The sequence below is a fragment of the Haliotis rufescens genome, unplaced genomic scaffold, assembly GCF_023055435.1.
Source record: "Haliotis rufescens isolate VD_foot unplaced genomic scaffold, xgHalRufe1.0.p SCAF_11, whole genome shotgun sequence".
Lineage (NCBI taxonomy): Eukaryota > Metazoa > Mollusca > Gastropoda > Lepetellida > Haliotidae > Haliotis > Haliotis rufescens.
The window spans coordinates 2,434,934-2,507,022 of record NW_025963791.1 but is presented as its reverse complement, the minus strand read 5'-3'; the positions used below and the strand labels follow the sequence as shown (position 1 = coordinate 2,507,022).

Sequence of the window (72,089 nt, the reverse complement as noted above, 5' to 3'; positions counted from 1 at the left end):
AGTGGGTGAGTTTAACGCCGCTTTGAACAGTAGTTGGTCTACATCACGGTGTGTCTGCTGGTTGTGGAAGGAAAGCCCTAAGTGATGCCTCTAAGAGTATGTCACTTTGGTGAAGCTCACTGACACAGGTATGGTGCTGACAAACCTCAAAACATAAGCAGTGTGAATCTGGGACTCGAACCTTTTATCACAGGATTCTCACTCGTCTAAAAGGTGCAACTCGAATTGCGACAGGAGAGGCCACCGTGCCACGCGTGTCAACCTCGAACCACCCAAACCCCACCCCCACCACCCGTGGGTTACGTTGTGTAGCCTGTATGATTGTGTGTCACGGTATCCGGTGCTCATGGTATCGACCGCTGTTTCATCATGTCAGACTTCATGTATATTACTTGCAGACCGTACGATATAAATGTGATTTGGCTTATAGCGGCACCGGTGTGAAGAAACATTCCCCATGGTCGCTTTTTCGTCTCGTGTTATCGCTGTAACGATAACACTTGACGAGACGAGAAATCGAAATGTAAATCGCTTTCTCGTCTCTTGCTATTGCTTTATCGCTTTCTCGCGATCGTAATTGATGGCGAGAAAGCGATGTCCCCTCTCGGCCACCATAACTTACTAGCTCACGTGTAAATCAAAGCCAGTCAGATGTTGTTCAATTTTAAGTGTTTGACTTCGTAGTTTGTGACTAACCAAACATAAAAAATTCTGATAAACATTTTTTTACAAACTCTTTCAGATTAAAAGGAGATGGAACTGACTAAAGCCGACACTTAATACATCCAGCACTACAATAATTACCGCCCAGGATTTGCAATAGAATATGAACCTTTGGATGCGAATACGAGTCGCAGTTATTGGTGTAGAAGATTATGGGCTAAAAAAATAAGCATACCCAGCTGTTATTAATTCATAATTCTTTAAGTATCCTACGTGCCGCAGCAGTGAGTTTTACCTTGAAAATATCTGTGTTAATTTCCAGATTCCGTTTTCAATTACCACTCTCATGTTCACAAAAACATTTTTTGGATATGAATTTATCTTGACGTGCCTTACTGCATAATTAAGACACGTAATTGGCGTGTTTGCCATGGGGATGGTTTAAATTAAAGAGCGCGTGTTTGGGCCTGACCGAATTTTCACTGAAAGATTGCATCTTCATCACAGACACGTGTAAGCCACACACTGAATCTGTTGTCGCGCTAGACTTGCTAAAATCTCAAGGGAAATATGTATCAGAGTAAATAATAATTGCAAGATTCTATAAACATTAAGAACAGGTTGTCACTGTATAAGACTGACGTCCGCTTGTGCAGACTTACTTTTTATAAGGACCGAATCAATAAACATCCATGGACATATCATTCAGTACAGCCTTAGAGCAAGGCTACATAAGTACGCGCGATGCTAGTCTCAGGCTAGGCAGCCTTATTCAAGAAATGAAGCAGTAGTAGGGTAGGGGACGTTAAACTGTCGTACCTCACACCTATGCTGTAAAATACAAAACATGATCATGTCTCTATCCTTTCATCTTATCATAACAATTTAAATGATTCCGTTTCATTTGAAGAACCTGAATACTGTATTATTCATGCATGACATTGCATCAGATATGTTTCGGTTGAGTGAAATATTTATAGATCATATTTAGTTTTTCTTGATATACGTAGCAAGTCCCGAAAACCAATCATTATTTTTTCTTTTATTTTGTTTTGAAATAAATTGAAGGCCAAAAGAAACTTTACCACTTTAAAAAACGACATTGCTCAAAATATCAAGACAAGTTCTTATAAAATCAATGCAAAACACGTCGTTCAAACACAAAGATAGAATATCCACAAAGCGATACACATCCACGGCACGTTTTTTGAAGAAAATGCGAAAAAGGGAAAAACACGTGCCGCTCGGACACCCGAAACTACACGTGCATTAAAGTGTATATAAATTATACGGACGGCATATCAGACACTCACACTAATTAGAAACCATCACAGAAATGTCTGCACTGACACCCGAACAAGGCCCTGGGTACGACACAGGTGGTGCCACCATGCCCACATTGCCAGAACTTTTAGTTGCTTCAGACAAACTGTCTGATAATCTCGTCGTCAGAGATTGAACTAACATCAACGTTACAGGCAGACCGATGCCCAGGGCAACTACGCCCAATGAATACGGATACTTGCGTACTTTGAATCTCCGGAATCAATTCCTGACAGTGACATCATTGGCGACGAATCCCTTGAGGCGTATGGGTAGTCGACAGTGGCCAGGCGACTCAGGGCTCAAGGCTTGCAGGCTTTACAGATACAGTTATTGACAGAGTAATATCGTCGTCAGAGATTGAAATAGGCCAGGGCTGTACGTCGTTGGCAGCGAAGCGAAAGGCAGATGGGTCTTCTTCACTAATGAATTCCTGTTATATCTGTTCAGAGTTGATTTCCGCTTTCCGCCAAATGAGAGAACGAATAGCTGCATGTTGCATTCATGAGGTCGTGCTGTATGGTTGAGGGGATGTTTTAGTGTGGTGAGGAATTTGGGGACAGGAGTGAACACAACTGGTCATTGTTAACGAACATTTGACAGCTCAGCGTTACCTGGATGACATTCTTCGTCCGATTGCCGTGGTGTCCTTTATCTGCATGACAACGCCAGACCCAATATAGCCCGAATCGTACAGAACTTCCTTGCAGCCAACAAATACAACGTGTTGCCGTGGCCTGTACGCTCCCCAGACATGTCCCCCAATGAACACCGCAGGGATGTCATGGATCGTCGTGCTCGACAGCGACCACATATATATTCCAGCCAACCGACCAGCCAAAGAACTGATCCAGGCACTCCAAGAAGACTATCCACGTAACGTCATCACACGACTGACCTTTCTGCGCTGGAGTGTTTTTGCGTGTCCTGTAGCAAGGGGTGGGGCACGGGTGGCGCAGTTGTCTAAGGCGCCGCGATTCGTTGTGCAGAGTTGCGTCCCTTGGGCTCGCCAGAAACCTATGATTGTGGGTTCGAATCCCGGTTCGCCCCAATTATGTTTCTAGGTTTGTCAGCACCATACCCGTGCTCGTGGGTTTCACCGAAGTGGTAAACGTATGAGACTTGCATCACTTCGGGCTTTCCTCTCACATTAAGCTGACACGCCGCGATATAACTGGAATACTGTTAAAAGCGGCGTTAAACCCAACTCACTCACTCACTCATTCACTCACTGTAGCAGGGGTTGGTCGTACACGCTATTAATGTGTCGTGTCATTGAACGAGCGATATTTAGATGTGTGTACCCTTTGTCCATTACGTTGAAAGCTTGTCTTTGCTACCCCACCTCAATTGTCATGCCAACTATCTTTTGTGTTTTTTCAACTAGAGTGATTTCAAACAACGATAAAGTTTCTTTTTGCAGTCAGTTTTGTTTTTGCTGACACATATTTCGATGCTATCCTTTGATAGATGTTAATATCCAATAGATGAAATGCAATAGATAAGAAATAATGATTTATGATTCTACTTGTCTTCTCAGATAAATAAGAGTATTATGTTTGTGAAACCCGCTATCGTTTTAGGTTGGTTGGTTGGTTTGTTGTTTAACGCTGCACTCAGCTATCGTTTTAGGAAAGGTGTAGGTGCATACTAAAGTATCTTAATCACTTTACGTAATTAGTGTTTAAAATATTTGCTTTTAACATTGTCATCAAAAATAAACGTACACAAATTTCGAAAACCAAATGTAGATAATTTGCTAACTTTGGTAAAAATCGGTTATCGTAATCACAATTGAGATTAACTGTTTATTATGACTTTTGTAATGCATGCTGTCCGGCGCTCTCTTCGAATTCTTACAGTTATAGGAAAGAAAAGTTGAATCAGTTGTTCAGTGTGGGAGCAATGTACTTATCGTGTAGAATTGGTTGGACATCTCCGCATTAACTATTCCTCGCGGAGCTAGAGAACTATCAACATCAATTACCCACTCCCAGATATAGGAAGCCGAGAGGTGATAAAGGGTTATTGCGAAAACTCCATTACACACAGAAAATTATAATGAATGCTTTTCTCCAGACCAAAAACCTGGCAATGATGCCTGTTATTTATGTGCATGGATATGAGGCGTATATGCGATGTTTGGCACACGTTCTGTCGTTAGCCTGCGAGCTCTGTAAGTCTGGTATGCAACAACATGACTGTGGGTTTTAAAGTTGAGGAGCCTCGAGACTTTATCGTTGCAACAAGCTCTTCTCGTCAAGTGTATTGTCAAGAGGCCCTTTCCGTTGTAATCTTGGTCTAATTTTATACTCTTTTTAAGATATTTCGGTCAAGGAATTGGGATGGAAATAGCTGTTTTATGGACACAGGGACCTTTTGGGATAGGCTCTGAAGGGGGTTACGTTCTATTTATCTTTTTGTTATGTTAGTTTTCTTTTTATCAGGGTAAACGAAGCAAACGAATACCAGAACAAATACGATTTTGTGAATGGTGGCTGATTTTGGTTAATTTATCATTATTCCTGGCTATAAGATAGTCGAAAGTATTGTAAAGTTTAACAGAAACATCGACAGTCCAGACCCCGTTAAACAGGATTTTCGTACGTTAACTATTAGTTTTGTAGTCTTGATACGTCGACAGTGAAAGGACGCCAGTGTTTTCGTGTGACCCATTCTTATTACTATTTCTCAAATGTAATGATTACCATTAAGTCATGTGCATGTCATTAGCGACTTATGGAAGTGAGTTACTTTGATATAATGCCACTTTTACAGCATAACAGTTACATCACGGCGTTTCAGTTTAACGTGGGAGGAAATTCCTCAGTGATGCAGGTATCATACATATACCAGTTTGGGGAAACCCACGAGCACGGGTATGGTGCTGGCAGACCTAGAAACATCACCAGGGCGAACCGAGATTCGAACCCACGATCATTGGTTTCTGGAGTACCAAAGAGACGCAGCTCTGCACAGCTAATCAGACGACTGGGCCAACCTAGGCCCCCTTATGCAAGTCTACAGTATAGTATATCAATGAACACATACACCACCTTTCCATAATTGAATAATAGAATTTCCGTCACACGCGCCTCTTTATACGTAAGTCTGATACGATCAGTAAATATACGTAACGCCAAGTTAATACATGTAATTTGATTACAAGCTGGGTTTTTTTCCTTGACGTGTTATTTTTAATAATCAGCATCACACTTCGCCAAGCGAATACAAATAAACGGATGTCAGGCTTCAGTGCCCGAATCACGGACCGCTCTCGCCTTGCACCTGTAGCTATATATAATACAGCAACGGGCTTGGTATGAAATGAAGACTGTAGACTATGAACGCTGTAAATAGCGTGTTGATAACGTGTATCGGGGACAGGTTTTATACAAGTTAAATGGCATAACCATCTACTTTATAATATTGTATTTTAAGCTTCACGGTTCCAAGATAAGACCGACGGGTTTATTTGTTATTTATTTGAGTTGTTGTCTCACTTAGCAGAATGTTACTTTAGATACATGTATGAAACATTTAGGTACTGTACTCGTATACACGCAGGTCTAAGATTATTGAGTATAGTGAATTCTCGCTTACGGGCACTCCCATTAACTCGATATCTCGTTCAACTCGATGTGAATTCGTTGTACTAGGTTAAATCTCAACCGGCACTGTGGTGTTATATGAGCATGTTGCTCGTGTAGAAGTACGGGTAACTCGAAGTAAGTCAAAACTTGTACTTCGACTTTCAATTTTATTGGAAACTGGATGCGTCAATTCATGTGCAACACAAAATTCAATCCTTATGTCTGATGCGCACATAAGCATAAACAAAAACACACATGCACGCGCACACACACACACACACATTCACACAGATACACATACTCTCACAAACACACACACACATACATACATACATACATACACACACACACACACACACACACACACACACACACACACACACACACACACACACACACATTCACACAGATACACATACTCTCACAAACACACACACATACATACATACATACATACATACATACATACATACATACATACATACATACATACATACATACATACATACATTATTAATCCGATCGACTTCTCCAAGAACAGTACGGATTAGCGAGGTCTATATGTACAAATTTCCCTAGACACATTTCTGACAGTTCAAATGGTAAGCAAACAATCGTTTTAACAGACAATTGTAGAAGTGCTAACCAAACGATGGCGTATGGTGCGTTTGTGAAGGCCATTTATATATAGACATGGCATATAAAAGCGGTTAGTCTCGTTGCTCAGTCTGGTGGTAAACATGTCCCAACACATTCAATTGAAACGCTCTGTTAAAAACGTCCATGTGTGTGTCGTCATTCACTGTTGCTCGTATCGTGATTTGGCAGGACGTTTATACACTGCATGCGGTTATCAAAGGATCAACCCCCAAGCTGTGTATACATTTAGCGTAATTGCATGATTATCAAGACCCTTAAGTAGTATGATTCTCCGTTTTATCATTGTAGTTTTGTTTCATACCAGACCAGACCAGACCAGACTTCAAATTTGGCGATACCTGCCATGACCAAAATACAATGTTTGGATTGATAAAAGCATTTGATTATTTTGTGCACTGAAACAGAAATTTACCCGTGATATATATTCTTAATAAAATACCCAATACTCTATACTTCATGCACATAAAGTGTGCAATTCACTACAGGTGTTATGAGGTTATTGAAATCCGTTACAGAATAACAATGGTCCAAAACATGTGTCGGAATACGTAGGTAAAAAACAAAATACTCTACACTCAATGCACAACATGTGTGCAATTTATTGCTGGACTGATGATGTTGTTATAATACGCTACAGATCAACAATGGTCAAAAACCTGTTGGAATACGAAGATAAAATACCCAATACTCTAAACTCAATGCATACAAACTGTGTGTAATTCACTGAAGGTGTTATGATGTTGTTGTAATCTGTATGACAATAGTCTAAAACGTAGGAATGGAATACGCAGTAGACTATGTAGAATAACTCTGTTACAAATGTTTTGAATTTAGTACTGCTTGAAACACAAGCAATTCCTTTTAGGTCAAAGGCCTTCTTGTACGTGACCCTGTCCTTCAGTTTCCAGCGCATGTAACACCTCGATGTTGCCTCTCTGAATGAGGTCATTACCACATCGTTCCTATTGAGAGCTCAAATACTGAAGGGGATCTTTGTTTCAACGAAACAGTGTTAATGTTTTGACAACCGCAGGCATATTTAAAACTTGAAACATTTCCAGCGTTTATTGCAAAGAATGCATTGTAAACAATACATCAACACGGGAACACATTTCAACATTACACAATGTAGACGTCAAATTAGTCATGTTCACGTGAGAACAACATTCTCTGAACGTATGCCTTCTCGATATCTGTTAGTATGAATGAGATATCTAGTAATTAAGGCTCGTGGTGTAAATATGTCACAACTCATTCAAATTTACTTATTATTAGCATACTTATTAATTTATGGATGATAATTACAAAAAGGACAAAATAATAATCTTGGTAAATACTATTCACCCCATTTATATAATGCTATAAACTGTAATGATACATGTATTGTTCTTACATATGTTTTCTCATTTAATGTTTTATGATGATGTTTACGTCACTCCACACATAATAATATCCATACCTCTTGAACATATACACATTGTACATTGGAATGTTTAGTTAAATTATATACTCATGATCTTGAAATAATTTATCACAGTTCTCTATATCTGATATTAGTATGATACGATGCTATAACACAGCAATTGTTTATTACATACAATTGTTTAACTAATTTCAGCATTATTACGTGGTATTCATGTGTGTGCATTGTACTTTACAAAGTCATTTGCACCTTACTTTACAATAAATTTACTGGTACTGATTATATTTTAGCCACATTATTTAAGCTTCAAGTATAATCTTTGTAATCAAAGATAAAAGATGAACTCTAAAATATTGTTTCTGCAAAATTAGATATATGCATATATGTACTTGATATTCTAAATTACATTAAATGGAAACAATTAATATAATCTACAATTAGTCTTGGGAACATGCGATTTACATGCATTGAGCTTGATATACCGTTGACATGTATACAAAGGTAGAATGGAAAACACGTGAAAATGCAAAAATATAAGGTATCAATTATATAGCAGATATTTTTAAAGATCTGTAATGTAGACCTTAAAATCGTTTGGCTTTTCATTAATCGTCATGAACAATGTAAAGCTAATATAAATATAGCTACAAATATAGAGTATGTTTGTAGCACTGTTGGAAACGAGCATCTGAAATACATATAATGATATAAAAGTGTATAAAAACTTCTCACGAATCTTCCATATCGTAATTGAGCCACTGTTGGCTGACACAGTCAATGGTGTGTCGATCGCCAACGTCAACACAACACATATTGCCCATCGTTGAGGAAAACAACGTCTGTATCGTAACCTCCGGTAGTGCAGGTACACACAATCCCTGCTCCAGTTGTGTCGCGAGAATGGATTTCTGTGAACCAGTGAAAGGTTTGTCTCTAAAACAAATAAAAAACAAAAGACATCCTAAACTCCACACATCAGAACGTTTCGGATCGTAAGGAGCTCCTAAAAGCACTTCCGGGGCCAGGTAGGGCCCCTGTCCTAAATACTCGTTACACTGACGTGGCCTGCCGTCGTCGTCGTTGCAATCAAAAGCTAGTCCGAAATCACCAAGTTTCACAAAGGTGCTGCTCATGAGTAAGACGTTGCTTGGATTTAGATCCCTATGAGCAATGTGACAGGAATGACAATAACCCGTTGCGGAAAGGAGCTGTCCAAAAATATTGAAAATGTGGTTATTAGACAGCAAGTCTTGTTCCTTAACATATTGTTGCAGATTGCCCAGTGGGGCATATTCCATAATAATGCAGGCAACATGCACTGTCAACACGAGGCTCTTCATTTGTATAATATGCCTATGTCGCAGTTTTAATAAACACTGGATTTCATTAAAAATGTATTCGTCATCTTCGATTGGACGACTGGACTGAATTTTCTTCAAAGCAAACGTCCCATCCGTACACGCCTCTGTTATCTTGAAGACAGTGCTGAAACCTCCACAATCAATTTCCGTTACAATGGTATATCCATCTTCTTTAACTGCATCTATCCACATCTCATTGTCCTTGTTTCCCATGGTGGATTCACTTATTCTGCAGTGGAAGATACCATAACCTGATATTATAAGCCAGCCGTCTGTAGCTCCCTCCGTTGCAGGAAAACTGTGCTTCCAGCACTAATGTCACTGACAATCGTTGTATGCAAGAGGTTGCTTGAAGTTTGTACAACCATCACATTTGCTTCTCACGAACATAAAAACCAACGATTTATCCAGATGTGGCAAACACAAACCAGACAAATTTAAAAACAACAATAAAAAAAAACCTCTATGAGAATGGAATTCTCTACACCAGAGCGGTTGAGATACTCCAGCGTATGGACGTCTGATTGAGTTCGCGAACCCAGAGTGACATGTAAAACCTGGCACGCCTACCGAGCTGTAGTAGTGAATGCCTCTTGACAAGCGGCAGAACGGCATTAGGTTCCTCCTGCCTCCTGCACAGCTAGATAAACCCTACATGTGATAGTATGGAAGCCGCAGATCGAGTGCAGAGCCATGCTCGCTCACATACATAATCTGCTCCTACTGATAAGCCTAACGAACACAAAACTTCCCATTTGTCTTGGCAGCCACGTGACAGGACATCCAACTAATCAGCCTATCATTCCACCCAGCTTGCATTCAACTCAGGACCATTAGTAAATTGGAACCTCTGTTTCTCCCTACGATCCTCCATTTATTTATGAGTGTATCCCCAACCCCATGCTCACATCAGTTCTGGTAGAAAGCAGACAGGAAATGTTTTAACTAACAAGCCTTTTTCTTTGGAAGTCCATACCAGACGGTGCCTCCCGGGCCAAGTGTAAAGCCTTCATGCCATTGTTTCCCTTGGACCCGACAGAAGTTGTCTTAGAATAAACCTCCATAAAAGTGATGACGTATTTGCGGGCTTCATCTCCTTTGGGGGTATTCCCTGCAGTATTAACAGCTGCCACCAGACAACCACTCTAAGTGAAAGGTTTCACCTGTGGGTCGAGACTAGGTGACTTCAATTACTACTGTAGTAACAGGTGATACCAGGCTGGTGTTGCTGAGTACCCTGTGATCACGATGTTCCCCTGAAGCCACAGGTTCGCAGTTTAAAGGGAGAGTAGGATCCACAGACAGGTTTCTTCTATGTCAAGACGTTGTGTTAAGTGCCTTGTCTAAACGTATTGACGAACCATTGTTACGGAGTATTGTATTTTAAATATTCTTTGACGTTCCTAACAGTCAATAGAACGTCCTGGAAGCTGGGTTTAACGTGGTCCGGACTAACGAGGTTTCGCTTTCGCTGTATATATTTATATTACTATTGATTAATCGACAATAGAAAACATGGCTCAGTACACAGAAAAATGGTGTCTCAAAAACCGGATTGAAATTTTCCGGGACTACCAGTTGGCTTTGCGAGACTCCCCCCCCCCCCCTTTCAAGTTGAATATATGGTAACAATACGTGTTTACTCCGATCCGAATGGTAATCAGGTGCAAAATGGGAATAAAATCGCCTTGTTTATGTCCCACTAAAACATTTGTTCAGCTCCGCAACATTCCGTTTTTTGAAATAATGTTGGTATTCTTCTTCTCCACATTCCGCGATCCTTGACAAACAAGAGAAATGTGTAATTTGGTAATAGGAGAAAAGCATGTTGTAAACAAAATGTTTTCAGAATCTTGGAATCGTCCCACAAAAACTGTATGAAATACGTATGCGCCTATGTAAACAACGCTTACTTACTGGTTTACATCCCAACAGGTTGGAAACTCGAATGTAAATAATATTGGCTCTCCAAGAGAGTAAATTCTCGGCGTTATACTGCCTACAAAAACGGTAAGTGGCTTAATCAAAAATGGTTCACAACGTCCCGTTATTTTCACTTATAAGACGATTAATACTGCCATGTGTTTTACTTTAAACTTATCTCCCAGGCCAAGCACAAGCATATTTATTGGAATCTCTAGAGCGTCGAGTGGCATCGTTCTATGACGACGGGAGGTTGTTGCGGCCCTAGTGTACTTACTCTGTTACTCTCAATTAAATGGAAGATTTATAAGTAATTTAAAACTTTTTTTAAAGAATTAACTGGTAGATAAAAACCCAAATACTTGTACTGCACCCAAGATTAGCAGTGATTAAGGTCACTGAATATTTTCGTAATTGAGCTAACCTTATGCTATGGCTTCAGTCTGTATACAATTAGTCTTATTAGAGTGCTTGCATTGTATGCTTTAGTTAACTGTAGAATCCAGTAGTTCATTCAGGATAAATTGGCCTGGGATTTCATCGAAAAAGCAAATTGATCCCGAAAATTCTTGAAAATAATTGAAAAAAAAGAAAAGAAACTGCCTGCCACAAAAAATATATTGTTGCAATGTGTTTTTCTTAAAATCATCTCAGGCTCATAGTTTTAAATTAAAAACATATCTAGTGTTGTAGCTGTAGCTGGAAAAAATATCTAATCTGTATTTAAAATTATTACCCCACCCTCTCTGCCTCCCGAATATCACATGGTCAGCCCCTAAAGCTGAAATGGATTGAGGGCATACAGGATGATGTGATTGGCTCTGACGTAGTGGTGTGGTATGGTATGATCATGTATATATGATATGGTAAGGTGGTATGACGGTATATATGGTATAATATGGCAAGGTAAAATGAGATATGATATGATTTGACATGATATGATATGATATGATATGATATGATATGTACAATAAACGATGATCATGCAACTAACTGAGATTATGATATCTTTGAGCAGGGACACTCACCCAAAGCATCGCACCGCTGTAAAACATGTTTTTGAATTAGACAAACGAAGACAGAAGGTTAATCTCATGTAACATTTTGTTTAGATGTCTGTTAAAAAATGAAATTAAGTTAAACAAGACAAGGATCCAACTACAATAAATCGAAAATTGAGGTATATTTTGTTTTTTGTTTTTGTTTTACAAAATGTAGGGTTGAATTAAATTAATGTTTCTCTTAGATATATTTTTTTAAATGTATTTCACTGTCAAGAGGGCAATTGAAAGCGATATATGCAAGCAATATTGTTGAACTTTGAACGCTAATATTTTAAAATGCCGTGTACAACGCCAACGTCAGCCCTCACATTCAACGTCGTTACAACACACACGTTTCAGACATAATATGATGTATTGTTAACAATTATTCCAACCAATGATAGGATATGTTACCCAATGGACCTATATTCACAACGGTTATGTTCTGATATTCGTGCCTCAGTTATTATGTTGGAAGCTGCATTACGCGTAAAATAGCCCCACTTACATGTGAGCATGTTTTACTAATCCCACTACTTTATTCTTTGTTTTTGAAGGATTCGTGTCTGTTTTCGTATATTCATACACCTATTTGATTTAAATGTCATATCATATTTAGAAAGATTCAGATTAGGATACTATAATAATAGTGAATTGATTTTGTAATATTCTATATACCGCATAGATTAAATGTTTCTAAATTAATTACGCGTCAAATGGCCCTACTTAAGCTTTAGCGTCAAATAGCCCTACTGTAACAAAAGAACCACTTCCCTTTTTTACATGCATGTATGCAATCTGTGACAAAAGCAGGCTTCCCGAAGAATGTTAAGCGTCTTTTTCTCTGGTATTATATGCGTTTGCTACCATTGTTCACATGAGCATGAACTATACTCCATGACCTGAATGAGAGTTCCTGATTTAATTATCATACTCTGCGCAAGTTCTCCTCCTGTCAGTGGCCACGGCAACATCCCAAGACCTTTGTTGATACTTGCCATGCCTTGGTAAGATAACCACGAGACTATAGGTCTGGAAATATCAATCGGAAACATGTAACAGACTGGTTAGTTAACCTCCGTACTCGCCCTAATGAGTACGCATTTGTTAAAGCAATACACGAGGTATGAAAGCGGTTAGTCGTAACGAACATTTAACTTGGCTTGTTATTTTTGAAACCCTATATGTTGAATATGTGCTCAGCTTTCTCTATGTTTACTTTTTACCATACCTTTGCACCTAACGGTTCTTAAACCTTAGAACACTTCCACTCTCAGAACCGCGTATCTGAATGATGTACCTTAAAACATAATTATGATAAATCCAGACAACGTAAAACACGTCCATTGAAAAACCTTCGATTAGCGAATTTCATAATATTACAATTTCAACCATCCATGATAATTATACGCAAATAACTTTTATTCCTTGGCATATACTTATATAAAAAAACTAAACAACGCATACAGTTCCAAAACATACCACACCAAATATTTTCTCAGACTTAGCGCACACTCTTAAACAAGTTTGGGCAAATATCCCGTTCCACCGCATCAATACTGTCGTTCAATGAACAAGTGAGAAGATGTGCTTGTTTACGAAAGTATAAAGTTGCTTTGATGGCTTATTTACTTTCTCGTATAGCCCCGGTGTAGCCGAGAGATGCTTCCCCACAGCCTGAAGTGTGGCATGACCTTGTATTCCCATGCTTCTGCTCATCAAGTAACATGCCTTAGAGTAAACAAACAGTCACTTGCCATACCTGTTGATTTCGTGTCTGTTGATGGTTTATTCTAACACTAACCCAGGTGAAGAACCTTCGTTGGTTCATTCAAAGCCTTTCGAGAAGTTTCGCTTATGATATCACCTGCAGCCAGCCTAAATAAACCTATCTGTATAATTGTTCTGTGACGTAAATTTTGCGTGTAAAGTCTGATTCCAGAGTCCAACCTTCTTTGTTATACCCATGTTTGTACGTTTCACCAAAGTCGTAGACGTCTGAGACCTGCTTCAATCCGGTCTTTCCTCCCATATCAAACGTGTCTCAGTTCGTATATTCACACGCCTATTTCATTCGAATCGCATGTTATTCTCCAAAAGATTAGGCTAATATAATAATTGTGAATTCATTCTGTAATATTCTATATTGCATAGATTGAACGTTTTTAAATTTGGATTTGACTGTAGACATGTAGACGCGAGACATAATGAATTCTTCCTCTTACTTCCAGCAAATTGATACATTTCTTTCTTTCTGGACCGTGGTAACGTGGTCTATGACGTGCCCAGGGTTCGTTTCTGTATTTTATATTTAAACATGTTATCATGGTTTTGATGAGCAAAACATCGCCATGGTCAGGCGTAATTAGGTAAACTTAATACAAGTAGTATTTGGTGATCTCTTTAAGAGATCTTCATGTTGCAGGATTCCTTTTTTTATTTTAATAATCTTCAGAAATATCGACTCATAGCATACTAATTGCTAATACATACTATGTCATGCATTTGCCCTACATTTATAACTTTGATTTTTATCTACTTCATGTGACAACACGAATGACTGGTAGAATAGCTATGGTTAGACTATGAAGTATCAACAATGTACCTACGTACTGAGACTTCTGCCAACATATGCATGTCCCAAATAACTGAATGAGTTCATCCAAACAGTAACTGTTTGCACAAGCTTGCGATAATAATCACCACTTACTATCACAGTCGGGATTCCTTGTGTCGGATCCTGAGGTCTACCATCAGGACTGGAATGACGAGGGACCCGTGTACTGTTCGCGGTTCAACCTATAGTGTAGGGGGGATTGGCAATTGGATTTTGTTTACCTTTCGTGGTCATGGTGGTGAAGAAACGTGTCATTTTAACGTTCGATATTGACTTCCTTTCAGTAGGCCCTGTCAATGTTCAGTTGATCTGATGCAATTGGTATCTGTATGATACTTAGGAATACGAGGATTGCCTTATTCGCCCTGAAATATTTGTATGTTTGGGTTTTTTAATACCGTATGCGTTTTTAAGTTTTTGATATAAGTATATGCCAAGTTAAGAACAAGACTTGTCTATAACACAACATTAGTTTTTACTATTTGTTTGTCTTAATCTACATATCGTCACAGACATAGTCATGTACAAATACTTACAAGATGTTTCCTGAAAACCTCTGCAATCAGATTTCACACCGAAGACTCGGGTCCGAATGCCCATATTGGTGCAATATGTGCAACTCATTTCTGCTGTCCCTCGCCGTGATAGTGCAGAAATATTACGTGTTGATATAAGTCCAATGCATACAAGTGATGAAATGAACAAAGCCTAGTTCTCATTCACCAGAACATATAAAACAGTTATAACCAGTTCGGAAGGTTTTGCTCATTTCTTAAACAATGCCGATCCTGTGGATCAAAATGGCATTTATCATACCTTGTAATTAAATATTTTATCTATTTAGAACATTTTATCTTCTTCGTTGGATTAATCCTCAGTTACCTAGCTAGTTACCTTATAATGTGTTGGGTCAGGTGGTCAGGCTCTCTGACCTGTCTTACTGCGTGTCACAGTAACCCGACGTTCATCCTTTCTGTCACTGGTTTGTTCTTGTATTTACATGCAAAGTTCATATAAGGAAAATACAACCAACAGAAATCATATCACTTTACAGTTCCTTTGTATGATGTAAATTTTCCTTTGTATGACTGGCTTTATCCGTCGTAATAATTTATGAGGTAGACCAAAAAATTATTGATAACAACTATTTATCATACTGTATTTCACAGTATGATAAAAAAACATGTTATCCATAATTTTTGGTCTACTTTGTCATCCATCAACTTCTAAGAAATGTATATTAAACAATGTAATAATTTATTCTTTTCGTAGGAGACGCTAATTACTGTATTTGGGTACAAGGAGATTTCCATGTACAAGTACATTCATACGTATGTCCGTGATTAAGCTGGCAACGTCGAGAACCCCAACCACTACAAATAATATGATAATCGTATATATAAACCGTTCATCTTGTTTAATGTAATTTGTTATACCCAAACAACACTTTATAACCTATACACTATTGCAATTACATTGTATCTACATGTATGTCACATTTTGCATTCATTTTAGCATTTCGCACTGCCCTCACACTTCCCAGACTGATCGCTTCCATGTAATCAATGCCTCGGTGATCTGACTGCACGTCATGCTACAGCACGTGAACTCATTCCCTTCCAACCATATACTTCGGGATGAAGATACAGCATCTCATATCAAGTGCATGTTTTAATATAAACCCATTTTTTTAAATTTCGATTAGCGTTGTTATTTGAAGGGACGCTGTCAACAGTGTCTCTAACAATTCTCAAGCTTTTCTCCATGAACGAGACAATTTCTATATCTGGTCCCCGCGATGTGGCTCAAAGATAGTCTATGGAAGTCATAAATATTTGGTATTAATTTCTAATAGTAAATAACTCAAAATTCTGTATTTCTATGGATTCCAGACACCATCATACATATGAGTCCGAGATATACATCAAGAACATTTAACCCCATAAACTTAATAGGCCATACTTCTATTACTGTACTAATATCTGTGTCTGTTGTGTGTGAAGGCTAGATATATATGCTTCTCGATGCAAGAACGAAAATAAAACCTTGGCAGCTGTTCGCACGGGTTACTAGCGGGTTACCTGTCGGTGATATATGGGATGGAGCAGAAAGTGAAGAAGTCGCATGGGAATACAAGACAGTATACAGTTCGTGTAATGGATTGTTTCCCTGAGCTGTAGAAGCACATTTTATTTTTATTTCAAATGTTGCAGAATAAAAAGTAGAGATACAGTAGTTTAACTGACTTTCTGAAGCTGAGAACCAACATGTGTACTGAGTGTACGTTAAAATATGTTTTTGAACATTTGCCCAAAAGCCATCGTGTCTTTTTACATACCTTGCATCATGGATCATTAGAGTTGCATTGGCAAGTTACTATCTTGCCAACTGCATTCACCTAATGAACATCAAAACAAGTTTGCACTTCATCGAAGATATTTCTGTTTCACTTTGTGCTTTGTAAGCAATTCTCATGCCTACCCATTTAACAAACATATGTTGTGTACTTGTTTTCATTTCACAGCATGTGGTGTCATACGTTCTTCATCACTGTGACGCCCATCTCACAAGCCCCCTTGTCATTATTGCCATTGAACATTAAAAGTATTTGAATCAATACGGTCACATCCCATCAACAAGCACGGGGGTTCATCATTATTTCGAAACTCGTCTCTGATTTTGGCGCTTATCCATCTGTCATTAGCTACAAACATATTCGGCATAATTATGATTTTAATGCCTCTATGGTAATAACGGGCGGTCGGGTAGCCTAGTAGTTAAACGCCCGCTCGTCACGCCGAAAACCCGGGTTCAATTCCCGACATGGGTACAATGTGTGAAGCCCATTTCTGGCGTCCCTCGCCGTGATATTGCTAAAAGCGGCATAAAATCAAACTCACTCACTCAATGGTTATAACAATTAGTTGACGGGTATTACATGTTCTGGGAGTTGTAGCGAACTTTATAATTGTTATTTTATCCTTCAGCCTTCTCTCGCACTAGCTTGTTCAGGTACATGTATAATGCACCTAACAACATATAATGCTTCGCAATCGCAGCATGGGGTTACTTTTTATGACTAGTTGTTCTATCAACAGCATGTGTATAATAAACTGAGCCTCTGCCATCATTGGCATGTCTTTTCAAAGGTGATATATCCATTTCGAAAATAATTGTGTATGTGATGTAGGTTATTTCAAACACAAGCTGTTTAACTTATTTCAATAAAGGCCTAATATGCTTTTCAAAAGTAACCATTTTTCAAGCCACTAAGACGTCCACTGACAAATTCTTTGGACTTTTTCTCAAAGATAAAACCAAAGCTTCCGGAAAGCCCATGCATGCTGGGAGATAAATGAGAAATCTCGTGCTGCACGTGGAAGATGCGTTCAGCGATCCTCATGACAGATGGAACAACCATGAAGATGAGATATTTCCAGGCGTCTCTGAAACCGCTTCACATAAGGCATATGAATGCCGCTACCACTCTGTTGTGCGTTAGGTATGTTGCAAGTAACCATGTCATCTTGGCTGAGTAGGAATGCTACACTTGTGTGATATTGCTGCATTATGCCTGTAATGGCTGTGCGGTTTGTAACGATTGGGTTCTTATTGATTGAATACATATTTTTGTAATTATTGTTTAATTTTACTTTACCAGTTCTGATTATACTAATACACATGCTGGACGGTTTGTCGCGTTCCTTAAGAAAGATACACAGAATAAATCATGGAATTTCTTTCAAGATATACATACCAAATACTCTTCTGGCACCTATGCACACTCCGTTTCAATGCATATGCTTACCCCAACACGGATGCTATATACTCTCCAATGACTATGTCAAGGTAAATAATAAACAAAACACATGTGCAGGCTGTTTCCGTGAATGCTGTTTGTATGAATGCATATGTTTGCCGCTTGGCGTCAACGAAGATACCTGGTATGCAGAGACAACAACTCCCGCATGTTGGGTTGTAGGAAGGTTTAGACGTTGTTTCAGATTCTCCTTCAAACTTAAGAAAGCGAATGAGTGTGTGTTGTTTAATGTTGCCAATGTTTTTGTATATGTACGTCAATGATCTGGAAGCAGTTTTAGAAGCATCAGCCATTATTCTCCATACAGTCCGAATACGGTAACACATGTAATGCATTGTTGCCAACCAATCCCCATTGCATTGGGCCTTAGTGCAGTGTTTAAAAGCACACCTGCCTGCTCGGGACTTAAAGTTACTAAGATGACAATCCACTAGTTTTATACTAGTTTTTTAGAACTAACATTAAGCAGGACTATTCTTATCTTTAACCTTCTGTTACTTTTGTTCGTTAGTTCAGAAAAATCTGGACTGGCAACATTTTATCTGATCTGGCAACTTTGCAATGTTGCCAGTCCGGTTGTTTGACTGAAAGTTTGGGGAATTTTATACATTGGTGACTTACTGGGCTTCTCTTCTGCTCCGAAACGTGGACTCAAGGCTGCGAAATAATTTGCACATAGCGTATAAAATATATAAGATATAACGATTAGAAAAACAAAAGAATGGGGTTTATTCTATAATACAAATATTCTACCGACATTACCAGCTGTTTATGCATGCCCTAAACCTGCCGTATCACTCGTCCAGTCGTTACATGCACATACATGTATAAAGACCGATATTTTGTAGTATGTGACCGCCTACGTGGTCTAGTGGATAGAGAGTCTGCGAAGAGGGGAAGGACGGTGGTTCGATCCTCTGGCTCCATTACACCAAAAGACGTTAAGAGATGGTACTTGTTTCTACCCTGACTGGCGCCCGGCATTAAGGGCCTTAAACACGGACTGGTCGGCTCGGAGGCTGTAAACTGAGTCTCAGTGAGGTATTCATGTTAAACTGCGGCATGGTATCTCAGTGGGGTACGCTATGAAACCGGCATAAGTTCGAACAGGTACAAGCAGACACACACATGCACACACACACACACACACACACACACACACACACACACACACACACACACACACACACACACACACACACACACACACACACACACACACACACACACACGCACGCACGCATGCATGCACGTCGCTATTAAAGTGCAGTTAACCTGACCCCGACGTTAAAACCCTTTTCACTAATTAGCTTAGATATTTATATAGGAGGATTTATAACAGATTCTTCTATGTCGCTTTCACTAAAACGTAACGTTGATGTTCCGAGGAGGCCTTTCTAGATCACAAGGCAGTAGTATATGGTACAGGTGTTGCGAATACTTCACTAATTTAGCACTGCCAAGCTATACATAGTCCCATCTCAGGGATAACACGTGTTGTCCATCCTCATTGCTGAAGCTGCACTGACAGGAGATACCACGCAGTTATCCAGGCTGAATATTTTCTAATGCAATATTCACTCCGTTGTAACCGGAAGTGAGGCCGTGTTAAGTTCTAATTGCCAGAAGACAGGAAGACGGATCATGCGAGAAAAGTCACTGATAATATATACAGAAGTATCTCGTTGTACTAACGCTTTATCTTACAAGCTAATATGAGAGGATGATGGACACAGGGTGTGTAAAACACACTATTTTAGAGTCGGTCGGTCGGTCCAGTACAAGGTTTTTACCCTACAGAGATTGATATTTGAGTCAGTCGTGGGTGTGTTAGGTGTATCGCCTCTTTGAAAAGCATTTCAACTTATTTTTAAGTTAAATTGCCAGGCAACATGTGCAGGAAGACGGATCCCTGAAATTATGTATTATTGATATGACTCTTCACTCACGAATAACATTTATTATAGCAGATTTTATGTAAATAAGTCAGGTGGTTCAGCGGAAGCTCTTCATCACAAAACTTGTTTTTTTAACATCTTGGTCAGTGTGTGTGTTAACTGTGTTTATGGTTGCTTTGAATGGTGTTTCGGCTCTGGGTGAGTGAGTGAGTGAGTGAGTAAGTATGGTTTTGCGCCTCTTTTTTGCAATATTCCAGCAATATCACAGCAGGGGACACCAGAAGAACGCTTTACCTACCAGACTAACCCCACCGCCCCGTTTCGGCTATGTCATCACGTGTCGCCTTAATGTGGGTGAGACCGAAAGGTGAAGCAGGTCGCGAACTTTGAATTACCACTTTGGTAAATCCTCTGAGCACGGGTATGATGCGGACTGACCAAGGACCATACTCCGAACCAATAACCAGCGGATCCTATCACGTCAAAGGCACGAAACTCTGCATCGGCATCCCTAAATAATGTTTATGTGAGTGTGGATAGTATGATATGCATATGTATATATGTATATGTTCTAATTTTGGATTATTAAATCATTTTTGTTCTCATTTGAAACTATGAAACCATTCACAGCATTACGTGTTTAATATTTACGTTTGTAACTGATCCAAAAATTTAAATAATTTTGCTTAATAGATTTGGACAAATGAAAAACAACCAGAAACATTTCCATAATAAGATATCCACACAACCAGTTTTCAAGGGAAAGAGAGAGCACAGCTGAGATGTAATTACTTATGCTTGGGAACAGTCTATTTCGTCTTTATCTTGATACATGGCGGAAGGAAGAGTGCGTCTTGCTACATCTGTAATGCCATCTCATCCGTTCTCATGTAAGTTATAACTGATGTATATATAGGAATATTATTTTTGAAACGGTGTTAAGTTCCATGTTAGAACAGTCACACATAACACATTATTGGATTTGAGGAAAATGCAGAGCATATGTCGAATTAAGTGGTTTCGACTTCCCTATGTTTGGAATAATAGAAGAAGAAAGTACTAGAATTACAAGTACAAGAAAGTGTAAGTCCAAATACTAGTATAACGCTTCTTTCCTATTTAAAGTGGATAACCTTTAGTGGAGGAAAAGGAATGGTGTGTTGAAACTACCACACGTATCTTTTACTAGGATACAGGCCTGTCGTACCTTGCCTAGAAACAAGTGTGGGGTTATAAGGTAAGGCAAGGGGCACCTGTTATGTCGATTATGGAAAGGGGTATAGATATCAGCTATACATACTGGAAATGGAAGCACTAGTTCTCATACCACCACTGACCATGCCATGTTCTTGTAAAGACCGCGATGCCACAAAAGTACGGAGATGTCTACGTGCCATATGAGGTTTACTCCCAAGAACTGTACCATTAATCGCCTTCGTTAGAGTTTATATATTGTCTTGTTCGTGTGAGTTTCATCTGTCCATTTTGCACATTGAACGGTTACAGGTAAGCTGCCGGTCAAAAGAAATATGCACCCATGTTTGATGGTGGCTGACAATGAAACAAACACGGAATAGTTATTCGATGGTGATGTATTTTATACGGGTATTATAGGCACCATTTCATACATCCTAAAAATGAGTATCTCAAAACAGCTTAGTTACGTGTCAGTTATTCAAATATGTCACAAAATATCGTGAGCAGCTACCTACCAACTGGGATCACAGCATTTTAATCATTATGGATGCTGTAAAAAGCACTTGCTCACAAATTGAGCAAAAGAGACGAGGAATATGTTTTCCAGAGTGTGTTAAGTCAATGCGTGATGTTGTCATTGATAGAATGCATAAACCAAAAATAGGACAAAGAATTGGAATAACCCCATACTGTCCCAGCCAGCTGCTATTCAAAGTCAGGCTGCCCTACATGAACAGTTGTTTCCACCAGCAAGGCCTTAAATAACATAACCATTCTATGTTAGCATCACTACATTACTTGTTTGATCAAAGCAGTAGGTATAAATGACATATCAAATAATTCCACATAAAACGCCAGTATGGTAACTGAGGAAGAAAATCTCAATTTTCTTACACATCTGTCTTCAAATTCAATTTGTCAAAAATGAAAGCAAATGCCTCGGAAGTTTACTGAGAAGACAATATGTGAAATGCTACACTTCCTCATTGATAACATCAATGACAAATTTATGGGTAAGGCATTTAGGCAAGAAATATGCATTCTTATGGTAACCAATTGCATTCCCCTTCTTACTAATCTGTTTCTTTAAAATATGTGTATGAATCCGAATTTCTGCTCGGATTGGCAAAGTCAAAATAAGGCAATTTCGGAGGAAGTTTAACTTAGACTTCAGTTATATTGATGATATGATATCGTTCAACATAAGTCAAATAGCCAAATCCGTTCCTCCGATTTCCTGAACTGGAAATAGAAGAGACTAATATTTAGATCTATGCATGAAGATTTTGAGTGACAAAAAAAACACGACTGCATGACAAGAGAGATGACTCAAAGTTTCTAATAGCCAACTTTCCCTTTATGTCGAGCAAAATCCCAGCATCTCCAGCCTTTTGCTTTCTACATTTTAAACTTTTGAGGTACCATCGATCATGCTCCTTCTTCGAAGATTTTAAATAGCGCAAAAACTCTTGCTCAAAAGTTGTTTGATTGAGGTTTACAGCATTCAAAGCCTACGAAAAGCTTTCAAAACGTTTTATTGTCGGCATTTGGATTTGAATTTGACGCGTCAGTGACCACAATGATGTCCGATGCAATTCCGTATTTTGATTATTTTCTCAGGTGAACAATTGACTTGACTATGCATGTGTTTGTGACAGTGTAACCGGTGGGGCAGGATACGCTCACCTTTTCGCAAACATCTGATATCATCACTTTTTCACAGTAATTCATAAACACACGGCCATGATAGAGTCAGAATCGTACAAACGTCTTTGCTTTTGACAGAGATTTCTTATGAATATGTAAAGGGTTTTGTCGCTTTTGTTTAGGAGGTAGAAGACTCTCCACGCACCATCGCAAGAAAATAATCCGAAACAATAATCAAGAAACTTGCCCAAATCTTAAAGGCCACCATCCTGCAACTATACACATGCTGGCTTATGCAGAAAGCAAATATAAGTTCCTCTCAGGAGGTGAACTAAAATTACCTTGGCGGTTGTTCACATAGCTTACATAGGTTTATACCCGGCTGGTGATATACATGGAGTGGGAATCCAAGTAATTTGTTTCGTCAAATGTCAAACATGTCCAAACAAATTTAGTCTTCAAAGCAAATGTGGCAGAATAAAAAAGTAGACATGCATTGATCTCATTTCTGAAACTGGGAACACACACATGTGCTGAGTGTAAGGATACTGATCAAACAACCTTGCAATACAGTTAAGAATATTTGCACAAGACAAGCGACCTTCTTATGTGAGTAATGCATGTATCTGTATCACGTATCACTTGCACCACCCTCACTTGTTGAATGTTACATCCTCAATTTGCAATCAATATAGGAATCATTGTGACTTTGCCGAATACGTGTGTTCTTTGTGTTCTTGGCTCTTCGGGGCACATGCAATTCACACCTGGTATAAGCAATCTTGGAATTAAGCATTGTTGTTGCGGAAACATTTGGTATAGTTTGGTTTATATCCCATTTGAAATATATATGGCAGAGGTGCGAAGCTTTGTGGGATTAACAATTAGTACAATAAATTAACAATGTAGTTATGGTATATGGAGATATGCCGAGCCATATTAATGTTGTTTTGTCCTTCAGCCTTCTCTCACCCAAGTTTGTTCAAGTACTTGAATAATGTACTCCACAGCCTGCACAACTCTGCAAAAGCAGCATGGAGTTCTATGTTTCTCTCACTTGTCGTTCTGTCAAAACCATTTGTTTAGTAAACTGATGTACTTATGCCATCAGTGACACGTCCCTTTTTCCAGGTTGATATACATACACTTCGAATATGTTGGTTGTATGTATTTACGTTATGTCAAAACAAAAGCGTTCTACTGTTTTGTAACTAAATGCTTTTAAATTACTTGATAGTGTCTAAGGGATTCCGACCAGATAAACCTTTCAAAAGTCATATGGAAATGTGCTTCTCGAAGATAAGTATTCTTACGGCCAGTAAAGCGTTCACAAATATCTTCTGACTGAAAAACGTAAATCATAATTATCCACAGCTTCCAGACAGCCCTGTACATGCTGGGAGATAAATGAGAAATCTCGTGATGCGCGTGGAAAGTGCGTTCAGCTATCCCCCATGGCAGATGGAACAATCATGAAGATGAGATATTTCCAGACGTGTCGCTACCACAATGTTGTGTGTTAGGTATGTTGCAAGTAACTCATGTCATCTTAGCGGAGTTGGAATGCTACGCTTGTGTGATATTACCCTATATAATGCCCTAATGGCTGTGATGATTGGACATGTTTTGAGTGTATAAATACATGGAGTTCGGAAAATAAATGTACATGTTTAGTTTGTCACTTTTTAAACGATGTCCAGCACATAAGGCTGACACGCCGTGACAAGTTAAAATACTATTTATAGTTATGCGCCCTTCTCTTGTAATCACCCGAGAAGATTCTGTGTAGGAACGTGTCCCAGGTATCGTAAGAGCATGCAAGGTCTCGTATCAAGTGGTTACAATGTGTGACCTGGGTGATTGCATGCCAACGTTCTCTGGTGCACGGGTTTTTAAAGTGAACAGGCACGCGGAATAATTCATTGACCGATTATTACGGTAACCATATATAAATGTAACATGTTCGTGTACAATTACCATTCTCTTCCAATTGTATCTGTCGAACCCATGTGTGAAAAATATATTGGTTGCCTGTGACAAAGATAATAAATGGTGTTTTCATCCTCAACTGACTGAACATCCTTAATTCAATAAAGATTGTTTTGCGCATCTTCGAAAAAACCGAAATGTATTCAAATGAGCTGATGCAATCCATTGCACAAATATAAATATGTCGTTTTGCTTACTTGCTGTGTCGAAAATAAACGAGAGTGGTGTTTCATCTCATTTCTTTTCAGAGCAGTTAACTTAAAAACATTATCGCGTAAATAAATTTCTTACTTGCGCACGGATGGTATATACTCACATAGCACAGGGTGAGAACTGATAATACACAAAACACATGTGCATGTATATTCTTGTTTTCGTGAATTCTGTTTGTATGAATGCATATGTTTGTGGCACAGTGTCAATACAAATACTTGTTGTGCAAAGACAAAAAATATCTGCATGTTAGTTTGTATAGAGCTTGAGTTTACTGAAAGAACAAATCATCGTATATAGTTTCAAGCTGTCCTCAAAAAGCAAGCGACCGGGTCGTGAAAGTTGTTTTATTAAGGGCCTGATCTAAATGATGTACACATACATATGGCTCATATCAGAGCAAATATACACGCAATCAAGTACGAAAACACATTCATGTATTGTTACCATCCGATCCCACTCCGGTGGTGTTTTGCAAAATGCATGTGGAAGTTGGTGCAAATTGTGCCCCGAAATGCTCAGAGATGGCGTTGAATAAGAAATCATTTATCAAAGTAATAATTAGAGAATAACTACGATCAAGTACGTATATATATATTCCGAGTATCGAGTGGTTTAGTTTTAGTTTTACCCCAGTGCATCCTATGTGGTCACCTCTTAAACATCCTATAACATTTATTTGAGAGAGGCATACTCCATCATCATCATACAATCATTTTGATGCAATACTCGTTTGATTAGTCGATCATATGGGATTTTGTTTCGTCCACGGTAGGACTTCTTTTCCAGTGCGCCGTAAGGGGCGGATAATTTACTTGTTGTATGACATGATCTCAGCTGATTAAAATGAATGTAACTGCGCCAAGCATAAACATTCTGTGTGAAAAGAGAAAACCGATTACACCGTCAGATACATGTAACTCATCGTCACATTCCACGTGTTTCGTCTTTTGACGGATAAGACCGAAGCCATCTTGAATTGCATACATTCTACCAATGTCTGGAACTATGGTTTAATATAATAACTAAATTTGTTTGTAATTATGGATATGAAGGATGAATACAAAAGCAATGTGATACATATCTAATCTTAGCTCAAGAATAAATACATGTTCCATCCAAAAACGAGTGTGTTTATGTATCATGTCGTTTGGCTGTTTGTAGATTTTTGAGTGAATTAAATGTAAAATTACGTAATTTATAATTGAGGCTATCGCGTTGCTGGAAGAGATATTTTCTCAATCAGAATTCACCCTTATCCCGTATTTATCAGTCGACATTAGAAACATAACATTACAAATTTAAAGCAGACGTCATCCGTGGTAGTGCACATATAATCTAGCTACGTGAAGGTAATATGGGATATCCTACGTTGATTTCTAGACAGCTACCACAGAATAATCTCACATAAAGATAGTTTACATTTATAAATGCAAAGATGTTCCAGACTCTTGCGTACATACTTAGGTAAATGATGTTTCAAAGAAAGAGGAATGAGAAAGGCCAATTTTGTCCTCCTGAATTGTCAAATTCTAAAGCTGACTACATTTTGGAAGTTGTCGGATATATTTATAGCGCCAACAACTACCATTTTGCTCTCTATTACCTGCAAGTTTTAGGTAATGGCATGATCAGGCACTAAAGTACTGGTATATGACTACTAGTATGTGATTTTCAAGAAAATCCATGAACAAGGTAACCCTTGCGTCAATTCCCTTAGAAGTGAGTGAGTGAGTGTGTTTTTACGCCGCTTTTAGCAACTCATGTCGAGAATCGAACCCGTGTCTTCGGCGTGACGAGCGAACGCTTTAACCACTAGGCTACCCGACAACCCCTTTCCTTTGAAGTGGTTGGTTAAAAATTATAATTCTTATTCGCGTTGACACTTCTAATAACGTTATATTCTAATATCTGTTGTATCTCGTTCTTAAGATCCAAAGTATTATTAGCGCTCTATTTTCCATAAGTAATATTTATTAGATTAAAAATCTAATACACATATTTAAAAAAATGCTAATAATAATATCAAGGAAATTTACCAATTTTGGGGGACAAATCTGTACATGGGAATCATCCAGCTGAATTAGGCTCCATTTATTCTGACTCCTCTATGTTTACTAGCGCTCATGGACATGTTTGTCAATTGTAATATCTTCCGGTGTTCGCCTTTATGATTACAGTCATACATTCTGCATTTGAAAAAAGTAACATTCCATTCCAACTGATGATCAAGGATCAAAGGCTGTTGTATATGGTACATATGTTCCGAATGCTTCGTCTCACCTCGGGGATAAACACGTGTTGTCCTTCCTCATTGCTGAAGTTGCGCTGACAGAAGATACCACACGCTAATCCCGAGCTGAATATGTTCTAATGCAATATTCACTCCGTTGTAAGTGCAGCGTTTTGAAGTTCTAATGCCCAGAAGACAGGAAGTCGGATCCTAGACCACACGAGAAAAGTCACGTATAATACATACATAAATCTGTCGTTTATAAAGCTTTTCTACAGACTAATTTGAGAGGTTGTGTATATAAAGAGTCGGTCGGCCCATTACAAACATGTTCCACATGTATTTGATACTTGAATCAGTCATGAGTGTGTTGTATTTATCGCCTATTTGGAAAGCAGTTTTATAATGGCGTGTCGATTTATTAACAATAAAGGTTCAAAATGCTACCGTAAGGCGTGCAATAGGGTCTTCACGTTGATACCTCCGTAACGTCAATAATATATTGACTCTTGTAACTTCACGTACTGCTTATTTGAATTATTAACGCAAAAGACTGTAGACAACGGAACGAAATCAACCACTTTCTAAATGGGAGCTGTGCCAATTCACAAAGTATGTGATCTGGACTACCAGTTGTCGGACGGTGGCTGAGCGGGTTAGATCGCTGATATTGTGTGCTGGCGATTAGGTCCCTCAGACTGACAGTGTGGGTTCGAATCCCGGATGGGACTCAACCCCAAAAAAGTACTGGAATTGGTACTTTACGAAGAAAGTGTTATCCCGAGTAAAGCATTTGTTACATTTGACCACGTTCTAAATAGCGTCGTGTGTTCTTAGTGTATTCGGATACTGTTACTTCTGTTACTTCCTTCAGCGCAATAATGTAACAATGCACATGGGGAAAAATGTTTTTCAATCAAATGTCATGCAATCACTTGAAATTAATTTAATTTATTGTTGGATGAAAAGGATATATGGTGCTAACAGACCTTAAATCATTCAGGGCGCAACGAGGATTAGAACTCACAAAACAATTAAAAGAAACGTTGAACGGGAATGTGGTAATGTCAGCGACAAGTGACGGTCCAGATAAAGTGAATACTTTCGCTGAATAGATTTAGATCAAATATGCACACAAAGAAATACCCTGCAACACAGGGATTCCAGAGAAAGATAGAGCACAATCTAGTCTCATAAAGGATGTTGTAGTTGTGACACAAACTATTTCGCCTCTGTTTTGACTTGTGGTAGAAGGGAGAGTATTCCCTATTGCATCTACAATACCTTCTCTCTCTTCTTCAATGCCTAGTTGTGAGTGGTGTGTATGTCGATGGGGATATTAGCTCAGAGTGAAGACGAAAAATGGGATAAATCAAAACACCTTTAATCGGTTATAAAATAAACATATACAATAATTTAATACTAGTGGTAGAGGTAAAGTCCAGCCGTGATTCTATCTCTACTACAAGTCAAGTCCAGCAAGACGGTATGGCCTATTCGCTGTTGTACATACATGTACAGGTGCTGTCGGAATACCAGACTGACTAACTGTAGGTTATAGTAACGGACAACAAAGGACAGGCGAAGAGGCAGTGGAGTTGCCCTGGACATGGGGCACGTGGATGTGGCTTCCTACACAACCCAGGGAATATTTTGTTTGCTGTGTTTGACAATGCCCACATACTTAAATGTTTTAACATGCATAGATTACAGGTGAACTAGCCGAGATTGCCGTAACTCACGAATTTTCGTGAACAATATATTTTTTACGATAAAATCCTAACCCCCACCCCCTCTAAAGTCCCCTCCACGTCACTCTGTCACATATATGTAAGAAGATTCTCAATGAAATGGGCTAAGCTCTAAAGTCCCCCACGCCCTCCTAACGTCAAATGGTCGACCACTTAGTCACTCTGTCACAGATATAAAGGAATATTCTCCATGAAATGGACTAAATTCTAAAGCGCCCGACCCACACCCACACCCACACCCCCACTCCCACCCCATAATATCAAATGGTCACAAAGAAAATTAAATTTTGACGTAATACTACGCCCATGGTGTTATTTGGTCATTCTTAAATCACTCGATTCACCTTGTTAATGACCTAGAAGTCGGGCCTAAAAAAACAATTTCGCGTGAGGATTGAAACTGCATTGATCTTTATTGTAAATCATGCATACACATATTACTTTTCACAAAATTTTGAGCGATACAGCGTCCGGAAATTAATGCCCGAAGATGCAGCCTCTTAAACTCCATGTACACGTTCTCTTCGTTTATTGATCTATCTGTTCGTGTCACATCTTGTCATAGTACGAATCGCTGCTTATGTGTTCGACCTCTCTGCTAGATCAGGCTTTGTCATCGTGAGTAAGCTTTATTATTGCTGACTGCAGCTTTATTCACTGAAAACCTATCTGGTATGCGCGTTCATTCATAAAAGACAGTACTAGCTAAGTAATCGCTGTCATGGCGGTGTTGTCATTTATCGTTGTTTAGTATCACCAAGAACTCGTTGCCACTGGCATACAGGATGTCTGCATTATAACTTGCGCAGCCATCCACAGTCTTTCCCTAGCTTTATGAGTTGTTTCTTTTATTCTAAACAACGTATACGTTGTGCAGAAGCAGTGCTTCTAGAGCAAGGAACTAGGTTACCTGGTCAGGGCCATGCGTTACTAAGTGTTGTTTATTCAAGAAATAAACGACGAGTAGGAGTTGCTTATCGTTAGTCGAACAATAAAACACTGCAGGGAGAATGCATGCAGTCAGCCGTGGTAAATGGGGAGACAATAGGGTGATTAACTATAGCCTGTTGCAGAATATCAGGTATTAGTTAATTCATTTATACATATACACAATACATATATACAGATAAAATACACGTTAGGATACAGTGCAAAAAACGTATTGAGATACACATTTCTTAAAACCAATTCTACCATGAATTTGAAATTTACTCGATTCTGATTGGTCAATCAGAGACTATTAAATCACAATAAACCCTCTCTGATTGAAACAGCTGGTTTGACGGGCGCATCACCGCGGAAGCTAATATTCATGGAATAGTACTATTTTCAGTCATTGTCGGTAGGCATATTTAAATAATTATATCTACATGACAGGGTACAAAATGCACAGGATGTGTGGCAATACATTTCATGCAGAAAACACGATATAAATCTACAAAGGGAATGTATTTACGTTTTGGAGACAACAGAGAGCTTGGAATTTTGGCGCTTTTCTATATACGACTGTGACGTCATATCTTTTGGGTCACAATGAGCGATATGACGTCATAATGGTGACGCGAGATGTAGAGCGAAAGCCTTGCAAAGCTTGCTTTGTTTTCTTTAGGGAAGCCCACTTCATGTTAGCTTACCAAGTTGCGGTGCTTATATGCTTTCAATGCCTGTCATATGTTCGGGTGAAATATTACGGTGTAAACAAACTGCTTGAGTATATACAGCGCCATATTTTGTTATTTTGATTCCGTAATTCAGGTCGATAACCCGCTCAAAACACTGGACTCCACCCATGCCGCTTCATTCAGTATATTTGCTAACACCAAAGAGTTCGCGTTTTATTTAGTCATGGTAGAATGGAGATAAACATACTGTGTTTTCAATGTAGAGCTAGGTTACCTGTAGATTTAACCGCGCTAAATTTAACATTTGAAACCTCACGCTGCGCGTTCGGTTCCAAATTCAATTTAGCGCGGTTAAATCTACAGGTAACCTAGCTCTACATTGAAAACACAGTATGTTTATCTCCTAATTATATGAATATGATTATTGATTTAATTAACTTATTTAATGATAAAGGTCCATTTACATCTTCAAACATTGTACGATACATATTCTGAAACATACATGAAATGCTTTGTACTGTACAAGGCACTGATTTAGTTTACATTTTTAATGATTGATGTCCACAAACATCTTCAAACACGTTTACAGGGCAACAAGGTTCAGCATCGACATACTCAATTGGAATTTTTTCTTCCGGTCGAAAGTTCATTGTTTTAACTGCATTTGCTTGTGTCGAAGGTTGCGATATTTTATTCTCTTTGGTGGCAGCCTGCCACCAGCCTCGAATTGGAGCAGAAAGGTCTCAGCATGAGACTGTTAACATCTTGTTAATGATGTCTACAAACTTGTAGATGTTGGGGTGGCTAGGACCTAACTTTTTCAGCTTAGAGTGCCTCTCTTCATATTGGTTGGTGGTCCTGGAGCCCAGGGTGTCAAAGTTGAATCACAATACGTCCATCAGCTTCTATCCACTATTCATCAACATAGTCACTGAATTTCAGAACTCTGGCATCGTCAATGTCACGGAGATGGGCGAGGGGGTGTGCAGACGCACGTAGATTTACTCTTGGGTCATTGTTGAATCCACACCTTTGGGAATTTTAGACACTAATTTAGCAGTGTTTACTGTGTGAAAAGTTCACCTGCACATGTCCACTGTAGTCAGACAGTGAGTGAGTATGGTTTTACGCCGCTTTTAGCAATATTCCAGCAATATCACGGCGGGGGACACAAGAAATGGGCTTCACACATTGTACCCATGTCGGGAATCGAACCCGGGTCTTCGGCGTGACGAGCGAACGCTTTAACCACCAGGCTACCCGACCGCCCCTAGTCAGACAGACTATGACCAAAGATGCGGTTAGCTGTAGCTCTTAATCCCTTATGAACACCCAGGGTGAGGGCACAGTGAGGTTAAACCAGGAGAATAAACCATGAGGGGCGCAGCCCCTGCAGTGTTTTATCGTACGATAAACAAGGACCACGTGTCGTTTATTTCTTTTTTTGTGATATCAACATTATGTACAGGCTCTTTAAGGGTGTTGATAAAATGTACAAGCTTTGAAAATAATTACTAGAATTTTAATAATGATGACTCCCTGAATAGAATCCTACCTCGGAAATGTCGGACAAGTCCATTTTACGGACAGGTGGGTTATGTTTGGTATTTCCCGCATATTTTCACGATCCTCACGTCTATTATCTGTACCTTTTCTCCTAATACCGATTGTCATATCTCTCTTCTACTTTTGGCTGCGGTCGTTCGGGGAACGACTTCCTAGACACTTCCTTCTAAAACAATAACGTCGTCCAATATTTGACGTCATACGTTTATGAGCGCATATTCGATTCTCCAAAAATGACGTCATGATAGATCAATGTTTTTATCGTGAAATAAATCACGCTTAGTCCTTCATTGTTCTTTGCGATTTAAGTTCTTTGACTTATATTTTCCTGTATCAAACGGCCTTACTAGTGGTATAGCGTTCGTACCTGCCTTTTGTGACTCCCATCCAGCTTCCCAAACGTGCATGTGTACCTTCTCTTCCAGAAGTCTAAATACTTTAATTCGAAACACACTCAGGTTATGAGACAATCCCCATCCTACCTTGCATTAATATTCTCGTTTCCGATTGTTACTTATTTGGCAGATAAAATACACATTTCAATAGCTGCGAACTCCGTGTCCCTCATCTGTCCCTCGTTTAACACCGTTTTTTCTACATGGGAGCTACGGATCGTCCCGTTAGAAACGTCAACCAATGTGAGCTGAATGATTTACAGTGCACTTCTACATCAGTATTCTCCAATTAGTTACAAATCATATTTTGTAATCTACATGCCAATGTCTCCCTTTAGAACGTACCTCTACATACGTACATGTATACTTTATTTCATTAGAAGCGAACTTTGACTATGAATTCCAGAATGAAAACAATGTTCACATATGATGAAAAATAGTATGTGTTTGTGGAGGTTTGTTTGTTGTTTAACGTCGCACTCAGCAATATTCTAGCTATATGACAGCGGTTTGTTAATAATCGAGTCTGGACCAAATAAACCATTCACTGACTTCATCAGCATCGATCAACGTAATTGTGATACGATGACAAGCATCAGCCCAGTTAGCGAGCTCGACCGCCTTACCCCGTTGGTCGCCTCTTACGACAAACATAGGTTGCTGAAGACCTATTCTAACCCGGATCTTCACGCCATATACCCCCCGAGACTGATCGAAAACTTATATTGTTTAATAAAACATTTTGTCATTAAAAGTGTATTTTAATTTGACCAAATAAATCATACCCATTCTGGCTTAGCGTTTCTCTGTCATAGCACAGTCAATAGTTACTGAAGTGTCGTAAAATTGTCTGATCTAACTGGGATCACTTCATATTTACGCTAGACTGCTGACGTGACAATTTTAGTTTGATTCCTAGATGACGGTCCATGCCGACAGTCTATGCAATTTCTGTAAATAAGACTTAGATCATAATTATGCACTATTTGCATGTCCAGCTGACTTAAGGTCAAGATATTTGCCCTTGTATTTTATGAATATCCTACCATGCACACGTTTGTATCGCTACTCACACTTTATTCCAGCCAGCTCTTTACCTTGAAAAAATGTTTAAACTTCGAAATTCCAAAACAAATATAACTTGAAGCGCTCTGTCACAATGTGCTAAATATTATCCAAGCATCTGTACTATTGACCTCACGGCCAGACTATACGAAATAAACTCTGTTCTGATAATAAATTGGACAAAATTCTTTCTACAGCCACAAGGTACTGGAACGTCGATTGTTCGATCCGCCTGTATCCTGGGCATGTGTTTATGAATCGCTACCAAGCAGTGACGATACCACCTGTTCGCGAAAAAGTGAGGGTATCCTGCACCACCGGTGGCACCCGTCAAAGGCAAGTCAATAGTTCATCTGAAAAACACGGAAACAAATTGAACAAGTCAAAATAGGAAAGTGCATCGGACAGTTATAGTCACTGATGCGTCAAATTTGGAAATGTCCTCCACATGTCCACCATAAGACTTTTTGAAACGGTGGACATGTGCAGGACATTTCCAAATTTGACGCCTCAGTGACAATAACTCAAACTTTGAAATTTCCTCCACATGTCCACCATAACACTTTTTGAAACCGCCATCATATAGCTGGAATATTACCGAGTGCGGGGTAAAACAACCAACGAACTTTTTAAAAGTTTTACCGAGGCCTTGAATGTTGCATTTTAACCTTGATCAAACAACTTTTGAGCAAGCGTCATATGACGCTCTTTAAAATCTTCGTTGAAAGTCATAGAGGATGCACGAAAGTATCCTCAAAAGATGTGAACTGTAGACACCAAAGGCTAGAGCTGCTAGAATATTGCTCGACATAAAGGGAAAGTTGACTATTTGGAGAGTTGGAGTTACCCCTCTTGTCATACAGTCTTGTGGAGAGTGTTTTTTGTCATTCTGAATCATTATGCATAGATCTAAATATGCAGCAGACGAGGCGGTCTCACTGCTCTCCTATGTTTCCAGTTCAGATGGGTAAATAAGTGGAAGGGAATAGGCTATTTGATGATTATTGAACGATATCAGATCATCGATATATCTGAAGCTTAAGTTAAACTGCTTGTTCAAATTACCTTCTTTTGATTTTGCCAATCCGAGCAGAAATTCCGATTCATTGCATAAAGAAACAGATCCGCAAGAAGGCGAGCACAACTGGCACACATTGGAATGCCTACTTCTTGCCTAAATGTCCTATCCCAAAGATTTTCATAGATGTTATCAATGAGGAAGTGTAGCATATATTGTTTTCTCAGTCAACTTTAGATGGCATTTGCTTTCATTTTTCACAAATCGCCCTGAACCTCTGAAAATAGATATGTAACTGTGTCTGTGTTAACCACCTTTTGTAACAAAAGACCCATGGATCAAGGAATGAAGTTTTTCCTTAAGTTTGTCATTTGGGATTGTGGTGTACAAAGTGGAAAATCCAAATATTTCGACAGAATTGAATTTGAAGCTTTTCTGGGATTGCAAAAAGACAAGCCAATGCTTTGAGTTTTTGAGAATCCACACGTTATGTTGCCCTGTCGTGATATAACTGGAATAATGTTCTCTCATAGATATGAAGACACATGCCCATCATATAGTAGGAATCGCACAATTGACTTTGCTTTTGGCATAGATTTTATTTAATATGGAAAGGGTTAACTTTTGTGGCGCCATTTAACATTTGTCCTTATAGTGTACCTTTTACGTGCGCTTTAGATGATTACAAACACGTTATTCATAAAATGAGCCAGGCGTAAGGATTTGATGTTTCATTTCATGAAGGTTATAGCAAAGTCTAATCTATAACAGTTTTTAACATCATAATTTCTCCTTACGTGTACAGCTCACGGTGCCATTATCAGCGGGACATTTTTAATGTCTTCCTTCACAATTATCATCATGTTTATGGCGTTTACAATCATTTCGTCTGAATTAAAACTGACCATCATGAATTCATGTATCTAATCATTAGATTATCTCACAAAAACAACAACAGCAACAAATAATGTTCTCTAGGGTTTGTAGTGTGACCCAATGTCTTTTATACATTGCCCGTTGCCCTTTTGCCATCCCATCGTCGCGCCATAATCCTAGCAAATGAAGAGCACTCTCATTGTCATTATGTGTCAGCATCATATCTGTGCTTGTTGGTTTCACCATTGTTCTCAGACCTGCTTCATCCCAGACTTAGCTCACACATTAGGCTCACACACTCTGATGTAACTGAAATACTGTTTAAAACAGCGTCAAACCAAATTCATCACTACTAAACATGCAATTCTTTGATTTATTTTAAGAAACATGTTTGACTCATAAAGAAAAACATGACTATCAGAACCTAGAATCCAACCCAAATGGTCCCATCTACGATATACCACTGTAAGAATCCATGTTTTATCCTATCGACGTCAAACAACAACTAACCGCAATCATGGTTGGCGTGTTTGACGTTATAAATTATAAAGAAAAGAGAAAACCACAACTCCCCCAAAAGATGCCAATGTTCAATTTGATCCGTGTAAAGTAAGGATATGTCTAGCTTTGTGGCGGGATGGACCAAAACAGGACATGAAACACCTCCAGGGAATTAGAACTGCCAAGCAGTTCCTATCGATGGAGCTGCAGCAGGCAAACCCACAAGACATATACAATCTATTCTTCGAGTCGTTTATTTATCTGGACCAACATGAATAGTACTATCTGGAAATATTTCACCTGTGGCCACTGTCGGGATCATTGCTCCAGAAACATTGCTCAGGCTGGCGATTGTTACATTTAAGCAAAACCCCTTTATACCCGGGATAATACCTGGTCGGGTTTATTTCGCCCCGGATCCGTATCCGTGACACGCATTCGTATTTACGTTTACACTTGTTCATAGTTATTTCGACACGTATCAACATATGGCCTATTTTAATAAAGCGACAAAACTCTTTCCATAGCCAATGGAAATCTCTGCACAAAGCAGAGTCGACTATACAATTCCGACTATATCATAAGCATGTGTTTATGAATCACTATCAAATAGTAACGATACCAGGTGTTCGCGAAAAGGTGAGCGTATCCTACTAGTGGCACCCGTCAGAAACACATGCAATGGCAAGTCAATTGTTCACCTGAAAAAACATGGGAACATATGATACAAGTCAAAATAGGAAATTGCATCGGACATCATTTTTGTCACTGCCTCAAAGTTGGAAATGCCCCCTTCATGTCTACCATGAACATATTTGTAAGATTTACTGAGGCCTTGAATGTTGTAATCTTGATCAAACAACTTCTGAGCAAGAGTCGTATGACGCACTTTGAAATCTTGGTAGAAAAAGCATGCTCGATGTATGCTCGATCACAAACGTTGCGAAATGTAAACACCAAAGGCTCGAGCGGCTGGAATACTGCTCGACATGAAGGGAAAGTTGACTATTTGAAAGTCATCTCTCTCGTCATACAGTCTTGTGGAAAGTGTTTTGTCATTCTTAATCATTATGCAGAGATCTAAATATGAAACAGATGAGACAGTCTCACTGTTCTTTATTCTTAGTTCAGGTGGGTAAATCAGTGGAACGGAATTGGCTATTTGATTGTTATTGAACGATATCAGATCATCGATATATATAAGACGCTTAAATTAAACTTCTTGGCCAAATCACCTTGTTTTGACTAAGCCAGAAATGAACAGAAATTCCGATGTTACCCATGTAACAAACGTGAAAAAGAAAGCGGCAAAGCACTGACATCCATGTCGAACCTATTTTCGGCAATATATATTGTATACATAAAATTACAGAACTATGACAAAGCGCCTTCCACTGCTCACCATTATTTCACAAACACATGTTTAGACTTGTGTGTTCCATGAAAGGAATGTGCCCGCGAGTGAGTGAATGTTGTTCACACAACATCAGCAATATTCAAGCTTCATCACGACCGACATTAATCGTGCGCGCGCCATACAAGCAAGTGGTTGACAGCACGAGCACCGATCAAAGCCGTTGTACTACGATGAAACACAATCAGCCAGCTCGCACAGTTTAAATATCCGATCCCCATCGGTGGCGTTTACCATCAGTGTGTCCTTGAATCGCTATGGGATAAGGTGAGTGAGTTTGATTTTACGCCGCCTTTAGCAATATTCCAGCAATATCACGGCGGGGGACACCAGAAATGGGCTTCACACATTGTACCCATGTCGGGAATCGAACCCGGGTCTTCGGCGTGACGAGCGAACGCTTTAACCACTAGGCTACCCGACCGCCCCTATGGGATATACAAAGTATATAAAGGACAGTTAAGTGATTAAAGGTAAATCGTGAGGAATAATACGGATGAAGGTGATTCATTTCTGATGTTCCTTGAGCTACTGCTGTAAATATTGTATTATCCAACAGTCACTATCTATACAAATGCAACGCCACAGGGTTTCACAAACACATTAAATCGTCATAACCCAATTCAAAATGTCACAAGCAAATCTATTTGCCATCTGCAATAACCTTTCGATCAATGACTAAGCTGAAGCGGTGTATCATGTCTGTGTCTCATTCACGCAGATGTAACGGAAATACTACACAAACAGGACATTGGCAGTTCTAATCAGCCTCAGTTATATGACCACAATAATAAGGCACTCCTGTAATAAGCATTGGATTCTACGCCCCCTACAAACCGTTGAAATGTAATCATTAAGCAAAGATGGAAACGCTGATCGTGACGAATTTGTCGCTAGGTGATTCACGCACACATGGACATGTTTTTGTTAATGGACAACCCCCTTCCCTCTTTCCCTACTTTTTCAACTGTTGACACGAACAGATGGAACCTTGTCTCTGGGGTAACGATTTGCATATCTGTTTTGGGGGCTTTGAAGATAACAGGGGTCAAAAAAGCGCTTGTTTATTTCAATACGGAAAAGTATAATTATGCATATTAAATATTTTATTTAATATCCTGACCAAGATATTCAGAGAGGGGACGTTATTGATACGGACCAGTCTCTGTGGTATGGTTAGTCGATTGTCTTTTCTTAATTATTTTCTGAAAAATGTTAGGCATATGCTAAGTGCAAAGGTTGTGTATGTGATATGTCACTAGTTCTGGTTTAAGGCCGCTTTCAACAATATTCAAGTCACATCACGGCGGGGTACTCCAGATGTTGGGCTTCACACATTATTACCGTTGCACATGAATATGTCAAAGAAATTACTGTTTATGACATTGTATTCAGTATGTTATTTTATCACATAATGGGTAGTTTTCTCGGCAGGATAAAGCAAACGGATATAAACAGGTAAATGTGCAAATAAAAAACAAAAAGTCATGTAGGTACTGCTTTTATTTTGTGCTTAAAACAAGCTTTTAAGCATACCGTCACCCTTGCCTATCAGCGAACGAGTCAGAATTGACTGTCTGGGGTCTGGACAAATAATACTGAAAATTCGAAACATCAAAGCCAGAGAATAATCAATCTCGATTATCCACAAAAACTGATTCAATACGGCGTCAAAGGTGAACACAGTGATGGAAATAAAATATATGAATGGACAACTGACAATCAACGAGGTGTTCGCGAAAAGAGAAAGCATGATCATGCTCTACTGGTTATATGTATAACCGTAGCACCCGCCACTCACACAATTTTCATGAAAAAGTATGAGTTGCCAAACGCTGCACCTAGCAATACATGTACTCTTGTCATATGACGTTGGCCTATAAACACTCGAGTCTGGACTTCTGTTTCAGATCGATGACACTGATTATGGATGCCAACTTTGAACCACTACCAACAACGACCATACGTCTGCCTATACCCATATCTCAGCATACGAATTAAGATACAGTTGTATGAACAAAAAGAAGCCTCTAAAGTTGTTTTTCAAACGTTCCTCATTGAATGCATATGTGTTCATTATCATTATCAAAATAAAAGTCTAAGAAACCAAAAGTGTCTGAAAAACAAGTTAATTTGGAATTATATTGTTATTACTGTTCGACAACAGACTACAACTTATGTGTGTCGCTGTTGAACTGCATTTACAATTTGCCTGTATAAAGGATTCACAGTAGGTTTCATTTAAAATATCATATTTTTGTGTCTGTGGTTATTTATTTGAAAGTACAAAATATAGCCTTAAATTTGCAACTCCACAGAATCTATTTATCAAACGGCACCTAAATAGCCGTTCTCTGGCCTCTAGTACTCTGTAACACCGTCGGTCGATATCTGGTCGTTACGAATATAGTCTGGATAAGCAAAGAACGGATATTAAATGAACAAAATATCTGGAAGGGGAAGTGAAGGTGATTGGAGCATTCATCTCCTTTGTGGCTTACGTCCAGTCAGGTGTTAACATTCGAGGACAGTGCGGCTAGGTATTGGTGCACAACATAAAGTAAGTTATATTGTAGGGTTTTATTAGCAGTGTTACAGCAATATCTTGACGAGCGACACCATAAATTAGTTGGACATATGGTTATGTCGGAATCGAACCCTTATAACCCACCGTCACTGACAGGCAAACTATTTTGTTTTAAGTCCATGTGCTTATTTGGGTTTTAGGTCGCTTTCAGCAATATCCAGGAACAGGGGATTCCATGAATGGACTACCCACATGTTACCAATTTTTCAAGCTAAACCCTTTTGGTTTGAAGAGAGCAAATGCTTTTATTATTATAGGCTATTATCCAACCGCCCCTGATATCGATATAACAACACATCCCTACAAAATACATCATACGTCATAAACAATTCAAGTACAACACAACATAGCACAACGCGCAAACCAAACATACCAAACCACAACATATTAAATCACAGTGTAACATATCATAACCAACCATAACACAACACAACCAAACACAGCAGAGGACAACACAACCAAACATACCCAGGACAACACAAAAACCAAACATTCCATAGCACAATATATCAAATCACGGTGTAACATAACATAACCAACCATAACACAACACAACACAGCAGAGGACAACACAACCAAACATACCCAGGACAACACAAAAACCAAACATTCCATAGCACAATATATCAAATCACGGTGTAACATAACATAACCAAACACAAATCTAGAATGGCAGAAAACAACTACACACAGCATTGGACATCACAACCAAAAATGCAACAGCACAAAAGAACCAAACATAGCATAGCACAGCAGAACCGCACATAGCCAGCGCAACACAACCAAATACATTATCACAACGCAACCAAACATGGCATAGCATAAAATTACCAAGCATAGCACTGCACAGTATAACCGCACATAGAACAACACATACAAATATAGCACACCACAAACAAACATAGCATAGCACAAACAACTACGCATTCCACAGAACAGCAAAACCTAACATAGCTCAAACAGCATTGCACAACTTTACCAAACATAGCATCGCACAATACAACCATACATAGCATCGCACAAAACACCCAAACACATGATGGCACAAAACAACCAAAGACAGCATCGTACAAAACAACCAAATAGAGCATCCCACAAAACAACCAAAAATTGCCCCAAACAACACAACCAAGCATAGCATCGCTCAAAACATCCAAACACAGCATCGCTTAAACAATCAAATAAATATTGTATTCATACGCCCAAAATACGAAAATGGGCCTTCTTTTTTATAAAAAAAACAAAAATACACTCCTGCAGGCATATACATTGACCAATCTTTATACATGTATAACATTTTAATTCAAGGACATATGACACGTCACGCCAGGATATCGAACGGGACAGAAACAGTTATACATTATTGACTAATTATATCAGTTGGGTTGACCTCTCGCACAACTGCAACACTAACAGTAACAATTTCCACATAAATAGTATCTTTTATAATTATTATGAATTTGTCAACTAATTCATATTATTTTTTATACTAAAGATGTAGAAACATATTTTAATAGATTTTCACTAGATCATCAATGAATGTTAAATGTTTTAGGAGGATGAGGAAGGGCTGAGCAAATATATACTAAAGTGCTCATGTTTCTATGACCGTTCTTTTACCCATTAGTGTAAGGTTAAATTTATTTAGTTAACCTTAACATTTGAAATCGTCTTAATTCGTTACCTAGTTGATAACCAAGACACCATGTAGCTGTGGATTAAGGAGTATAAATACAACATCATTTCTATGATGCCAATCACATTCATCACATGATTTAATATTGCTACCTATCATCAAACCAAGCCATTTGGCCTTAGTTTTAAAGTTCATTTTCATTCGACATACTTGATAAAAAGCAGAAAAAGTATCCATAGAAGCCTCAAAACTTGTACCTGAACCATCTATGAAAAGATGGGCTAGTTAGCATATCGTCCTAGCTTACTGGAGGCTGCGATGGAGACTAGATACTTTTTTTATAGCAACAGCTGAAAACCCAGATTTTTTTCAATTAAGGCTATGAGCCTAATTCTATGTTTCAAAAAAGCAGTGTTCAACAATGTATTTACAATGTAGGACAATTTCCTTTTTTGGACAGTTTGAATCATATATTTTTTAATCATCTTCTGGGACATTGTTTGTTTTTTTAAAGACAATTCCCCAAATTCCTTGTAACATACATGGACCAAATCCAAACTTGTACAGAACTAATTGGTACATTCTTCAGATGCTGTGACAAAGGCTTTTTCGAAATCTATCAATAGTAAAAGACATTTCTTGCTTTTTTTCTTAGAATAAAAAATCAATATCAAAGCACAGCACAACGGCAATGCTAAAAAAAGCTAAACACGACCACGAACCATAATATGTTGAGTGATTGAGTCTGGATCAAGCCAACCACTGGTTGATACCTTGAGCAACAATTCACTAGGTGACACTATATCAACAAGGTCACATATTGTAACCAGCCTGATCTCGTGGCTTACATGGTGTACTTGGTGTTACTAACCCTGAGATATTATACACGCATCTGCGCTACATGTAGTATGCTCAAAGTATTCCCTTCGAATTTAATGCTGCTAATTAATACACATAGAATACAAGATGACAGTCAATTAATCTCTGGTCTGTACCAGTCTAACTGACGCAATAAACATTTTGTCATCCATAGTATTATGATCAGGGAATTGATTTATTTGGAGATTGTTATTTATTTTCAGAAGAAACTAATGTCAAGCGTCACACTTACAATGTCATTTTTATGAGTGAGGACGGCCTCCGTGGTCTAGTGGTAGAGCGTCCGCCCGGAGAGGTCCGAGGTTCGATCCCCGGCGTCATACCAAAAGACGTTAAAAGATGGTACTTGTTGTTACCCAGTCTGGCGCTCGGCATTAGGGGGCTAAAACAAGGAATGGTCGGCTCGGGGTCAATAAACTGTGTCTGAATGGGGTATTCATGTTAAACTGCGGCATGGTATCTCAGTGTGCTAGCATTGTAAATCGGCATCAGTCCGTACAAGTACAAGCAGCCACACACACAAACACACGTGCATGCACGTCGCTATATAAGTGCAATAATCTTGGACGCAATGTTAAACCCAATTTCACCTCACCTTTATGAGTGAGTGGGAATTGTTTTAAGCCGCTTGTGGCACTATTCCAGCAATATCACGGCGTGTGAGACCAGGAATGGGTTTCACACAGTGTACCCATGTGGGGTATCGAACCCGGGTCTTCGGTGTGACGAGCGAACACTTGAACCACTAGGCTATCCCACCGCCCCTCATTTATATGAATGTGTAGTACTCGACATATACATTACGAAGATCCTTATAAGTTTGAACCGCCTCCGTGGTCTAGAGGTAGAGCGTCTGCCCGGAGAGCGGAAGGTCCGGGGTTCGATCCCCGGCCGCGTCATACCAAAAGACGTTAAAAGATGGTACTTGTCGTTACCCAGTCTGGCGCTCGGCATTAAGGGGCTAAAACATGGACTGGTCGGCTCGGAGTCAGTATACTGTGTCTGAGTGAGGTATTCATGTTAAACTGCGCATGGTATCTCAGTGTGATAGCACTATAAATCGGCATCCGTCTGGACTAGTACAAGCAGCCACACACACACGCTATATAACGCGACGTTAAACCCAATTTCACCTCACCTCACCTCATAAGTTTATATATGATGAAAAACACAATCAACAGCGGTGTAATTCAAAAGACTTTCTCTTGGGATTTTAATGTAGGCTTGCCATCGACCAGTACCAACTGCAAGATTACAATTATCAGAAATTAGACGCCTAAGCGCCATGCATGACCTCAGTTACAAAACACAAATCACTCATTCCACCCGCCATGTCATAGCACCCCTTCATTTTGCTTGGAAATTAAACATGTCAATAGCGTTCACAAGTCTACTGCGTCACACAAGTGAACATGTTGTTGACGGCGACTGTTGGAGGTGTTTTCTCACGTTATCATAACAAACTATTCCATTACAGTTATATGTTATCAAATTATAATCTACTGATCTCAAACTCTTGTGAATTATTGAAACGTAATTACCAGAAATAAGCCTACAGTGGAGACTATAACGATTAATCATTGAATAAATTGTCTATTCTCCATTTGAAACGTCAATAATAATTCCGAAGTAGGAAACTGGTTCGGCGTCGTCGTGCAAAGCCTACGTCTCCAAAGTCTCCCGAAGGAACGCAACCTTGTCGTGACATGAAACTAAAACACGTGCCTCAATGGCGCCCGAAGACTAGCAAACTTTGTTGTAATTTCATCAGCCCTCGTTAACGCTTTATTTGGAGTGTATTTCCCCATTGCATTGGGTAATATGTTGCAAGGAGTTAACCTGCATCATCGGTTAGTCGTTAATATAATTTTCGAATATTTCAAAACATTTTATAAACAGTGTTATTATTAATGAACTCTTGAAATGACCATATATTTACTTGAGGTAACTCGATGTTGTAATAGCTTTCTATCGATTGAACATAGGGTGCTGTATATGTAAGGGGAAGTAAGTTAATTTAGTATGGTAATTCGGACGAGTAATTATCGGCCTCCTTTGGTTATGTAGTGAAGTAGCTTGACACTAGGGGTTAAGTGATATCTGTATCTGTATTTGACAGCGTTCTGATGAACGTTAACCGGGATTGTGAACAACTGACCGTCGATCTCCGCACCCAAACACATATCGATATTTTGGGAGGAAGCGAAACACCAAGGGATTATAAACTGCTCAAACAACACACCTCTATTATTCGATTTGTTAATATCTAAAGTCTCTCTCTCTCTCTCTCTCTCTCTCTCTCTCTCTCTCTCTCTCTCTCTCTCTCTCTCTCTCTCTCTCTCTCTCTCTCTCTCTCTCTCTCTCTCTCTCTCTCTCTCTCTCTCTCTCTCTCTCTCTCTCTCTGAATCATGATATATTAAAGACAATTCTGTAATATAGGACCGCCAGTTAAGTGGCTGGTCGATAAGAAGAGTAAACGTTGAATCACTATCTTAACATGTGGGTACTGTGTTTCAGAAGAACATGATAGGTTTGAATAACTAGATTATATGGTGATGTGTTGAGGTCACTGGATTCTACTTGTCATCGGGCTGTAAAGCACCGGCGCGGTTGTTCCAATTTACAATTATCTAATATGCAGTCTTTGATGCCGTGGAAGAATCTGATTTATGGGAAGGCTTGGAACCCGTTTGCCAATAGTTGCACTGGTCACTCTTTGAACCAAACACGGAGGAGAGAAAATAGCACAGATTGAACAATGAGTGACTACGAGGTGTTAGATCGAATGAAGACATTTAGAGATGGCGATAAAGGGAGACTAGTGAGTGAGTTTGGTTTAACGCCGCTTTTAACAGTATTCCAGTTATATCGCGGCGTGTCAGCTTAATGTGGAAGGAAAGCCCAAAGTGATGCAGGTCACAGACGTTTACCACTTCGGTGAAACCCACGGGCACGGGTATGGTGCTGACAAACCTAGAAACATAATCGGGGCGAACCGGGATTCGAACCCACAATCATAGATTTCTAAAAACTAAAGACAAAAAACAGCTGATAATTATATATGTTATATTTGACTAAACTTCTTATTCCAAATAAAATGATAATAGCGAGCGAATGAGAGAGACACAGAGAGAGAGAGACACACACAGAGAGTGAGAGAGAAACACACAAAGTGAGAGAGACAAACACACAGAGTGAGAGAGACACACACACAAAGTGAGAGAGACACACAAATTGAGAGAGACACACAAAGTGAGAGAGACAAACACACAGAGTGAGAGAGATACACACACAAAGTGAGAGAGACACACAAAGTGAAAGAGACACACGTAGAGTGAGAGAGACACACACAAAGTGAGAGAGACACACAAAGTGAGAGAGACACACAAAGTGAGAGAGACACACACAAAGTGAGACAGACACACAGAGTGAGAGAGACACACAGAGAGTGAGAGAGACACACACAGAGTGAGACAGACACACACAAAGTGAGACAGACACACAGAGAGTGAGAGAGACACACAGAGTGAGAGAGACACACAGAGTGAGAGAGACACACAGACAGTGAGGGAGACACACAGACTGAGGGAGAAACACACAGTGAGAGAACACACAAAGTGAGAGAGACACACACAAAGTGAGAGAGACACACACAAAGTGAGAGAGAATGTGACAAGAGATAAAGATGGATAGAAGCAAGAGAGAGGTGAAAGGTCGAGGGTTGGTGGTGAAATGGGGTTTGACTTCGCGTCCAAGATTATTGCACTTGTACATGCTCGTGTGAGTGTGTGTGGCTGCTTGTACTAGTACGGTTTGATGCCGCTTTTGCAGTGCTCGCCAACTGAGATACAATGCCGCAGTTTAACATGAATAACCCACTCAGACACAGAACACTGACTTCAAGCCGACCAGCCCTTGTCTTAGCCTCTTAATGCCGAGCGCCAGGCAGGGTAACAACAAGTACCAACTTTTAACGTCATTTGGTATGACGTGGCCGGCGATCGAACCCCGGATCTTCCGCTCTCCGGGCAGACGCACTACCACCAGACCACGGAGGCGGTCAACCGAGGGAAGGAGGGAGGAGTGGGTGGACAGAGAGTGGTAACGAGAGACAGAGGCAGAGAGAGAGAGAGAGAGAGAGAGAGATAATGAGGGGTAGGAGGTGGACAAGAAAGGGAGATAACTTTGCAGCTTTTATTTTATTTGTCCCCCTGGTACATTGAATTATTGTATTTGGCAGGATATCAGTGTGTATCCGCGATTCACAAATTGTACCAATGCGGATGGACCTCGGTCATCCAGACGTAGGTGCAATAGGCTCTATCCTTGTACTTAATTGGATAACTTGAAGAACTATCAGGAACTATGTCCCGTCCCTGTGTCATCCAGAAAGACGTAATGTTGAGATAACCCCCTGTTGAGGTTCGCGCAATTTTAACACCCAACACGTGCTTTTGTCGGTGTGTACGTGCTTTTTCAAGCTGCTGTTGCAAATGTGCATCATTATTCCCCTTGTTTATTAACTCACACAGCAGCCTACGTCCCGGTCGCTCCCTGTTCAGGTTGATAACCGCTTTAATGAGAACCGTGGAACGTGCGGCGACTCAGGGCGGTCAACTTTATAGACATTATCATGCTGTAATCACGGTCACCTGTGGTCTAAACTTGATCTTGGTCTGGCATATTCACAATGTAATTAAGACCGCCAGATGACAGTCGCTGACAACGCACAGCTATGATTGACGATAATGTTTTGGCGTGGAATGAAGGCAGTTTACAGTACGAGGCTACCACGTTACATCATTGGAAATTACTCGTAATATCCCGTGGTTTGTGATATCTTTCTTTGACCCTTTTTTTGCAAAATTACAACCAGGCCTTCGAATTCAGAATACATTCTCTTTCAGAACAAACGGAAATGGAATGGGGTTTTTTAAGGAACGAAGCATGTTTTTCTATAACATGTGGCGTGGGTCACATTGGGCGCCGCTATTCACTGTAGAGAGGTGTGTCCCTTAGCTAGAATCGCCAGAATTATATGATGCTGGGTTTGAATCCTATTTTCGCACATATCCACCTACCCATATTTGTTTGTTTCAGCAAAATGGCAATCGTCCATGACCATTTTCTCTTAGGGTTTTCCTCCACTTTTAAAATGATTTAAAATAACTGAATTACTTCTGAAAATGGACTTAAACTCACTCACCCGCTCGCTCGCTCGCTCGCCCAACAACCCACCCGCTCGCTCACTCACTCACTCACTTGAACTATCAAGACTGTTCGATTATTGTTTGGAGCTTATACATACGTGTGGGGACTGGATGGGGATTGGGGTGATGGGGAGGGTTGGCCAGACTCGAAGAAAAAAAGCCTGGATTCGTCCTAAACGAAACATAAAGTTTTCGGATTGGGTAGGTCAGAAATAAATATGGCAAGAACAAAACGACAAAACCCTTTCCATAATCGCTTAAAGCAGAGTCTATTTACGATGCTGATGATATCATGAGCATGTGTTTATGAATCAAATACTGATGATACCAGGTGTTCGCTAAACGATGAATGTGACCTGCCCCACCGGCGCCACCCGTCACAACGAGAAGTCGAGTGAAACGTATGAAGTGGGGACCTCTGGTTTGGGATGTTTGGATTTGGGAGGTTTTGGGTGCAAACATTTGGAATCGGGATGTTCAGATTGGGGAGATTTGGAGTTGTGGTTTATTTACCGGAGAAGTCTCATGTTGATAGGTATTGAGCGGGAGCAGTCGGACGATCGATGTTCTGAGTGAGGAGGTCGGATTGGGGAGGTCTAGAGTTAGAAGGTCTGAAATATGGAATATGGTATCCGGATTGCCAGTGTCTGGAATGGAGATGTCAGAGTTTGGGTGGTCTAAAGTGGCGTATTCCGGATTAAGAAAGTTGAGACAGGGTTTGTCCAAACAATGAAAATACGTGAAATGCGAAGGCTTCCAGTGAGACAGTCGAGCAGGGAACATTACCATTACGATGTATGTTTGCGAAAATTGACGCCGTAATTTCCTCGTCCCGGGCCCACACTTAATGCAATGTATACAGACGGGGGAGCTTCGACGATGAGGTCACAGTTCTCTGTTGATTCCGTGATGTGAAGCACGGCGTCTATACCAGGAGCGGTCAGAATACTTGAGCTGTGTCTCCTGGGACTGGACACTGACCATAGAATCCGGAAGAGGCGCGCCAGGGAATGTCCAATAGTGACCAACCACATGTATCTCATGACTCAGGTCTCACAAATCGGTCACAAGGGTCACCATGTACCTGATAAACTTTGAACCGTAATTTACCGGAAATGATGACGACCATCATGGATCCTGTTTTGATAAAGAGTAGTCGTCGGAAAACATGTTTATCAGTAGCGCTTCAAAGAACTCTGCATTTTCTCATGAAAAAGGGATTGATTTATTTGTACCCATCCCACGAGAAGCCTGATGAGACTGCCGACTGCACAATATTTAAGACAAACAACTGTTAGTAAATTAAGTTCTTGAACGTCAAAAGAATATTTAGTCAAATGAACCCAGAGAAACGTACAGCGTGTACCTTCAGGCACAATGGCGGATGTGTTGGAGCGTTTAATTTTAAAAAAACTGGACACCACAATCTATTTCAAACGCCGTCTGTCTTAAGTGGTAAATAGATCCGTATACCTCGAGGCTTAACAAATACTGAAACCACACCATGTCTGGTTTATACCGTGATGTGCCTGTATATTTCAAATAAAACAGTAGGCGCAGTAGGAGACGGGGAGGATCTGGCTAGTTTAGATTACATATTTAAGCCACTTTCTTATCATATTGAATTCAAAACGATTATGAGCGGTGACATTTAATTACAATTTTCTTTCAATTATGTCCTGGATTCACTGTGTAATACTCTCTAGGAGCATAAAATACTTTTTTTTCTTTTAAAGTTCAGATAAATAGACACTATTTCAAGAATAAAGCAATTTTCCAAAGTTTCAAATATCAAAGAGCAGTTAATCGACAACGAATTACCATTTACCTTGAGCAACACCATTATCATGAAACATAATCAAACGTCACGCAACATACTGATTGAGAAGGAACTGGTAATGGCCATTGACAGGAAGATGAACTTGTCCATGCTTTTGGAAGAGCTACCTCACTGGCCAATTACCGTTTACCAACAAGCATAGCGTGACGAGATGCGGGGGAGGACAATTGTTGTTTCATTATCACTTTGTCAACAATTGCTTCAGCTCCACGCTACAGTCATCAAGCGCTGGGACTGACGACACCGAGGATCATGTGACCAGCTGCCGCGTGCATCCCACGGCGCCGTTGATTGGTCACAGAATAGCAAGCAAGTCTTATAAAGTCCTCTCTCCAAATAAAACGGGTTTTCATGAGTAACAGTCTTGGCTGTGTATATACCCTTTCCCCGCCGGAACCTTTCTGAACTTCGTACAATGAGGTCTCAAATTACCACCTATGTACACGTAGTGGTGCTGGCAATATGTTTCAGTTTCTTTGTCGCAAAAGGTAAGTTAGTTTACTTATGTATGACATGCATGTATGATGTTAACTGTTGATGCGTAATCGAAATATGTTAACCTTTCCGATTATAAGCTGCATCAGTTTCACGATAGTGTATAATATAAATCCAATATGTTCCATATATTAAACAATCATATATTTTTTTAAATAAAATTATAGTTTTGATAAAGATACATTTAACTATTTATGTGTTTTATGTTTCATATGATGAAGCATGCTTAAATGATATTGGTAAACATATTTCAATTCAAGTGCTTTCAAAAATATTCACCTGATACATAAGTTCTCTGCTCATTGGTAAAATAACAACTAATGTGATCACGTTGCTTCAACAAATTTAATTTTATTCGCGTGAATTCGATAACATTTCACCGTTTACAGAAGTGCCTGAATGTGCTTTACATATTGCCGTTAAAACGTTAGTATGTGTACGTGAACAAAATATACATCAATGTTTAAATTTATATCACAAGGGGAATGTGAGGTAGCCCTGTGGTGACAGCGTTAGCTCTTCAATCCGAAGGCCTGGGTTCGATCCCCAATTGGGTACAGTGTGTGTAGCCCGTTTCTTGTGTCACCCGCCGTAATGTTGCTGAAATATTGTTAAAGCGGCGTAAACCCCAACTCACTCACTTCTCTCATGTGAAACATTTCCACAGAAACCCCACAAAAGAAAAATGAAGTGCATTGCAAGTTAATGGAGCTAGTGATTGACACGACGGGGTTACACCAAGAACCAAACTACTACTGTATTTCAAATAAAATTGCATTGAAGGTTTATAAATATAATCGACAAAAAAACATTTCGATAATCATAAGCCCTCTTTGCTAAAACCAGAGTTCGTTATACGATTCGAACAATATCATGATTATAAATCACAATCAAATAGTAATGATAACAAAAACAGGTTATGGATGTGTTACGTTTTTTATGTCGTGTCCGATTTCGTCGGTACTGAATGTTAATGATATAGATAGATATATATATATATATATATATATATATATATATATATATATATATATATATATATATATAATAATCATAAAATAATAAAGTCCCCGTTAGTCCAACATTTTCTCTATATCAGTTTCAGACATAGTACTTTCGCTGTCTCATGACAGCTCTTCAGTGTAACTGACAATGACATATAATATGACGTCATACTTATGATGACGTCATAAATAATAACTGTGACGTCATAATGTATTTTCACACTCCAGCGACGGCACAATGTAATTTAACAATTGTAGGGAGACATTTGAATTAAAATATACAGTTTTTGTAAAGTAACAGTGTAACATGTACGATTGAAATGACAAATCTACCAAAAGAGAGTGTACCATGTGTAAGTAGATGTAACACACCAAGATGCGGCACGTGTAACATCATAAGTGAAGGTACTACTTTCCTTTTTGCAAATGGCAAGGGTTTCAATGTGAAAGCCGACATGAACGGCCGTAGCAAAGATGAGGTGGTGTATGTTATGAGATGTTCGGGATGCGGCGAAAACTACATCGGTGAAACCGGCATGGAATGAAAAGATAGAGTCACTGTACACAAACAGCAGATAAGAGACCCTGGTGTTCGATGCTTAAGTGTCAGCAAACACATTGATGATTGCGGAAACGGGAAATTTAGTATTGGAAAAAGAACAACTGTTTATCCAATTGATGAAACCCAAATTGAACTCTAGAATGTATTAATAGATTTGTCATTTCAATCGTAAATGTTACACTGTTACTTTACAAATACTGTATGTTTTAATTCAAATGTCTCCCTACAATTATTAAATTACTTGGTGTCGTCGCTAAAGTGTGTAAATACATTATGACGTCACAGTTGTAATTTATGACGTCATCATACGTATGACCTCATGTTATATGTCATTTTCAGTTACATTGAAGAGCTGTCATGAGACAGCGAAAGTACTATGTCTGAAACTGATATAAAAAAGATGTTGGACTAACGTGGACTTTATTATTTTATTATATATTACATGTACACTGAGTGTATATATATATACATATATATATATATATATATATATATGGTCCTAGTGTGTGTGTATATATATATATATATTATGTAGTGTCCGATTTCGTCGGTACTGAATGTTAATGATATATATATATATATATATATATATATATATATATATATATATATATATAATCATCATAAAATAATAAAGTCCACGTTAGTCCATCATCTTCTTTATATCAGTTTCATACATAGTACTTTCGCTGTCTCATGACAGCTCTTCAGTGTAACTGACATATACATATAATGACGTCATACTTATGATGACGTCATAAATTACAACTGTGACGTCACAATGTATTTACACACTCCAGCGACGACACCAAGTAATTTAACAATTGTAGGGAGACATTTGAATTAAATATACAGTATTTGTAAAGTAACAGTGCAACATTTACGATTGAAATGACAAATCTATTAATACATTCTAGAGTTCAACTTTGGTTTCATCAATTGGATAAACATTTGTTCTTTTTCCAGTCTCAGCTGCTTGTTACTTGTATACAATTTATAAAACGGAAAAATAGTAAATTTCCCGTTTCCGCAATCATCAATGTGTTTGCTGACACTTAAGCATCGAACATTAGGGTCTTTAATCTGCTGTTTGTGTACAGTGACTCTATCTTTTAATTCCATGCCGGTTTCACCGATGTAGTTTTCGCCGCATCCCGAACATCTCATAACATACACCACATCTTTGCTGCGGCAGTTCATGTCGGCTTTCACATTGAAACCCTTGCCATTTGCAAAAAGGAAAGTAGTACCTTCACTTATGATGTTACACGTGCCGCATCTTGGTGTGTTACATCTACTTACACATGGTACACTCTCTGTACAAGAATATTTGGATGGACAAAGAATCTGCTTGAGATTTTTTGGTTGCCTGGTACTTTTTATAATTTTAAATTTATTCAGTCCTTGTTTCATTTTATCGCTTTGCTGTAAAATTGGGAGGTTGTCCCTTATGACTGGCATGATATCACAATTATTAGGATTGAACTTGGACACAAACGGTATAATTTGATCGCCCACAGATTTTTCATTAGGTTTCAGGAGAGTATGTCTTGGAATTTTTAAAGACTTTTCTATTGCGTCATTTATGACGCGAAGCGGATATCCTAGCTTCCTGAGATACCCCATTAATTCTTTCAATCTTAAATCTATTTTATCCGTTTCCGACACGATGGTACATACTCTCCGCGCAAGTGAATAAGGAATGTTAGTTCGTGTATGCCTGGGGTGACATGAACCGAATTGTAGGTATTGATGGGTGTCCGTTGGTTTGTAGTAGATATCAGTTTTCAATTTAGTATCTTCCTTAACTACAAGGACGTCCAGAAATGGAATTTTGCTCTCGCTAGACTCCATAGTAAAACTGATGGAAGGATGGAGCTTATTAATAATATCCAGAAAAATGTCTAAATTTTCACGGGTTGAGAGCCAAACTAAAAAGCAGTCGTCGAAGAATTGCTTCCAAGTTTCGCGCACATGTTTGGCAATGGATTCTGACATGGAATCGTGTACCTTCCTGTAAAGAATATCCTCTATGTAACCCCATCACAAGTGTAGCGTATGTTGGGGCGACTTTCGTTCCCATGGCCGTTCCCTTTCTTTGATGATAGAATTTTCCGTTGAAACAGAAGGTATTATTTTCTAAGACTAATCTTAAGGATTCCATAATGAAACTTTCCGAAAATTCAGTGTCGATAGCCTCAGGATGTTTTCTCAGCCAAAACTGAACTGCTTCCAATCCCAGATCATGGGGTATGTTGGTAAATAAACTCTTCACATCAAAGGTGGCTAGAGTCGCATCAATAGGTACATGACATGAACTTGATGGCAATGTCATTCATATATTAACATACCCCAGAGAACACGAAATGATAAAGCTTAAACATTGAATGACTTCGATTTCGAGGACAACAGGCGTTACGGTTAATGTCTGGCACTGTATACAGTATATAAAGTAATAGCTTTAGAGATTCAAACAGGTAGAATGCTAAATAATTTCGGAATTAAAATCATACATGGACGTCTTGCAATCTGAACATTCCAGAGGACATGCGTTGGAGGTAAAGCTAAAATAACATCACAACATCTTAGTAGCGTTGATTGCTGCTCTGACACCCCAACAATCAATGTGAGTGTATACTTTGATACTTGATCGATAGAAATATTCATCACAGGAATGATGATCCATACACTGAGAGCATCATTGGTGCACATTGCTGAACGATTTCTGTCATTCTGATATTGATGATTTGAGGTCGGAGATCTCTGTGAAATATATGTCATGTCGGTTTTCATGTTTGTAAAATGAGCATACAGCTCAATAACTTCGAGACGTGTCACGCCTAAATAATGCCTTCATCATCGCATTTATCAATAGAACTACAATGTATCTAGAAATACAACTTGGATAACAACTGCAGCTTGACTTCAACTGCACAACGACTTTGGTGCTTCAATTGTATCTACGTAAGTAGTTTAAGTGAGCTATCACATAATAATAGTATATATAATAGTTATGCCATTGACTATGACCATTTTATATTGATATGGGACTATCATTTATCAATGTCGATAGAAGGCTGACAGGAAATAGATAGATATATGACTCCATGTCCCAGGTCTTCCTGGGTGAATGAGACGAAGCAACAGTTCTTTGAACGTGTGCTGTCATTTATTTACCATTTTGTCACTTCGTTTTAGCAGATCCACAACACGGTACATAGGCATATCTGTTTCAATTATTTTGGTTTGAGGATCTGCCAACTTTTTAGAACAGTTTTCGTCTTGATCAGTAATTAAGAATATCTCAGAAAAAGGACGATATACAACAAAGTAAGTTACCGCTTGTTAATATAACACATGACTAACCGTAATTGTATAATATTACTTTTATCGATGTTATCGATCGTTTAAGCGAGGAATCTGTTTTAACTATTGATATTTGAACTTGTCATCGAGGTATTGCAATTGGGCCATGGATAATCGCAATGCATTGACAGTTTGATCAATCGCTTTACCCCAATTTAAAATAGGTCAATTTATGATATAAAATAACCCTTCGACTTTTCACAGAATACAAAAATACTTTTTTTATTTTCACTCATGGTGTTTGGTTTTGGAAAATCAAATTTAGTAAATCGCTTTTTTCGATTTATCTAACATGGCTAGATAGTCATAGGGGCAAATATGACTTGTTTCCTCCTATATACATATACGCTCTATCGCCGTCACATTCAAAGCATATATTATTCTTGTCAGCGCGGTGGGTTAGCCCGGTGGTTCAAGCCTTGGCCCATGACGCCAAAGACCCCGCTTCGATTCTCACATGTATCGCCCATTTCTTGTGTCCTTCAGACATGATATGACTGGAATATTGTTAAATGTAGCGCATGAACCAGCTCATTAACGTATTCTTATGCTGCAAGTGAGGACCCAGGTTATATAATTATCCCCCATCACTCTATTGTTTGTCGTAAGAGGCGAGTAGATTGTATCTGGTGGTCAGACTCGATTACTTTATGAAGAATGTGGCATCGTTGCCCTACTGCGTAGATGTTGCTCATAATATCAACCACTGGTTTGACCAGTCCAGACTCCCTTTGTACATGCTGTGACCCATGAAGATCCGTGTTACAATAGGTCTTCTATTGAAGAGGCGACTAATGGGATCGGATGGTCAGGCTCGCTGACTTGGTTGATGCATGTCATCGTATCCCAATTGCAGAGATCGATGCTCATGTTGTCAATCACTGGATTGTCTTATCGATATTCGGTTATTTACAGACTGCCGTCATATAACTGGAACATTGCTGAATGCGGCGTTAAACAACAAACAAATAAGCAATAGTACAGGCTGCAGGCATTAGGGCTGAAATGTTGGCGACTGAGGTGTAAACAACAAATACACTATAATGTTGTTAAATGTGTCACACAGGTTGTAGTTGATATGTGACCTTGGCTGTTTGACCTACACGTAGTGAACGAGTCATAATGCAGTTAAGGAGTTAAGTGTAGTTTCAAATGTCGTGACAGAGATATCACAGGAAGTAATTGCTACCACTTGTTAGTAGGAATGTCAAAGTCTGCATAGAGTCGAGCGAGGGAATGATGTTTCGCATGTACATCATCATCAGCACTATTCCAGCTGTCTTACGATATCCTGTTAAGTGGATATGGGTCAGACAAACCAGTGATGATAATATGAGCTTCTGTCCATTGCATTTTGATGAAGTGCTGTCATTTCGATGCAGTATATATCGTGATTTAGGGGTGTCAGTATGATGCAGTGTACAGTGATCTCGTGGCAATGAGATGAAGTGTATTGTGATAAAATTATGTCATTGCGATGTAGTGTATTGAGATAAGAAGGCGTCAATGCGATGTAGTGTATTGTGATGAAGTTGTGCCATTGCAATGAAGTGTATTGTGATTAAGTGGTGTAATTACGATGCAGTGTATTGTGCTGAAGGGGTGTCAATGTGATGCAGTGTAGTGTGATGAAGGGGTGAAATTGCGATGCAGTGTACTGTGATGGAGAGGTGTAATTGCGATGCAGTGTATTGTGATGGAGAGGTGTAATTGCGATGCAGTGTATTGTGATGGAGAGGGGTAATTGCGATGCAGTGTATTGTGATGGAGAGGTGTAATTGCGATGCAGTGTATTGTGATGGAGAGGTGTAATTGCGATGCAGTGTATTGTGATGGAGAGGTGTAATTGCGATGCAGTGTATTGTGATGGAGAGGTGTAATTGCGATGCAGTGTATTGTGATGGAGAGGTGTATTTGCGATGCAGTGTATTGTGATGAAGGGGTGTAATTGCGATGCAGTGTATTGTGATGGAGAGGTGTAATTGCGATGCAGTGTATTGTGATGAAGGGGTGTAATTGCGATGCAGTGTATTGTGATGGAGAGGTGTAATTGCGATGCAGTGTATTGTGATGAAGGGGTGTTATTGCGATGCAGTGTATTGTGATGGAGAGGTGTAATTGCGATGCAGTTTACTGTGATGGAGAGGTGTAATTGCGATGCAGTGTATTGTGATGAAGAGGTGTAATTGCGATGCAGTGTATTGTGATGAAGGGGTGTAATTGCGATGCAGTGTATTGTGATGAAGGGGTGTAATTGCGATGCAGTGTATTGTGATGAATGGTCTCATTGCGATGCTGTTTAATGTAATTAAGTGGTGTCATTTCGATGCAGTGTATAGTGATAAAATTATCTCATTTTGATCAAGTACTTTGTGATGAAAAGGCGCCATTTCGATGCACTGCATTGTGATGAAAAGGCGCCCTTTCGATGCAGTGTATTAAGATGGAGACGTGTCATTGCGATGCAGTGTATTGTGATGGAGAGATGTCATTGCGATGCAGTGTATTGTGATGGAGACGTGTCATTGCGATGCAGTGTATTGTGATGGAGACGTGTCATTGCGATGCAGAGTATTGTGATTGAGAGGTGTTATTGCAATGCAGTGTATTGTGATGGAGACGTGTCATTGCGATGCAGTGTATTGTGATGAAAAGGCGCACTTTCGATGCACTGCATTGTGATAAAGAGGTGTTATTGCGATGCATTGTATTGTGCTGGAGAGGTGTAATTGCGATGCAGTGTATTGTGATGAAGGGGTGTCAATGTATTGCTATTATTTGTCATTGAACAATATCAGTGTCATGCAGTATGTTGCGATTAAGTTGTGTCACTGCGATGCTGTGTTTTGTGAAAACAAAATATAAGACTACTTTTGATGACTTGAATCAAGATCAAGATTCCCTGATCATGACAACTTGAATATTTTGATTCCTGAACTGATTGAACGGTCTTGTATTTCCACAGTTGCAAATCTAGATCTAGTGTTTCCACACTGGGGTGAGGAGGTAAAATGGGGTTAAACCTCACGTTCAAGGTTATTGCACTTATATAGGGACGCGTGAGTGTGCCTGCTTGTACCTATCTGAACTTTAACCGATTTTTTATTGTTAACCGACTACCATATCATTATTCGAACTAACATGGGCAGCCCAATCACACATATCAGACTGACTCAGAACCGACCAGTACTTGTTTTATCCCCTTATTGCCGAGCGCCAGGCAATGAATAATCAAGTACCATCTACATATTCTCTATCCACTACACCACGGTGACGGTCCATTCGAAGTTGATAGTAGTACTTCATAGTTGAATAAACCTTAACCCATACCCTACCAAGAAGGCGCTGTAATATATCATGTCAGGAATGCCTTGTTCCATGCCACGCAAGGAATGCCCTGTGCCATACCACGCCGAAATGCGCTGTACCAAACGTCACTATAATAATTCTCGGCCTGTGCGCACCAGACCCGTGCTCTTGGATTTTACCAAAGAGGCAAACATTTACGACATGCGTCACTTCGGGCTTCCCCTAACATTCATCTGAGCCAATGTATTACGGAAACACTTACCTCACCAACTCTTCATCAGTCACCGATCGGAAGCACTTATCCATAATTTCTGTGATGTATGTCATACACAAAGTATAGGCCATGATCGAATTATCTTTCTTGGCAATGGTCAATAACTTAAAGGAATGGTCCTTTAGGAATTCAATATGAAATAATGACATAACAAAGAGGACGGAATTGGTATGGTAGGGACGATTACATTGTTGGGTGTCACTGTAGACGGCTAATGTAACTTTAGTTGCATACACCCTGGGGAGCTGATAATACAATTAGGATGCAGATTGTCCGTTAACTGGGGTAATAAAGGAATGCGCTGGGAGAAAATGTAATATAGTGACTTATTATTATAATTATTATTATTATAATTATTATTATTATTATTATTATTATTATTATCATTATTTACAGATTAAAATTTAAAAATGCAGCAAAGAGGGGTTGGGTGATCAGGCTGGTTAGGCTCATCATCATCTCAGGGCCCTTGCACCCTCTACACGCAGCCCAGACAGCGAATGGGACTTCTCCCAGGAAGCGCTGCCTCGTCAAACCCATCCAGAACTTTTTGGAGAATGTGGAGACTCCCCAACACTGCAGCCCTCTGCATTACCGAGATTGTCAGAAGGGCTGTATTCCTTGTAGCAAACCCGGGTACTCTCCCAATGCCAGTCAACGGATTGGGAGGTACCAAACCTAACGCACCGAGAACAATCAGGAGTCGGACAACTTGGTACTTGGGATGCGAGCGCGACATTTCGAAAGCGAGGTCCGCATATTTGCCATGTTTTCCTCAAATCTTGTCAATCACATTAGTGTCAATAGAGACAAAAAATTCAATAATATATGATTTCATTGGATTCATCAAAAAGGACAAGATCAGGTGTGTTGGCCTGGAAACGTCTGAGGCTGTATACGGGCCTATTCCACAGGATTTTGTATTTATCATTTTCCATGACGCCCTCTACATAATCCGGGTCGTACCATGGATGGACCTCTGTGTAAAAACCACAAGCATGGCGAAGAAGGTAATAAAATGATCGAGCCACTCTATCATATCGCTTAAGATACTATGTTTGTGAGATTATGTCCAACACCCTTATGAAATGCCTTGTTTTCATCATGAGTCTTGACATGCTTCACAAGAGGACAAATATCACCAGACAAATAAATGTGTGCAAAAGTGCACAAAACAATTCTGTCACGAAGAGCCCTCTCATAATGATTGGTAAATATAACCGATTGAGGGAAGAGCGAGGGTGGTGTGATCTATTGTCTGACATGATTCTTCGTGTGAGGGTATCAATACCCTGAATTTCTTGTTTCGTTCAATCAACAACACCAAACAAATACGAAAGGACGGGTACAGCATACGTAACTTGTGGCTTTTACTTTTGAACTCCAGATTTTCTTGAGTCTACATTTGTACTCTGCTCGAAGTTTGTCCTTGAGCATATGGGCATTCTTGAGTTTGTCCCTAATCTGCATCCCTAAGTACGTATAGGCCTGACCTTCCACGAGATGGTAAATAACTCCTCCTCCAAGTAAACTGAATGATCCTCCCTCTCCCACCTTGCCACGTTTCAGATGAAGAATATTGCATTTGTCGAGTCCAGAGGAAATGTCCACATCGTTAGAAGAGGACTCGACAAGAAGAATTTCCCTTTTTGTGGATTCTCCATTGGCAATAAGTTTAAGGTCATCCATGTAAAGGACGTGAGTAAGGGGTGTTAGGGATCTGTGCTGAAGAGGTCCAGGATGATAACCTTCCTCGTTGCTAAGCATTAAGCTAAAAGAATTTAGTGACAAACAGAAAAGCAAAGGATGAAAAGAATTGACCTGAAATATTCCTCTTCTAATAGAAATGGGTTCCAAAGGAACCACTTGCCCCTGTGAATACATCTCAAACTGAGTTGACCAGCAATTCGTAAAACTAGTAGTCGCTCTGGAAGGTAAATACATTCCAGTGACTTCAAATTCCAAGAAGGATCATTTTCGAACTAGAAATTGATCCTTACAACCCAACATCCCTATCTGTCTCCTTTCTGCTCCATGTAAACCACGTCATTGGAAGCGTAGTATGATGACACAAGATCTGTAAGACACGCCCTATATATTTTGTATTGTGTATATAGACTAGTAATAGGGTGGAAGTTTTTAGGGTCCGTCAAATCACCTTTCTCTGGGAGAAGTATCGTTCGACCTTTGCATAACCAAGGCGGAACATCCCTTGTATCTGCAAGAGAATTAAAACAGAGAAGTAATGGTGTTTGGACACATGGGAACAGTTTCCAATACCGGTTTCGAATACCATCAGGCGCCGTATTAGATTTCTATTGATTGGATTTCTAATTACCTTTTTCAGGCAATCGGGTGTAATGAAACACAACAATGAATTACTTTGTTTTGTCATATGCATTATTATCTTCTAACCATGGTTCTCGAGGTTGCAGTTGCATAGACCACAACTGTGTCCAAAACCCTTCATTGGAATCAACGGTGGGTCTTTCCTTATCAATTCCATTGGTTGCATTTAATTGCCTGTAAAACTGTTTTTCATTAAATTTGAACAGTATATTTTATTTTATGAAATTATTTTTCCACTTTCCTTTTCATTCTGTCCAGACGTTTAACTTCGCGTTCAGTGAATTTGATTTAGAATTTAGCTACTGCTGGAACTGCGCAAAGAGTGTTGTCAGTTCACGGCGCATATATAAATATAGTCACCGGAGATGGTTCCGGATATTTGGTTCTGTCAGGTATGCACACATTGGCATGGCGTTGCCCCAAAGCTGCTATTTGCTATTTACTCGTGGTATTTCTGGTCACCCTGTTGCTTGTATGTCCAAGATATTCTTGGGTGTGTTCTGTGCCCCCCCTGGTGCAAGTCTCATCTCCCGTGTGGTTGGTTTGTATACCGGAGGAAGGCTGACTGGGTTGCGGAGTTAAAAAGATTTCTTCTTGGCTTTCTGTAATCGAGTTTTGAACCAGTTTCGTGGGGTTATCCCTAACTGGGTGATATAAGTTTAGTTCAGGGGAATATATAAGTCCTCCTTATCTCGGCCCACCACGGAGATACGTACATCATTAGGTCATTATTATTGTTGTTGTTGTTGTTGTTTTTGCTAGTATTTACGCGATTGACGTTCCAACTCATTCAAGCTTTCTCTCCCCAGTGTCCGCCATATACTGTGTACAGTGCAGCAGCGAGACGAACCCGTACTGCCAGGTGCCGGACATGATCGACCCGATGCCTTGCCCAGCGAACCACGACTTCTGTGTGACCACCGTTGTCTTCATGGGGAGCTTGATAAGTGGTGGTGAGCTGTCATGTTCTATCGGATAGAATGAATAAAGCGAGTTATTGTGTAATTGTAGGAATGGGTTTAACACCGTTGTGAACAATATTACAGCTGATGTCGCGGCGTCTCAGCGTGATGTGGGAGGAGAGGAAAACTGATGCAGATCTAGTCGTTTACAACTTTGGTGAAACCCACAAGCACGATGACAAACATGATAACAAACCTAGTAACATAATCGGGCAAAACTAGGATTCGAACCCGCGATTATTGGCTTCTGGCACGCCTAAGGGACGCAATTCTGCAAAGCACGTTTTGAGTGAATAGAGTCAGGTGACATGTATAATCATTATGAAACACACCGTAAGTCAGGACGGAGCTAAATCCCTTTGCAATCCGTGAGCGAATGTACGGGAAACGAATAACAGAGACGAAGAAGTGACCGGATTTACGGACTGACGCGTTCCGGGTAAATGTGGTTTCACCGTATACAGAAATCAGGTCTTATGTTATACATGCATGCTGAATGGGACTGTCGTATTTCATCATGTAAGAGCTCCATGCGTATAGAAGTGTATATAACTTTTTCAAAGGTATTTCTAAAATCTGTTATTTACTTTAACAATCAAAATAAAGAAAGAAGGCGGTTACTGTGCATTTCATTTTCTATATACGCATACAGTGCAAACATTCATCGTGTTAACAGCTTTGCATAAAGTATAATTAAAATTATATAACTTTAAAAAAATATTTTAACGACATATGGATAAATCGTGCATCTATTAAAACATAATACTGTTAGTACGTGCGGATTTACGTATTTCCCTCAATTTCATTCACTTTCGCAATAAGCAATACGTTACCTGCAGAAACTTTGGACCTATTATGCTGTATGTTGGACGATTTGACTTTCATTTTGTTATTTTTGGCTTCATCTCTTCATATCAGCCGTAAACTGACAGATGGAGTTGCGCAGTCAACTCAATACCGTACCCGTAGAGATTCTTAAGTATATGAACAGATTCCATGGAGGTGGGAACAGCAATGTGGCATTGCACGCATAGATTCATATTGTATATTAATAATTATAATTATTAGAAATCTGCTGGTATAATTGTATCGGACACTATATGTGATTTATAGATTTAGTATGTGTACAGAACTATCGCTGTTGATCCTGTATAAGATCCAAGCACACATGTAGATATTACATCCTCCCTATGGTCTTTGGGCCGATTGTAAAACTTAAAAATATATATATCGTTTTCAGTTTCAACAAAATCAGTAAAGACATGTACGCTATCGTGACACTGGATTTTCTGGTCCATTACTTGATTGTCTGGTTCGTTCACTGCTGTGCAGCGTCTGGACAGGGCAAGCTTTCCACATTTTCGCCAACACTTCGTGTAATTACTTATTTTCAGTAATCCATTCATGTCATATTTACCGCTTTTTCGTCGGATAATCGAAAATGGTTAACCTCTGGTAGTAACGTTTTAATTTAAAATGATTATGATGACATCACGCTTATGGTGTTGCTATTGATTCTGAGCCGTGAATTCACTGGCCAGTCTGGACAAAATTTAGACAAGTAAAACTGATGCAACTATTGGTCATTCTGCAAAATTATAGATAAATTATATATCAACCATAACATGGTATTACTTCTGAGAAACCCCAGAATCTGGTAATTCAACAGACTCGAGTGATTTCCCCATTACACAATCTGTGTTTGACTCAATAGTTAATGCAGTTCTTTAACACTGTATATCACGACTCCTTATTGGTGGTACAACTCTGACTGCGTCTGACTTAAGCCCAGGTACAGGCGGTAGAGCCACATCAGACTCTTACGTTTAAATATTACAGCTCATTGCGGTAGTGGCAGTGTTTCGGTGCAGGCGAACTCTATTACCCGCTTCAATCGATGGCACCGTCAAAGCTTACCATGCTAACTGTACGCAGCAAACAACTACATCATGTCCCCCTCCTCGTCCAATCTACCACGATCCTCATCTTTCATCCACTTTTAAGGATCGGCGGAAGCCGTGAATCAACATAAAAAGGTCTTGCCTGACTATGAAGTACGGACAATGCTATTTATATGGCGCCATACTTCCACACCACGAAGCGGCATGCTCAAGACGTAAACAGAAGAAATAAAACACACAAGAAATGTATACAAAATAATAAGAGATCCACTTGAATGAAGAGTCAACTGTTCAAGGACGTGTGTCTTTAGTCTTGACTTGAATGACGACAGAGTAATGAGAAGTAGAATAAAGTTCTAATGGTGAAGCAGCGACGTATAGGCACGAACCAAATGACTTGAGTTTGTAAGGTGGGATGTCTATTAGGAGGTGATCAAGTACACGAACACGTCTATCAAGGCCGTAGTTAAACCTTTTTTTGACAGAGGGGGGGGGGGGGGCAAATAAGATTATTCATTTCCTATTCAAGTTAACTTTCACAAGGGAAAATGTTTTCTATAAAAAATCCAGAGGGGCAACTGCCTAATCTGCAGTCACACAAGTTAGTGCGTGGTAAATGCACATGCCACTTGACATTATGTACATTGGTATCATGTGTACAGTTACATCTAAACCAAAGCAAGACACGACGTTGTTACCGAACCATGTCACACTGACATGTCAGACATCCAACCCCAACGCCTTTCCATGTAACGACATGCCTTTACTCAGACACAGTATACTAGAGTAGATTTTAAGTGGTTCCAACACTGTGATTAACGTGGGAGTTTCTATTTTCTGCAATCTAGTTTCAAATTCCTGTCAATTGCCATCTTCAAATACAGGGATGCAAGGCTACCGACGAACCAGACAGTATAATTGTAGAGCTACGGTTACCTCCAAGACGTATTGTGACGTGCACGGACCCACGTTTGTTCACCTGAGCATCTTGGTCTCTTAAAGAAGTTGACAAAACTTAATCATCATCCTTTGTGCTGAACATTTCATCGCCCTCACCGGGGCGGTCGGGTAACCTAGTGGTCAAAGCGTTCACTCGTCATGCCGAAGACCCGAGTTCGATTCCCGACATGGGTAAAATGTGTGCAGCCCATTTCTGGTGTCCCCCGCCGTGATATTGCTGGAATATTGCTAAAATCGGCGTAAAACCATACTCACTCACTCATCGACCTCACCTTTATATTGAAGATTTATTGTGACGTGCACGGATCCATCTCTTGTTCCTCTGAGCTTATGGGCCTTCAAAGAAGTTGATCAAACTTGCCGTTTATCTATGCAGATAGAGTTCTTACTTAATGGTTAGTTCGATGATGGAACAGAACAGGTACACACGTATGTATACGGTACAGAACATTATGTCGGGTCAAACATGACATGTGACCTTAGAATTGATTATAGTGTACTCCAAGCCTTTCCACCATCATACATTAAATTGAGGTATAGTTGGTAAATTTAAACATACATAAATCCACAATTCCATCATATTTCTCCTGTTGCCACCGAAAATGTAACATTATAACACAAGAAAAAAAAATAAGACATGGTACTATTGCATTAAATCGTGATTTATTTAAAAACTGTAAAAACGAGGACCGAAACTGCCGATGTGGAAATCTTATATATATTTTTTCATGGAATGTTCATTTTTTCTAAATTAGCCAGTAAACGATCTTATTCACACCTGACCCCTCAAAGGCAACACATACTTCATGTATATTTTGATTTAAATATCCACTGGAATAAATCAATCCGAAGTCCACTTGACAATTTCTTGACAAATATATTACGAGAATGTGTACTTTACTGAGAAACTGTTATCCCAAATAAAACATTTGATCGCTAAAAAAATAAAATAAAACTATATAGATCGCTACGAGGTACATGTTTGATGTCGTTCTCAGAAGCTGAAAAAAAACCCGTTAATGTTTGCCATGAAATCATAAACCTACTGGTATATATTGTTGTGTTGAAGATTCATAAAAAAGTAGATCACGTGCCTTCTATAAACGATCCCAATGTTTTCAACATGAAGTTTGCCTTTGCACGTATGGCACGAGCAGAGTGTACCCATCTGACAGCCACGTGCGTGATCCTGGTACAGGTGCCAGCCCCTGCTACAGTGTACAATGCCTAAGGCTGATCCCACTGCTTACATCTTCATTTGTTCAACAAGTAAAACTCTGTAAAGCACTGCTAGAAATACAACATCACATACCACTGCAACATCAAGCATTTTGGACCGTGCCAGTTATTCATGTACGCAGTAATACACAATACGTCAGGTTTGGCGAGGCAATGGAAAGATTAATCTGAATGCTGACATAGCGCCATAGCATCGATAAGGATTCTACCGGGACAACAAACTACACAGTTTCAAACGATACATTGGGCTGATCAAGTTTGAAATAACAGGGTTTCACTGCATAATTAATAAAATCACTAAATAACACCCTGTGGTTGGCAAACTTAACGTTCTCGATGTTCCGTTTTCCCAAACATAAAGGGGCAGTGAGGTATTCTAGTGGTTCACGTGTTTTCTAGTCGCGCCTAATTAAGGCCCGGATCGATTCCCCATAAATGTACAATGTGTAAAGCCCATTTCCGATGTGATATTTCTGGAATAGGGGTAAAAGTGGTGTGAAACCATACTCACTCACGGACATTTCCTCCAGATTTAGGATGTTTTTTGTTTGTGTTTGTTTCTTTAAATATTCTGCATTATTTCGGATATCATATGTAATATTTCTTACAATGTCTAGTTTTGCTCTCTTCTCATCTCACATGTTATCATCACTGATCTGTAACAAATCGGGCTTTCCTTCCACATAAAGCTCACATGCCGTGATATAACTGAAGTAATCTCCCTACCAAACTCTCTCACAGTTTCACGACAGTTTGTTTCTCAACATCTGTATCTAGGTCCTTTTTTCAGAGAATCATAAAATCATCTCATTTGCTTCAGCAATCAATCTTGAAAACAAAGTTCCTTTTGAGAAGCCTGACAAACTCGTTCTTTATTCCATACGAACAAGCCTCATTTCAACTGAACCTATACAACTGATACATTTCATCCCCATCTCATGTTACTAAAAGCGACACCCACATTAACGTTAACGTTCAACAACGTAAGAAGCACCTCTGTGATATTTAATTTGTAAGGCCTGATGTGTACTTTTGTTCAAAATACTTCAATTTGGTGTCTAAATTGGTTCACGTCTAAGACCTGCTTCCCTTCTGACTTTCTCCTTAATCAAGCCGACAAACTGTTCAAAATAGGGTTTATCTGTCTTTTTATTTAGTGTTACATGTTTCATGTTTGTTTCGGAATCATGAATTATCTAATTCTGTTTTACAACAATCCTGAAAATAGAATTCCCTTTTGAAAGCCCAAACAAGGTCGTTCGTGAGCAAAGGCTTCGTTTCAGAGAAAAACATAAAACTGATGCAACTATATGGCTCTGTTCCTCATCTCGCCGACATAACGTTTGAAAAAGAGCTGTGTCTTTTGTCCAAAATAGTTAAAATTGATGTCTACAAAATGTCAACTCGTCCACGTAATTAGGGGTCTCAATTCAATGTATGTAAGGGGTAGTTTGTATTCTCTGGGCTAATAGGAACTGTCAATCTTTCGCAACATTTGATAGTTGTGTTATTGGAGTTAGGCTAAATGTGCCATAGTTACTTCGGATCATGCAAAGTGAGGTAATGTCATCGCCCTGGCGTTAAAACTAATCTGCTGTGACTCCCCACGACATCATCTGCAATAACATCGTCGCATGACATTAATAAGCACATTTCCGTAACAGACTATTTGCTATTATCTGTTATCTATGCCACCACATGTGACGTACTATGTCAAAACAAATATGCGATGCGTTGTATCCCATAATAGTTCACTATGGCTAATTGGTATCTCATCACTCTAGTTCTGTCAAGTTACAGAGTAGGCTACACAAATACACAATTTCTCTTCTCTTCTCACATGTTAGCATTACTGATGGAATAGCAAACATTAAATACGACTGGTTTTCATGTTTTAGTTTTTCCTTAGGCGAGACTTTTTAATGACCTTTATCTTTTTGGGTAGTTTTCAAAGGACCTGAATTTTAAGATCTATTCAAGTTGAGAGAATTGGGGAAAGAGGCTAGGATGAGATTACATGAACAAATGATAAAATGTTGTAGCAATGAGGTGTTTTTTTCTCAGACATTACATTGATAAGCCATGTCAAACATCTCAATATTCCAGCAGCTCCAGCAAGCTCTTTGTACTAGACTCTAGTCAAAAGTTCTTTGATCAGACTCACATCATACAAGGCCTTTAGTAACATTTTATAGAAGACAGGATATTACCAAATTTGACGCAGCAATGAACAAGATGATGTCCGGTGCAATTCCATATTTGGACTTGTACCATAATTTTGTTCCCGTATTTGTTCAGGTGAACAGTTGACTTGCCTTTGCATATATGTGACTAATGAGGCAGGATAAACTCACATTTCCGGGACCGACTGGTATCCTCACTACTGTTTTAAGCAGAGATTGTTAAGGATTAGGGTAAAATTAATGCTGTTGTCGCCTTCATCTTAAAAGTTCTGCAGATTTGACACCTTGTAAAAAATCTCTAAACAAAGAAAGAACAGTTTAAATCCGACCCTTGATTCTTAAATCAGTAATTATAGCATTTCCAAATACATGAAGTAACTGTTGTTTTACGTCACTGGCCACACTGCTCCAGCTAGAGTACGATTCGTCTGGTCCAGGAAACCAATGATACCATCAGGGTAAGATGACAAGGTCAACCAAGTCACAGCACTGTCCTCCCGATATCCATGATATTCCGTCCTTACAGGCAATGTACAGAATAAGCTTTGAATTCCTAACCTGAATAGAAGAAAACTGTCCTCCCGATCTCCATCATATTCCGTCCTTACAAGCAATGTACAGAATAAGCTTTGAATTCTTAACCCGAATAGAAGAAAACTGTCCATCCGATCTCCACCATATTCCGTCCTTACAAGCAATGTACAGAATAAGCTTTGAATTCCTAACCTGAATAGAAGAAAACTGTCCTCCCGATCTCCATGATATTCCGTCCTTACAAGCAATGTACAGAATAAGCTTTGAATTCTTAACCCGAATAGAAGAAAACTGTCCTCCCGATCTCCATCATATTCCGTCCTTACAAGCAATGTACAGAATAAGCTTTGAATCCTAACCTGAATAGAAGAAAACTGTCCATCCGATCCACATTATATTCCGTCCTTACAAGCAATGTACAGAATAAGCTTTGAATTCCTAACCCGAATAGAAGAAAACTGTCCGTCCGATCTTCATCATATTCCGTCCTTACAAGCAATGTACAGAATAAGCTTTGAATTCTTAACCCGAATAGAAGAAAACTGTCCATCCGATCTCCATCATATTCCGTCCTTACAAGCAATGTACAGAATAAGCTTTGAATTCTTAACCCGAATAGAAGAAAACTGTCCATCCGATCTCCATCATATTCCGTCCTTACAAGCAATGTACAGAATAAGCTTTGAATTCCTAACCTGAATAGAAGAAAACTGTCCATCCGATCGACATTATATTCCGTCCTTACAAGCAATGTACAGAATAAGCTTTGAATTCCTAAATATCAGATCAATTAAAGCAGGTTAAAGGAAATTTAATGTTTTTATTACCTTCTCTTAAGAACTTCCTCTATTTTCAGATCGCGTTTTGAAAAGAGGTTGCAGCGTTAGCCATTCATCCGGCTGTGAACAGAATAACCGGTATCTCACCTGCCACATTCCATGTCGTCAGAACGGCTGCAATGCCGCCGTCAACCTCCTCAGGTAACAACTTCGACGATGATGGAAAAATATCCTTGAATTGAATCGGATCCCATACGTTTCCGGATGTTGTTTCAATAATTCAGAAGATTCAGCTCGGCATGGAACACCCCATCTGTGTCTGTGAACTATCGCTGCTACTGATGGCATCTTGGTGTATAATGGTGGCTGCAGATGTCATGTCTGGGGATGAAGAGACAATGAGATTTTTTTTTCATTTTTCATCACATTTTATCCCCTAAAGAGCTTGCGACATTAAACAACCTGCATGGCAGATATGTTAAGTACTATTTATTACTCTTTACATGGTATGTGGAGAGAGGTGTCTTGGTTCGATAGTGTAAGATTATTTGGTAACTGTAACTATATTATCAGTTCAGTTATAATATATAATATATGTTAGAGCAACGGCTACGTCGTGTATATAGACCAGTGTGCAATAATCTTGGGCAGAAGAAATAGGCGCTCTTACGATACAGTATAACTCACCACAACAGTCACAGGAAATACATTTATATATTACGTCTTGTGAATAAAGTTCACGTTTATGTGTACCCCGTGTTGCTTACTTGTTGACCTTCTCATTAAAATCAGATCTTAGTTCTCGCTATCCCTAAACAAAGATCTGAGGACATCCCATTACAGGTCACGTCAGAACGACCTTTCATCCCACCAATCAGAGCGTCGCTTACCAGATCGTGAAAGTGACAGTCGGAAGGTGTTTTCTAATCATGCAACCTCGAAAACGTTACCACGGGATATTCCGAACGACAGTTACGGCCCGCACGACTGATGCCGTGAAAGATTTATCGTCTATATCTCTCTTCCGTGGGATAAACATTTGAACGGAGGAGGCGTTGCACAGTACGTGGAAAGCACTGCCATACAATCTCAACCATATATTAGACATTCCGGAATGTTCGTTTGTTCCGCTTTCAAAATTTTCAACTGTGTCAACATATTTTTAAAGCGTAGTCTGAAATGGAAGTCGCTAGGTTGAAACGAGTGACGTAAAGCTCGAGAAAGCTGCTTTCTAATTGGCTGATGAAGTCATTTCAGTGGTCGGTCAAAGTTCGCGAAATATCGTTCTGACTTGGCCCGTAATGGGATGTCCTCAGATCTTTGTTTAGCGGCAGCGAGAACTTAGATCTGATTTTAATGAGATTGACTTGTTGACAGTATACAATGAAACTCCGAAACTGCGACCTGTACAGCACAGGTCAACACATTTTAGGACAGGGTGAGTGAGTATGGTTTGAGGCCGCGTTTAGGAACATTCCGGCAATATCACTGTTGGGAACACCAGGAATGAGCTGCATACATTGTACCCATGAGGGGAATCGAACCCGGGTCTTCGGTGTGACCATGTGACGCATAGATGCATGAGGGTGTCTATTTTTAGATAAGGACTCCTGTGATTCAACTGAGGGGCAATGGAAAGTATACGGAGTTTATAATTGAAAATTGAAAGAAATGTTTTAAATTTGGATTATTTCTATTTGATCATCACTCATTCCTGCAACAGTTTTGTAAAGAGTCATCTGTGGCCGGGTGATTTTGTGTAAATAGCATTGATTCAATGAAGAAGGGGGTAAGAAATGAATTTGCAACGACATAGACTTTGAAAGATGGGATGTCTAATATGCACATAAGCAGTTGGATATTATGCGAAAAGAAATCATTTATTTTTAAAAGTTTCAAATCGAAGTATATTTCTAAAGATAAAACCAGGTAGAAGTTTTTTTGAGTCCTGAATAATCGTAGATGTAGTTCATTTTTGGGATATACATTGTACTATCGCTATCTTAAGACACATTTAATTGAAAATCAAACATATCATAAACTCAAATGATATGTACATGTATAGTTTCTTTTTCTTCTCAGTTTATAATAACTATTCATAACAATTTAATTATTTAATAACTATTTACATGGGAACATAGCCATACGCTGTTTTAGGTACCGGTGAGGCTATGCATAATATTTCAACAATTGCTACCTCTCAGTAAAA

The 72,089-nt window shown here is 39.3% G+C and overlaps 2 protein-coding genes across 2 annotated transcripts; one reads left to right on the top strand and one right to left on the bottom strand.

Moving 5' to 3' along the window:
- Positions 1–7,289: 7,289 nt before the first annotated feature.
- Positions 7,290–9,747, bottom strand: LOC124144547 (putative sperm motility kinase W). Its single transcript, XM_046514003.2, has one exon. The coding sequence runs from the start codon at positions 9,234–9,236 to the stop codon at positions 8,391–8,393; it is 846 nt and encodes a 281-aa protein (XP_046369959.1). The 5' UTR covers positions 9,237–9,747; the 3' UTR covers positions 7,290–8,390.
- Positions 9,748–50,293: 40,546 nt separating this feature from the next.
- LOC124144548 lies at positions 50,294–70,632 on the top strand. Its single transcript, XM_046514004.2, has 3 exons — positions 50,294–50,451; positions 62,132–62,275; positions 69,958–70,632. Exons 1-3 carry the CDS (start codon positions 50,379–50,381, stop codon positions 70,083–70,085), a joined length of 345 nt encoding a protein of 114 aa, XP_046369960.1. The 5' UTR covers positions 50,294–50,378; the 3' UTR covers positions 70,086–70,632.
- The last annotated feature ends 1,457 nt before the right edge of the window (positions 70,633–72,089 follow it).

Coding starts and splice junctions, on each gene's coding strand:
- LOC124144547 (XM_046514003.2), bottom strand. CDS start 9,236: ATGGGAAACAAGGACAATGAGATGTGGATAGATGCAGTTAAAGAAGAT.
- LOC124144548 (XM_046514004.2), top strand. CDS start 50,379: ATGAGGTCTCAAATTACCACCTATGTACACGTAGTGGTGCTGGCAATA. Junction 50,452..62,131: donor CAGTTTCTTTGTCGCAAAAG/GTAAGTTAGTTT, acceptor TTCTCTCCCCAG/TGTCCGCCATATACTGTGTA. Junction 62,276..69,957: donor GGGGAGCTTGATAAGTGGTG/GTGAGCTGTCAT, acceptor CTCTATTTTCAG/ATCGCGTTTTGAAAAGAGGT.